The following is a 72089-nucleotide window of genomic DNA, read 5'->3' as shown; positions in this document are numbered from 1 at the left end:
TGGTGGGACAATGAAGAGCTGAACAGGGTGGAGTGAATTGTCAATTAAACAGCACGGCTGCGAGTATGAACAGGCCTCTGAAAACCAGCATTGGCTTACTTGGACATTCACAAGTGGTGTAATGTTAACCAGGCGGGAGTGGAGAATCAGATAAACTCCAGACTCGCAGTGAATGAATGGAACATTCTGTAGTGGAGATTGCAATGATTTCTGAAATCTGGATTGTGGGGACACGAAAATGAAGAGCTGACCAGTGTTGAGTGGATAGCCTGTAAAAAGCCTCGGCTTCGAATGTGAACAGACCACTGAAAACCAGTATTGCATTACTTCGACTTTCAGCAGTGGTGTAACGAAAGCCTGCGTGGAGTGCAGATTCAGATGAATTCCAGATTCCCAGTGAATGAATGGAACATCCTGTAGTGGAGATTACAATGATTTCTGAAGGCTGGGTTGTGTGCACAGGAAAATGAGGAGCAAAACAGGTTGAGTGGATAGCCAATTGAACAGCACGACTGCGAACATGAACAGGCCTCTGAAAACCAGCATTGTTTTACTTGGACATTCACAAGTGGTGTAAGATAAATCTGCAGGTAGTGGAGATTCAGTTGAATTCCAGATTCGCAGTGAATAAATGGAACATTCTGTACTGGAGATTGCAATGATTTCTCAAGTCTGGATTGTTTGGACATGAAAATGAAGAGCTGACCACAGTTGTGTGGATACCCAGTAAAAAGCAGGGCTTAGAGTGTGAACAGACCGCTGAAAACCCGCATTGTGTTACTTGGACATTCATAAGTGGTGTAAAGAAAGCCTACCTGGAGTGCAGATTCAGATGAATTCCAGATTGGCAGTGAATGAATGGAACATTCTGTACTGGCGATTCCAATGATTTCTGAAGTCTGATATTGTGGAAAAGAAAATGAAAGGCTGACCAGGTTTGAGTGGATAGACAATTGAACAGCACACTGCGAGTGTGAAAAGGCGGCTGAAAACCAGCATTGGATTACTTGGTCATTCACCAGTGCTGTAATGAAAACCTGCCTGGAGCGGAGAGTCAGTTGAATTGCAGAATCGCAGTGAATGAATGGAACAGTCTGTGGTTGAGATCCCAATGATTTCTGAAGGCTGGTTTGTGTGGAGAGGAAAATGAAGAGCTGACCAATATTGAGTGGATAGCCCATTGAACAGCACTTCTGCGAGTTGAACATGCCTCTGAAAACCAGTATTGAGTTACTTGGACATTCACCAGTGGTGTAACGAAAACCTGCCGGGAGTGGAGGTTCAGATGAATTCCAGATTCGCAGTGAATGAATGGAACATTCTCTAGTGGTGAATCCAATGATTTCTGAAGGCTGGGTTTTGTGGACACGAAAATGTAGAGCTGAACAGGGTGGAGTGGATAGCCAAATGAACAGCACGTCTCTTAGTATGAACAGGCCACTGAAAACCAGCATTGGCTTACTTGGACATTCACAAGTGGTGTAACGATAACCCGCCGGGAGTTGAGAGTCAGATGAATTTAAGATTCGCAGTGAATGAACGGAACATTCTGTGGAGGAGATACCAATTATTTCTGAAGGTTGGGTTATGAGGACAGGAAAATGTAGAGCTGAATAGGGTTGGGTGGATAGCAAATTGAACAGCACGGCTGAGAGTATAAGCAGGCGGCTTAAAACCAGCATTGGCTTCCTTGGACATATACCAGTGGTGTCACGAAAACCTGCCGGGAGTGGAGACTCTGATGAATTCCAGATTCGCGTGATTGAATGGAACATTCTGTAGTGGAGATTGCCAAGATTTAGAAATCTGGATAGTCTGGACAGGATATTGAAGAGCTGACCAATGTTGAGTGGATAGCCAGTGAACAGCACGGTTTCGAGTGTGAACAGACCACTAAGAAGCAGCATTGCATTACTTGGACATTCATCAGTGGTGTAACGAAAGCCTTCCTGGAATGCAGATTCAGATTATTTCCAGATTCACAGTGAATGAATGGAAATTTCTGTAGTAGAGATTCCAATGATTTCTGAACGCTGGGTTGTGTGGACAGGAAAATGAAGAGCTGACTAGGTTTGACTGGATTGCCAATTGAACAGCAAGGCTGTGAGTGTGAACAGCCGCTGAAAACCAGCATTGGATTACCTGGTCATTCACCAGTGTTGTTAGGAAAATCTGCCTGGTGTGGAGAGTCAGAGGAATTCCAGATTCGCAGGGAACGAATGGAACATTCTGAAGTGGAGATAAGAATGATTTCTGAAGGCTCGGTGTGTGGAAGGAAAATCAAGAGCTAACCAGCGTTCACTGGATAGCCAATTGAACAGCACGGCTGCGAGTGTTAACACGCAGCTGAAACCAGCCTTGGGTTGCTTGGACATTCACCAGTGGTGAAACGAAAACCTGCTGGGAGTGGAGAACAAGATGAATTCAAGATTCGCGTGCAATGGTTTCTGAGGTTTGTATTGTCTGAACTGGAAAAAGAAGAACTCACCAGTGTTGAGTCGCTAGACCGTGAACAGCACGGGTTCGAGTGTGAATAGACCGCTGAAAACCATCATTGCGTTACTTGAACATTCAGCAGTGGTGCAATGAAAACCTGCCGGGAGTGGAGATTCAGATGAATTCCAGATTCGCAGTGAATGAATGGAACATTCTCTAGTGGTGATTCCAATGATTTCTGAAGGCTGGGTTTTGTGGACACGAAAATGTAGAGCTGAACAGGGTGGAATGGATAGCCAAATGAACAGCACGTCTCGTAGTAAGAACAGGCCACTGAAAACCAGCTTTGGCTTAATTGGACATTCACAAGTGGTGTAACGAAAACCTGACGGGAGTTGAGAATTAGATGAATTTCAGATTTGCAGTCAATGAATGGAACATTCTGTGGAGGAGATACCAATTGTTTCTGAAGTTTGGGTTATGTGGACAGGAAAATGGAGCTGAAGAGGGTTGAGTGGATAGCAAATTGAACAGCACGGCTGAGAGTATGAGCAGGCCACTTAAAACCAGCATTGGCTTACTTGGATATTTACCAGTGGTGTCACGAAAACCTGCCGGGAGTGGAGATTCAGATGAATTCCAGATTCGCTGTGAATGAATGGAACATTCTGTAGTGGAGATAACAATGATTTCTCCAGTCTCTGTGGTGTGGACAGGAAAATGTAGAGCTGGCCAGGGTTGAGTGGATAGCCAATTGAACAGCACCACTGCGCTTGTGAAGAAAACACTTAAAACATTGGGTTACTTGGACATTCAACAGTGGTGTAACGAAAACCTGCCGGGAGTGGAGGTTCAGAGGAATTCCAGATTCGCAGTGAATGAATGGAACATTCTCTAGTGGAGATTCCAATGACTTCTGAAGGCTGGGTCGTGTGGAAGGAAAATCAAGAACTAATCAGGATTTAGTGGAAAGCCAATTGTATAGCATGGCTGCGAGTGTGAACATGCAGCTGAAAACCAGCATTGGGTTACTTGGACATTCATCAGTGGTGTAAGGAAAACCTGCATGGAGTGGAGAGTCAGTTGAATTCCACATTCGCAGTGAATGAAGGGAACATTCTGTAGAGGAGATTCCAATGATTTCTGAAGCCTGTGTTGTGTGGACAGGAAAATGAAGAGCTGACCAGGCTTGAATCGATAGCCAAGTAAACAGCAGGGCTGCGAATATGAACAGGCCGCTGAAAACCAGCATTGGGTTACGTGGACATTCAACAGTGGTGTAATGAAAACCTGCGTGGAGTTGAGAGTCAGATGAATTCCAGATTCGCAGTGAATGAATGGAACATTCTGTAGTGGAGATAACAAAGATTTCTGAAGGCTGGTAGTGTGGTGGGACAATGAAGAGCTGAACAGGGTGGAGTGAATTGTCAATTAAACAGCACGGCTGCGAGTATGAACAGGCCTCTGAAAACCAGCATTGGCTTACTTGGACATTCACAAGTGGTGTAATGTTAACCAGGCGGGAGTGGAGAATCAGATAAACTCCAGACTCGCAGTGAATGAATGGAACATTCTGTAGTGGAGATTGCAATGATTTCTGAAATCTGGATTGTGGGGACACGAAAATGAAGAGCTGACCAGTGTTGAGTGGATAGCCTGTAAAAAGCCTCGGCTTCGAATGTGAACAGACCACTGAAAACCAGTATTGCATTACTTCGACTTTCAGCAGTGGTGTAACGAAAGCCTGCGTGGAGTGCAGATTCAGATGAATTCCAGATTCCCAGTGAATGAATGGAACATCCTGTAGTGGAGATTACAATGATTTCTGAAGGCTGGGTTGTGTGCACAGGAAAATGAGGAGCAAAACAGGTTGAGTGGATAGCCAATTGAACAGCACGACTGCGAACATGAACAGGCCTCTGAAAACCAGCATTGTTTTACTTGGACATTCACAAGTGGTGTAAGATAAATCTGCAGGTAGTGGAGATTCAGTTGAATTCCAGATTCGCAGTGAATGAATGGAACATTCTGTACTGGAGATTGCAATGATTTCTCAAGTCTGGATTGTTTGGACATGAAAATGAAGAGCTGACCACAGTTGTGTGGATACCCAGTAAAAAGCAGGGCTTAGAGTGTGAACAGACCGCTGAAAACCCGCATTGTGTTACTTGGACATTCATAAGTGGTGTAAAGAAAGCCTACCTGGAGTGCAGATTCAGATGAATTCCAGATTGGCAGTGAATGAATGGAACATTCTGTACTGGCGATTCCAATGATTTCTGAAGTCTGATATTGTGGAAAAGAAAATGAAAGGCTGACCAGGTTTGAGTGGATAGACAATTGAACAGCACACTGCGAGTGTGAAAAGGCGGCTGAAAACCAGCATTGGATTACTTGGTCATTCACCAGTGCTGTAATGAAAACCTGCCTGGAGCGGAGAGTCAGTTGAATTGCAGAATCGCAGTGAATGAATGGAACAGTCTGTAGTGGAGATCCCAATGATTTCTGAAGGCTGGTTTGTGTGGAGAGGAAAATGAAGAGCTGACCAATATTGAGTGGATAGCCCATTGAACAGCACTTCTGCGAGTTGAACATGCCTCTGAAAACCAGTATTGAGTTACTTGGACATTCACCAGTGGTGTAACGAAAACCTGCCGGGAGTGGAGGTTCAGATGAATTCCAGATTCGCAGTGAATGAATGGAACATTCTCTAGTGGTGAATCCAATGATTTCTGAAGGCTGGGTTTTGTGGACACGAAAATGTAGAGCTGAACAGGGTGGAGTGGATAGCCAAATGAACAGCACGTCTCTTAGTATGAACAGGCCACTGAAAACCAGCATTGGCTTACTTGGACATTCACAAGTGGTGTAACGATAACCCGCCGGGAGTTGAGAGTCAGATGAATTTAAGATTCGCAGTGAATGAACGGAACATTCTGTGGAGGAGATACCAATTATTTCTGAAGGTTGGGTTATGAGGACAGGAAAATGTAGAGCTGAATAGGGTTGGGTGGATAGCAAATTGAACAGCACGGCTGAGTGTGTTAGCAGGCGGCTTAAAACCAGAATTGTCTTCCTTGGACATTTACCAGTGGTGTCACGAAAACCTTCCAGGAGTGGAGACTCTGATGAATTCCAGATTCGCGTGACTGAATGGAACATTCTGTAGTGGAGATTGCCAACATTTAGAAATCTGGATAGTCTGGACAGGATATTGATGAGCTGACCGATATTGAGTGGATAGCCAATGAACAGCACGGTTTCGAGTGTGAACAGACCACTAAGAAGCAGCATTGCATTACTTGGACATTCATCAGTGGTGTAACGAAAGCCTTCCTGGAATGCAGATTCAGATTATTTCCAGATTCACAGTGAATGAATGGAAATTTCTGTAGTAGAGATTCCAATGATTTCTGAACGCTGGGTTGTGTGGAGAGGAAAATGAAGAAGAGCTGACTAGGTTTGACTGGATTGCCAATTGAACAGCAAGGCTGTGAGTGTGAACAGCCGCTGAAAACCAGCATTGGATTACCTGGTCATTCACCAGTGTTGTTAGGAAAATCTGCCTGGTGTGGAGAGTCAGAGGAATTCCAGATTCGCAGGGAACGAATGGAACATTCTGAAGTGGAGATAAGAATGATTTCTGAAGGCTCGGTGTGTGGAAGGAAAATCAAGAGCTAACCAGCGTTCACTGGATAGCCAATTGAACAGCACGGCTGCGAGTGTTAACACGCAGCTGAAACCAGCCTTGGGTTGCTTGGACATTCACCAGTGGTGAAACGAAAACCTGCTGGGAGTGGAGAACAAGATGAATTCAAGATTCGCGTGCAATGGTTTCTGAGGTTTGTATTGTCTGAACTGGAAAAAGAAGAACTCACCAGTGTTGAGTCGCTAGACCGTGAACAGCACGGGTTCGAGTGTGAATAGACCGCTGAAAACCATCATTGCGTTACTTGAACATTCAGCAGTGGTGCAATGAAAACCTGCCGGGAGTGGAGATTCAGATGAATTCCAGATTCGCAGTGAATGAATGGAACATTCTCTAGTGGTGATTCCAATGATTTCTGAAGGCTGGGTTTTGTGGACACGAAAATGTAGAGCTGAACAGGGTGGAATGGATAGCCAAATGAACAGCACGTCTCGTAGTAAGAACAGGCCACTGAAAACCAGCTTTGGCTTAATTGGACATTCACAAGTGGTGTAACGAAAACCTGACGGGAGTTGAGAATTAGATGAATTTCAGATTTGCAGTCAATGAATGGAACATTCTGTGGAGGAGATACCAATTGTTTCTGAAGTTTGGGTTATGTGGACAGGAAAATGGAGCTGAAGAGGGTTGAGTGGATAGCAAATTGAACAGCACGGCTGAGAGTATGAGCAGGCCACTTAAAACCAGCATTGGCTTACTTGGATATTTACCAGTGGTGTCACGAAAACCTGCCGGGAGTGGAGATTCAGATGAATTCCAGATTCGCTGTGAATGAATGGAACATTCTGTAGTGGAGATAACAATGATTTCTCCAGTCTCTGTGGTGTGGACAGGAAAATGTAGAGCTGGCCAGGGTTGAGTGGATAGCCAATTGAACAGCACCACTGCGCTTGTGAAGAAAACACTTAAAACATTGGGTTACTTGGACATTCAACAGTGGTGTAACGAAAACCTGCCGGGAGTGGAGGTTCAGAGGAATTCCAGATTCGCAGTGAATGAATGGAACATTCTCTAGTGGAGATTCCAATGACTTCTGAAGGCTGGGTCGTGTGGAAGGAAAATCAAGAACTAATCAGGATTTAGTGGAAAGCCAATTGTATAGCATGGCTGCGAGTGTGAACATGCAGCTGAAAACCAGCATTGGATTACTTGGACATTCATCAGTGGTGTAAGGAAAACCTGCATGGAGTGGAGAGTCAGTTGAATTCCACATTCGCAGTGAATGAAGGGAACATTCTGTAGAGGAGATTCCAATGATTTCTGAAGCCTGTGTTGTGTGGACAGGAAAATGAAGAGCTGACCAGGCTTGAATCGATAGCCAAGTAAACAGCAGGGCTGCGAATATGAACAGGCCGCTGAAAACCAGCATTGGGTTACTTGGACATTCAACAGTGGTGTAATGAAAACCTGCGTGGAGTTGAGAGTCAGATGAATTCCAGATTCGCAGTGAATGAATGGAACATTCTGTAGTGGAGATAACAAAGATTTCTGAAGGCTGGTAGTGTGGTGGGACAATGAAGAGCTGAACAGGGTGGAGTGAATTGTCAATTAAACAGCACGGCTGCGAGTATGAACAGGCCTCTGAAAACCAGCATTGGCTTACTTGGACATTCACAAGTGGTGTAATGTTAACCAGGCGGGAGTGGAGAATCAGATAAACTCCAGACTCGCAGTGAATGAATGGAACATTCTGTAGTGGAGATTGCAATGATTTCTGAAATCTGGATTGTGGGGACACGAAAATGAAGAGCTGACCAGTGTTGAGTGGATAGCCTGTAAAAAGCCTCGGCTTCGAATGTGAACAGACCACTGAAAACCAGTATTGCATTACTTCGACTTTCAGCAGTGGTGTAACGAAAGCCTGCGTGGAGTGCAGATTCAGATGAATTCCAGATTCCCAGTGAATGAATGGAACATCCTGTAGTGGAGATTACAATGATTTCTGAAGGCTGGGTTGTGTGCACAGGAAAATGAGGAGCAAAACAGGTTGAGTGGATAGCCAATTGAACAGCACGACTGCGAACATGAACAGGCCTCTGAAAACCAGCATTGTTTTACTTGGACATTCACAAGTGGTGTAAGATAAATCTGCAGGTAGTGGAGATTCAGTTGAATTCCAGATTCGCAGTGAATGAATGGAACATTCTGTACTGGAGATTGCAATGATTTCTCAAGTCTGGATTGTTTGGACATGAAAATGAAGAGCTGACCACAGTTGTGTGGATACCCAGTAAAAAGCAGGGCTTAGAGTGTGAACAGACCGCTGAAAACCCGCATTGTGTTACTTGGACATTCATAAGTGGTGTAAAGAAAGCCTACCTGGAGTGCAGATTCAGATGAATTCCAGATTGGCAGTGAATGAATGGAACATTCTGTACTGGCGATTCCAATGATTTCTGAAGTCTGATATTGTGGAAAAGAAAATGAAAGGCTGACCAGGTTTGAGTGGATAGACAATTGAACAGCACACTGCGAGTGTGAAAAGGCGGCTGAAAACCAGCATTGGATTACTTGGTCATTCACCAGTGCTGTAATGAAAACCTGCCTGGAGCGGAGAGTCAGTTGAATTGCAGAATCGCAGTGAATGAATGGAACAGTCTGTAGTGGAGATCCCAATGATTTCTGAAGGCTGGTTTGTGTGGAGAGGAAAATGAAGAGCTGACCAATATTGAGTGGATAGCCCATTGAACAGCACTTCTGCGAGTTGAACATGCCTCTGAAAACCAGTATTGAGTTACTTGGACATTCACCAGTGGTGTAACGAAAACCTGCCGGGAGTGGAGGTTCAGATGAATTCCAGATTCGCAGTGAATGAATGGAACATTCTCTAGTGGTGAATCCAATGATTTCTGAAGGCTGGGTTTTGTGGACACGAAAATGTAGAGCTGAACAGGGTGGAGTGGATAGCCAAATGAACAGCACGTCTCTTAGTATGAACAGGCCACTGAAAACCAGCATTGGCTTACTTGGACATTCACAAGTGGTGTAACGATAACCCGCCGGGAGTTGAGAGTCAGATGAATTTAAGATTCGCAGTGAATGAACGGAACATTCTGTGGAGGAGATACCAATTATTTCTGAAGGTTGGGTTATGAGGACAGGAAAATGTAGAGCTGAATAGGGTTGGGTGGATAGCAAATTGAACAGCACGGCTGAGTGTGTTAGCAGGCGGCTTAAAACCAGAATTGTCTTCCTTGGACATTTACCAGTGGTGTCACGAAAACCTTCCAGGAGTGGAGACTCTGATGAATTCCAGATTCGCGTGACTGAATGGAACATTCTGTAGTGGAGATTGCCAACATTTAGAAATCTGGATAGTCTGGACAGGATATTGAAGAGCTGACCGATATTGAGTGGATAGCCAATGAACAGCACGGTTTCGAGTGTGAACAGACCACTAAGAAGCAGCATTGCATTACTTGGACATTCATCAGTGGTGTAACGAAAGCCTTCCTGGAATGCAGATTCAGATTATTTCCAGATTCACAGTGAATGAATGGAAATTTCTGTAGTAGAGATTCCAATGATTTCTGAACGCTGGGTTGTGTGGAGAGGAAAATGAAGAAGAGCTGACTAGGTTTGACTGGATTGCCAATTGAACAGCAAGGCTGTGAGTGTGAACAGCCGCTGAAAACCAGCATTGGATTACCTGGTCATTCACCAGTGTTGTTAGGAAAATCTGCCTGGTGTGGAGAGTCAGAGGAATTCCAGATTCGCAGGGAACGAATGGAACATTCTGAAGTGGAGATAAGAATGATTTCTGAAGGCTCGGTGTGTGGAAGGAAAATCAAGAGCTAACCAGCGTTCACTGGATAGCCAATTGAACAGCACGGCTGCGAGTGTTAACACGCAGCTGAAACCAGCCTTGGGTTGCTTGGACATTCACCAGTGGTGAAACGAAAACCTGCTGGGAGTGGAGAACAAGATGAATTCAAGATTCGCGTGCAATGGTTTCTGAGGTTTGTATTGTCTGAACTGGAAAAAGAAGAACTCACCAGTGTTGAGTCGCTAGACCGTGAACAGCACGGGTTCGAGTGTGAATAGACCGCTGAAAACCATCATTGCGTTACTTGAACATTCAGCAGTGGTGCAATGAAAACCTGCCGGGAGTGGAGATTCAGATGAATTCCAGATTCGCAGTGAATGAATGGAACATTCTCTAGTGGTGATTCCAATGATTTCTGAAGGCTGGGTTTTGTGGACACGAAAATGTAGAGCTGAACAGGGTGGAATGGATAGCCAAATGAACAGCACGTCTCGTAGTAAGAACAGGCCACTGAAAACCAGCTTTGGCTTAATTGGACATTCACAAGTGGTGTAACGAAAACCTGACGGGAGTTGAGAATTAGATGAATTTCAGATTTGCAGTCAATGAATGGAACATTCTGTGGAGGAGATACCAATTGTTTCTGAAGTTTGGGTTATGTGGACAGGAAAATGGAGCTGAAGAGGGTTGAGTGGATAGCAAATTGAACAGCACGGCTGAGAGTATGAGCAGGCCACTTAAAACCAGCATTGGCTTACTTGGATATTTACCAGTGGTGTCACGAAAACCTGCCGGGAGTGGAGATTCAGATGAATTCCAGATTCGCTGTGAATGAATGGAACATTCTGTAGTGGAGATAACAATGATTTCTCCAGTCTCTGTGGTGTGGACAGGAAAATGTAGAGCTGGCCAGGGTTGAGTGGATAGCCAATTGAACAGCACCACTGCGCTTGTGAAGAAAACACTTAAAACATTGGGTTACTTGGACATTCAACAGTGGTGTAACGAAAACCTGCCGGGAGTGGAGGTTCAGAGGAATTCCAGATTCGCAGTGAATGAATGGAACATTCTCTAGTGGAGATTCCAATGACTTCTGAAGGCTGGGTCGTGTGGAAGGAAAATCAAGAACTAATCAGGATTTAGTGGAAAGCCAATTGTATAGCATGGCTGCGAGTGTGAACATGCAGCTGAAAACCAGCATTGGGTTACTTGGACATTCATCAGTGGTGTAAGGAAAACCTGCATGGAGTGGAGAGTCAGTTGAATTCCACATTCGCAGTGAATGAAGGGAACATTCTGTAGAGGAGATTCCAATGATTTCTGAAGCCTGTGTTGTGTGGACAGGAAAATGAAGAGCTGACCAGGCTTGAATCGATAGCCAAGTAAACAGCAGGGCTGCGAATATGAACAGGCCGCTGAAAACCAGCATTGGGTTACTTGGACATTCAACAGTGGTGTAATGAAAACCTGCGTGGAGTTGAGAGTCAGATGAATTCCAGATTCGCAGTGAATGAATGGAACATTCTGTAGTGGAGATAACAAAGATTTCTGAAGGCTGGTAGTGTGGTGGGACAATGAAGAGCTGAACAGGGTGGAGTGAATTGTCAATTAAACAGCACGGCTGCGAGTATGAACAGGCCTCTGAAAACCAGCATTGGCTTACTTGGACATTCACAAGTGGTGTAATGTTAACCAGGCGGGAGTGGAGAATCAGATAAACTCCAGACTCGCAGTGAATGAATGGAACATTCTGTAGTGGAGATTGCAATGATTTCTGAAATCTGGATTGTGGGGACACGAAAATGAAGAGCTGACCAGTGTTGAGTGGATAGCCTGTAAAAAGCCTCGGCTTCGAATGTGAACAGACCACTGAAAACCAGTATTGCATTACTTCGACTTTCAGCAGTGGTGTAACGAAAGCCTGCGTGGAGTGCAGATTCAGATGAATTCCAGATTCCCAGTGAATGAATGGAACATCCTGTAGTGGAGATTACAATGATTTCTGAAGGCTGGGTTGTGTGCACAGGAAAATGAGGAGCAAAACAGGTTGAGTGGATAGCCAATTGAACAGCACGACTGCGAACATGAACAGGCCTCTGAAAACCAGCATTGTTTTACTTGGACATTCACAAGTGGTGTAAGATAAATCTGCAGGTAGTGGAGATTCAGTTGAATTCCAGATTCGCAGTGAATGAATGGAACATTCTGTACTGGAGATTGCAATGATTTCTCAAGTCTGGATTGTTTGGACATGAAAATGAAGAGCTGACCACAGTTGTGTGGATACCCAGTAAAAAGCAGGGCTTAGAGTGTGAACAGACCGCTGAAAACCCGCATTGTGTTACTTGGACATTCATAAGTGGTGTAAAGAAAGCCTACCTGGAGTGCAGATTCAGATGAATTCCAGATTGGCAGTGAATGAATGGAACATTCTGTACTGGCGATTCCAATGATTTCTGAAGTCTGATATTGTGGAAAAGAAAATGAAAGGCTGACCAGGTTTGAGTGGATAGACAATTGAACAGCACACTGCGAGTGTGAAAAGGCGGCTGAAAACCAGCATTGGATTACTTGGTCATTCACCAGTGCTGTAATGAAAACCTGCCTGGAGCGGAGAGTCAGTTGAATTGCAGAATCGCAGTGAATGAATGGAACAGTCTGTAGTGGAGATCCCAATGATTTCTGAAGGCTGGTTTGTGTGGAGAGGAAAATGAAGAGCTGACCAATATTGAGTGGATAGCCCATTGAACAGCACTTCTGCGAGTTGAACATGCCTCTGAAAACCAGTATTGAGTTACTTGGACATTCACCAGTGGTGTAACGAAAACCTGCCGGGAGTGGAGGTTCAGATGAATTCCAGATTCGCAGTGAATGAATGGAACATTCTCTAGTGGTGAATCCAATGATTTCTGAAGGCTGGGTTTTGTGGACACGAAAATGTAGAGCTGAACAGGGTGGAGTGGATAGCCAAATGAACAGCACGTCTCTTAGTATGAACAGGCCACTGAAAACCAGCATTGGCTTACTTGGACATTCACAAGTGGTGTAACGATAACCCGCCGGGAGTTGAGAGTCAGATGAATTTAAGATTCGCAGTGAATGAACGGAACATTCTGTGGAGGAGATACCAATTATTTCTGAAGGTTGGGTTATGAGGACAGGAAAATGTAGAGCTGAATAGGGTTGGGTGGATAGCAAATTGAACAGCACGGCTGAGTGTGTTAGCAGGCGGCTTAAAACCAGAATTGTCTTCCTTGGACATTTACCAGTGGTGTCACGAAAACCTTCCAGGAGTGGAGACTCTGATGAATTCCAGATTCGCGTGACTGAATGGAACATTCTGTAGTGGAGATTGCCAACATTTAGAAATCTGGATAGTCTGGACAGGATATTGAAGAGCTGACCGATATTGAGTGGATAGCCAATGAACAGCACGGTTTCGAGTGTGAACAGACCACTAAGAAGCAGCATTGCATTACTTGGACATTCATCAGTGGTGTAACGAAAGCCTTCCTGGAATGCAGATTCAGATTATTTCCAGATTCACAGTGAATGAATGGAAATTTCTGTAGTAGAGATTCCAATGATTTCTGAACGCTGGGTTGTGTGGAGAGGAAAATGAAGAAGAGCTGACTAGGTTTGACTGGATTGCCAATTGAACAGCAAGGCTGTGAGTGTGAACAGCCGCTGAAAACCAGCATTGGATTACCTGGTCATTCACCAGTGTTGTTAGGAAAATCTGCCTGGTGTGGAGAGTCAGAGGAATTCCAGATTCGCAGGGAACGAATGGAACATTCTGAAGTGGAGATAAGAATGATTTCTGAAGGCTCGGTGTGTGGAAGGAAAATCAAGAGCTAACCAGCGTTCACTGGATAGCCAATTGAACAGCACGGCTGCGAGTGTTAACACGCAGCTGAAACCAGCCTTGGGTTGCTTGGACATTCACCAGTGGTGAAACGAAAACCTGCTGGGAGTGGAGAACAAGATGAATTCAAGATTCGCGTGCAATGGTTTCTGAGGTTTGTATTGTCTGAACTGGAAAAAGAAGAACTCACCAGTGTTGAGTCGCTAGACCGTGAACAGCACGGGTTCGAGTGTGAATAGACCGCTGAAAACCATCATTGCGTTACTTGAACATTCAGCAGTGGTGCAATGAAAACCTGCCGGGAGTGGAGATTCAGATGAATTCCAGATTCGCAGTGAATGAATGGAACATTCTCTAGTGGTGATTCCAATGATTTCTGAAGGCTGGGTTTTGTGGACACGAAAATGTAGAGCTGAACAGGGTGGAATGGATAGCCAAATGAACAGCACGTCTCGTAGTAAGAACAGGCCACTGAAAACCAGCTTTGGCTTAATTGGACATTCACAAGTGGTGTAACGAAAACCTGACGGGAGTTGAGAATTAGATGAATTTCAGATTTGCAGTCAATGAATGGAACATTCTGTGGAGGAGATACCAATTGTTTCTGAAGTTTGGGTTATGTGGACAGGAAAATGGAGCTGAAGAGGGTTGAGTGGATAGCAAATTGAACAGCACGGCTGAGAGTATGAGCAGGCCACTTAAAACCAGCATTGGCTTACTTGGATATTTACCAGTGGTGTCACGAAAACCTGCCGGGAGTGGAGATTCAGATGAATTCCAGATTCGCTGTGAATGAATGGAACATTCTGTAGTGGAGATAACAATGATTTCTCCAGTCTCTGTGGTGTGGACAGGAAAATGTAGAGCTGGCCAGGGTTGAGTGGATAGCCAATTGAACAGCACCACTGCGCTTGTGAAGAAAACACTTAAAACATTGGGTTACTTGGACATTCAACAGTGGTGTAACGAAAACCTGCCGGGAGTGGAGGTTCAGAGGAATTCCAGATTCGCAGTGAATGAATGGAACATTCTCTAGTGGAGATTCCAATGACTTCTGAAGGCTGGGTCGTGTGGAAGGAAAATCAAGAACTAATCAGGATTTAGTGGAAAGCCAATTGTATAGCATGGCTGCGAGTGTGAACATGCAGCTGAAAACCAGCATTGGGTTACTTGGACATTCATCAGTGGTGTAAGGAAAACCTGCATGGAGTGGAGAGTCAGTTGAATTCCACATTCGCAGTGAATGAAGGGAACATTCTGTAGAGGAGATTCCAATGATTTCTGAAGCCTGTGTTGTGTGGACAGGAAAATGAAGAGCTGACCAGGCTTGAATCGATAGCCAAGTAAACAGCAGGGCTGCGAATATGAACAGGCCGCTGAAAACCAGCATTGGGTTACTTGGACATTCAACAGTGGTGTAATGAAAACCTGCGTGGAGTTGAGAGTCAGATGAATTCCAGATTCGCAGTGAATGAATGGAACATTCTGTAGTGGAGATAACAAAGATTTCTGAAGGCTGGTAGTGTGGTGGGACAATGAAGAGCTGAACAGGGTGGAGTGAATTGTCAATTAAACAGCACGGCTGCGAGTATGAACAGGCCTCTGAAAACCAGCATTGGCTTACTTGGACATTCACAAGTGGTGTAATGTTAACCAGGCGGGAGTGGAGAATCAGATAAACTCCAGACTCGCAGTGAATGAATGGAACATTCTGTAGTGGAGATTGCAATGATTTCTGAAATCTGGATTGTGGGGACACGAAAATGAAGAGCTGACCAGTGTTGAGTGGATAGCCTGTAAAAAGCCTCGGCTTCGAATGTGAACAGACCACTGAAAACCAGTATTGCATTACTTCGACTTTCAGCAGTGGTGTAACGAAAGCCTGCGTGGAGTGCAGATTCAGATGAATTCCAGATTCCCAGTGAATGAATGGAACATCCTGTAGTGGAGATTACAATGATTTCTGAAGGCTGGGTTGTGTGCACAGGAAAATGAGGAGCAAAACAGGTTGAGTGGATAGACAATTGAACAGCACGACTGCGAACATGAACAGGCCTCTGAAAACCAGCATTGTTTTACTTGGACATTCACAAGTGGTGTAAGATAAATCTGCAGGTAGTGGAGATTCAGTTGAATTCCAGATTCGCAGTGAATGAATGGAACATTCTGTACTGGAGATTGCAATGATTTCTCAAGTCTGGATTGTTTGGACATGAAAATGAAGAGCTGACCACAGTTGTGTGGATACCCAGTAAAAAGCAGGGCTTAGAGTGTGAACAGACCGCTGAAAACCCGCATTGTGTTACTTGGACATTCATAAGTGGTGTAAAGAAAGCCTACCTGGAGTGCAGAATCAGATGAATTCCAGATTGGCAGTGAATGAATGGAACATTCTGTACTGGCGATTCCAATGATTTCTGAAGTCTGATATTGTGGAAAAGAAAATGAAAGGCTGACCAGGTTTGAGTGGATAGACAATTGAACAGCACACTGCGAGTGTGAAAAGGCGGCTGAAAACCAGCATTGGATTACTTGGTCATTCACCAGTGCTGTAATGAAAACCTGCCTGGAGCGGAGAGTCAGTTGAATTGCAGAATCGCAGTGAATGAATGGAACAGTCTGTAGTGGAGATCCCAATGATTTCTGAAGGCTGGTTTGTGTGGAGAGGAAAATGAAGAGCTGACCAATATTGAGTGGATAGCCCATTGAACAGCACTTCTGCGAGTTGAACATGCCTCTGAAAACCAGTATTGAGTTACTTGGACATTCACCAGTGGTGTAACGAAAACCTGCCGGGAGTGGAGGTTCAGATGAATTCCAGATTCGCAGTGAATGAATTGAACATTCTCTAGTGGTGATTCCAATGATTTCTGAAGGCTGGGTTTTGTGGACACGAAAATGTAGAGCTGAACAGGGTGGAGTGGATAGCCAAATGAACAGCACGTCTCTTAGTATGAACAGGCCACTGAAAACCAGCATTGGCTTACTTGGACATTCACAAGTGGTGTAACGATAACCCGCCGGGAGTTGAGAGTCAGATGAATTTAAGATTCGCAGTGAATGAACGGAACATTCTGTGGAGGAGATACCAATTATTTCTGAAGGTTGGGTTATGAGGACAGGAAAATGTAGAGCTGAATAGGGTTGGGTGGATAGCAAATTGAACAGCACGGCTGAGTGTGTTAGCAGGCGGCTTAAAACCAGAATTGTCTTCCTTGGACATTTACCAGTGGTGTCACGAAAACCTTCCAGGAGTGGAGACTCTGATGAATTCCAGATTCGCGTGACTGAATGGAACATTCTGTAGTGGAGATTGCCAACATTTAGAAATCTGGATAGTCTGGACAGGATATTGAAGAGCTGACCGATATTGAGTGGATAGCCAATGAACAGCACGGTTTCGAGTGTGAACAGACCACTAAGAAGCAGCATTGCATTACTTGGACATTCATCAGTGGTGTAACGAAAGCCTTCCTGGAATGCAGATTCAGATTATTTCCAGATTCACAGTGAATGAATGGAAATTTCTGTAGTAGAGATTCCAATGATTTCTGAACGCTGGGTTGTGTGGAGAGGAAAATGAAGAAGAGCTGACTAGGTTTGACTGGATTGCCAATTGAACAGCAAGGCTGTGAGTGTGAACAGCCGCTGAAAACCAGCATTGGATTACCTGGTCATTCACCAGTGTTGTTAGGAAAATCTGCCTGGTGTGGAGAGTCAGAGGAATTCCAGATTCGCAGGGAACGAATGGAACATTCTGAAGTGGAGATAAGAATGATTTCTGAAGGCTCGGTGTGTGGAAGGAAAATCAAGAGCTAACCAGCGTTCACTGGATAGCCAATTGAACAGCACGGCTGCGAGTGTTAACACGCAGCTGAAACCAGCCTTGGGTTGCTTGGACATTCACCAGTGGTGAAACGAAAACCTGCTGGGAGTGGAGAACAAGATGAATTCAAGATTCGCGTGCAATGGTTTCTGAGGTTTGTATTGTCTGAACTGGAAAAAGAAGAACTCACCAGTGTTGAGTCGCTAGACCGTGAACAGCACGGGTTCGAGTGTGAATAGACCGCTGAAAACCATCATTGCGTTACTTGAACATTCAGCAGTGGTGCAATGAAAACCTGCCGGGAGTGGAGATTCAGATGAATTCCAGATTCGCAGTGAATGAATGGAACATTCTCTAGTGGTGATTCCAATGATTTCTGAAGGCTGGGTTTTGTGGACACGAAAATGTAGAGCTGAACAGGGTGGAATGGATAGCCAAATGAACAGCACGTCTCGTAGTAAGAACAGGCCACTGAAAACCAGCTTTGGCTTAATTGGACATTCACAAGTGGTGTAACGAAAACCTGACGGGAGTTGAGAATTAGATGAATTTCAGATTTGCAGTCAATGAATGGAACATTCTGTGGAGGAGATACCAATTGTTTCTGAAGTTTGGGTTATGTGGACAGGAAAATGGAGCTGAAGAGGGTTGAGTGGATAGCAAATTGAACAGCACGGCTGAGAGTATGAGCAGGCCACTTAAAACCAGCATTGGCTTACTTGGATATTTACCAGTGGTGTCACGAAAACCTGCCGGGAGTGGAGATTCAGATGAATTCCAGATTCGCTGTGAATGAATGGAACATTCTGTAGTGGAGATAACAATGATTTCTCCAGTCTCTGTGGTGTGGACAGGAAAATGTAGAGCTGGCCAGGGTTGAGTGGATAGCCAATTGAACAGCACCACTGCGCTTGTGAAGAAAACACTTAAAACATTGGGTTACTTGGACATTCAACAGTGGTGTAACGAAAACCTGCCGGGAGTGGAGGTTCAGAGGAATTCCAGATTCGCAGTGAATGAATGGAACATTCTCTAGTGGAGATTCCAATGACTTCTGAAGGCTGGGTCGTGTGGAAGGAAAATCAAGAACTAATCAGGATTTAGTGGAAAGCCAATTGTATAGCATGGCTGCGAGTGTGAACATGCAGCTGAAAACCAGCATTGGGTTACTTGGACATTCATCAGTGGTGTAAGGAAAACCTGCATGGAGTGGAGAGTCAGTTGAATTCCACATTCGCAGTGAATGAAGGGAACATTCTGTAGAGGAGATTCCAATGATTTCTGAAGCCTGTGTTGTGTGGACAGGAAAATGAAGAGCTGACCAGGCTTGAATCGATAGCCAAGTAAACAGCAGGGCTGCGAATATGAACAGGCCGCTGAAAACCAGCATTGGGTTACTTGGACATTCAACAGTGGTGTAATGAAAACCTGCGTGGAGTTGAGAGTCAGATGAATTCCAGATTCGCAGTGAATGAATGGAACATTCTGTAGTGGAGATAACAAAGATTTCTGAAGGCTGGTAGTGTGGTGGGACAATGAAGAGCTGAACAGGGTGGAGTGAATTGTCAATTAAACAGCACGGCTGCGAGTATGAACAGGCCTCTGAAAACCAGCATTGGCTTACTTGGACATTCACAAGTGGTGTAATGTTAACCAGGCGGGAGTGGAGAATCAGATAAACTCCAGACTCGCAGTGAATGAATGGAACATTCTGTAGTGGAGATTGCAATGATTTCTGAAATCTGGATTGTGGGGACACGAAAATGAAGAGCTGACCAGTGTTGAGTGGATAGCCTGTAAAAAGCCTCGGCTTCGAATGTGAACAGACCACTGAAAACCAGTATTGCATTACTTCGACTTTCAGCAGTGGTGTAACGAAAGCCTGCGTGGAGTGCAGATTCAGATGAATTCCAGATTCCCAGTGAATGAATGGAACATCCTGTAGTGGAGATTACAATGATTTCTGAAGGCTGGGTTGTGTGCACAGGAAAATGAGGAGCAAAACAGGTTGAGTGGATAGCCAATTGAACAGCACGACTGCGAACATGAACAGGCCTCTGAAAACCAGCATTGTTTTACTTGGACATTCACAAGTGGTGTAAGATAAATCTGCAGGTAGTGGAGATTCAGTTGAATTCCAGATTCGCAGTGAATGAATGGAACATTCTGTACTGGAGATTGCAATGATTTCTCAAGTCTGGATTGTTTGGACATGAAAATGAAGAGCTGACCACAGTTGTGTGGATACCCAGTAAAAAGCAGGGCTTAGAGTGTGAACAGACCGCTGAAAACCCGCATTGTGTTACTTGGACATTCATAAGTGGTGTAAAGAAAGCCTACCTGGAGTGCAGATTCAGATGAATTCCAGATTGGCAGTGAATGAATGGAACATTCTGTACTGGCGATTCCAATGATTTCTGAAGTCTGATATTGTGGAAAAGAAAATGAAAGGCTGACCAGGTTTGAGTGGATAGACAATTGAACAGCACACTGCGAGTGTGAAAAGGCGGCTGAAAACCAGCATTGGATTACTTGGTCATTCACCAGTGCTGTAATGAAAACCTGCCTGGAGCGGAGAGTCAGATGAATTGCAGAATCGCAGTGAATGAATGGAACAGTCTGTAGTGGAGATCCCAATGATTTCTGAAGGCTGGTTTGTGTGGAGAGGAAAATGAAGAGCTGACCAATATTGAGTGGATAGCCCATTGAACAGCACTTCTGCGAGTTGAACATGCCTCTGAAAACCAGTATTGAGTTACTTGGACATTCACCAGTGGTGTAACGAAAACCTGCCGGGAGTGGAGGTTCAGATGAATTCCAGATTCGCAGTGAATGAATGGAACATTCTCTAGTGGTGATTCCAATGATTTCTGAAGGCTGGGTTTTGTGGACACGAAAATGAAGAGCTGAACAGGGTGGAGTGGATAGCCAAATGAACAGCACGTCTCTTAGTATGAACAGGCCACTGAAAACCAGCATTGGCTTACTTGGACATTCACAAGTGGTGTAACGATAACCCGCCGGGAGTTGAGAGTCAGATGAATTTAAGATTCGCAGTGAATGAACGGAACATTCTGTGGAAGAGATACCAATTATTTCTGAAGGTTGGGTTATGAGGACAGGAAAATGTAGAGCTGAATAGGGTTGGGTGGATAGCAAATTGAACAGCACGGCTGAGTGTGTTAGCAGGCGGCTTAAAACCAGAATTGTCTTCCTTGGACATTTACCAGTGGTGTCACGAAAACCTTCCAGGAGTGGAGACTCTGATGAATTCCAGATTCGCGTGACTGAATGGAACATTCTGTAGTGGAGATTGCCAACATTTAGAAATCTGGATAGTCTGGACAGGATATTGAAGAGCTGACCGATATTGAGTGGATAGCCAATGAACAGCACGGTTTCGAGTGTGAACAGACCACTAAGAAGCAGCATTGCATTACTTGGACATTCATCAGTGGTGTAACGAAAGCCTTCCTGGAATGCAGATTCAGATTATTTCCAGATTCACAGTGAATGAATGGAAATTTCTGTAGTAGAGATTCCAATGATTTCTGAACGCTGGGTTGTGTGGACAGGAAAATGAAGAGCTGACTAGGTTTGACTGGATTGCCAATTGAACAGCAAGGCTGTGAGTGTGAAAAGCCGCTGAAAACCAGCATTGGATTACCTGGTCATTCACCAGTGTTGTTAGGAAAATCTGCCTGGTGTGGAGAGTCAGAGGAATTCCAGATTCGCAGGGAACGAATGGAACATTCTGAAGTGGAGATAAGAATGATTTCTGAAGGCTCGGTGTGTGGAAGGAAAATCAAGAGCTAACCAGCGTTCACTGGATAGCCAATTGAACAGCACGGCTGCGAGTGTTAACACGCAGCTGAAACCAGCCTTGGGTTGCTTGGACATTCACCAGTGGTGAAACGAAAACCTGCTGGGAGTGGAGAACAAGATGAATTCAAGATTCGCGTGCAATGGTTTCTGAGGTTTGTATTGTCTGAACTGGAAAAAGAAGAACTCACCAGTGTTGAGTCGCTAGACCGTGAACAGCACGGGTTCGAGTGTGAATAGACCGCTGAAAACCATCATTGCGTTACTTGAACATTCAGCAGTGGTGCAATGAAAACCTGCCGGGAGTGGAGATTCAGATGAATTCCAGATTCGCAGTGAATGAATGGAACATTCTCTAGTGGTGATTCCAATGATTTCTGAAGGCTGGGTTTTGTGGACACGAAAATGTAGAGCTGAACAGGGTGGAATGGATAGCCAAATGAACAGCACGTCTCGTAGTAAGAACAGGCCACTGAAAACCAGCTTTGGCTTAATTGTACATTCACAAGTGGTGTAACGAAAACCTGACGGGAGTTGAGAATTAGATGAATTTCAGATTTGCAGTCAATGAATGGAACATTCTGTGGAGGAGATACCAATTGTTTCTGAAGTTTGGGTTATGTGGACAGGAAAATGGAGCTGAAGAGGGTTGAGTGGATAGCAAATTGAACAGCACGGCTGAGAGTATGAGCAGGCCACTTAAAACCAGCATTGGCTTACTTGGATATTTACCAGTGGTGTCACGAAAACCTGCCGGGAGTGGAGATTCAGATGAATTCCAGATTCGCTGTGAATGAATGGAACATTCTGTAGTGGAGATAACAATGATTTCTCCAGTCTCTGTGGTGTGGACAGGAAAATGTAGAGCTGGCCAGGGTTGAGTGGATAGCCAATTGAACAGCACCACTGCGCTTGTGAAGAAAACACTTAAAACATTGGGTTACTTGGACATTCAACAGTGGTGTAACGAAAACCTGCCGGGAGTGGAGGTTCAGAGGAATTCCAGATTCGCAGTGAATGAATGGAACATTCTCTAGTGGAGATTCCAATGATTTCTGAAGGCTGGGTCGTGTGGAAGGAAAATCAAGAACTAATCAGGATTTAGTGGAAAGCCAATTGTATAGCATGGCTGCGAGTGTGAACATGCAGCTGAAAACCAGCATTGGGTTACTTGGACATTCATCAGTGGTGTAAGGAAAACCTGCATGGAGTGGAGAGTCAGTTGAATTCCACATTCGCAGTGAATGAATGGAACATTCTGTAGAGGAGATTCCAATGATTTCTGAAGCCTGTGTTGTGTGGACAGGAAAATGAAGAGCTGACCAGGCTTGAATCGATAGCCAAGTAAACAGCAGGGCTGCGAATATGAACAGGCCGCTGAAAACCAGCATTGGGTTACTTGGACATTCAACAGTGGTGTAATGAAAACCTGCGTGGAGTTGAGAGTCAGATGAATTCCAGATTCGCAGTGAATGAATGGAACATTCTGTAGTGGAGATAACAAAGATTTCTGAAGGCTGGTAGTGTGGTGGGACAATGAAGAGCTGAACAGGGTGGAGTGAATTGTCAATTAAACAGCACGGCTGCGAGTATGAACAGGCCTCTGAAAACCAGCATTGGCTTACTTGGACATTCACAAGTGGTGTAATGTTAACCAGGCGGGAGTGGAGAATCAGATAAACTCCAGACTCGCAGTGAATGAATGGAACATTCTGTAGTGGAGATTGCAATGATTTCTGAAATCTGGATTGTGGGGACACGAAAATGAAGAGCTGACCAGTGTTGAGTGGATAGCCTGTAAAAAGCCTCGGCTTCGAATGTGAACAGACCACTGAAAACCAGTATTGCATTACTTCGACTTTCAGCAGTGGTGTAACGAAAGCCTGCGTGGAGTGCAGATTCAGATGAATTCCAGATTCCCAGTGAATGAATGGAACATCCTGTAGTGGAGATTACAATGATTTCTGAAGGCTGGGTTTTGTGCACAGGAAAATGAGGAGCAAAACAGGTTGAGTGGATAGCCAATTGAACAGCACGACTGCGAACATGAACAGGCCTCTGAAAACCAGCATTGTTTTACTTGGACATTCACAAGTGGTGTAAGATAAATCTGCAGGTAGTGGAGATTCAGTTGAATTCCAGATTCGCAGTGAATGAATGGAACATTCTGTACTGGAGATTGCAATGATTTCTCAAGTCTGGATTGTTTGGACAAGAAAATGAAGAGCTGACCACAGTTGTGTGGATACCCAGTAAAAAGCAGGGCTTAGAGTGTGAACAGACCGCTGAAAACCAGCATTGTGTTACTTGGACATTCATAAGTGGTGTAATGAAAGCCTACCTGGAGTGCAGATTCAGATGAATTCCAGATTGGCAGTGAATGAATGGAACATTCTGTACTGGCGATTCCAATGATTTCTGAAGTCTGATATTGTGGAAAAGAAAATGAAAGGCTGACCAGGTTTGAGTGGATAGACAATTGAACAGCACACTGCGAGTGTGAAAAGGCGGCTGAAAACCAGCATTGGATTACTTGGTCATTCACCAGTGCTGTAATGAAAACCTGCCTGGAGCGGAGAGTCAGATGAATTGCAGAATCGCAGTGAATGAATGGAACAGTCTGTAGTGGAGATCCCAATGATTTCTGAAGGCTGGTTTGTGTGGAGAGGAAAATGAAGAGCTGACCAATATTGAGTGGATAGCCCATTGAACAGCACTTCTGCGAGTTGAACATGCCTCTGAAAACCAGTATTGAGTTTCTTGGACATTCACCAGTGGCGTAACGAAAACCTGCCGGGAGTGGAGGTTCAGATGAATTCCAGATTCGCAGTGAATGAATGGAACATTCTCTAGTGGTGATTCCAATGATTTCTGAAGGCTGGGTTTTGTGGACACGAAAATGTAGAGCTGAACAGGGTGGAGTGGATAGCCAAATGAACAGCACGTCTCTTAGTATGAACAGGCCACTGAAAACCAGCATTGGCTTACTTGGACATTTACAAGTGGTGTAACGATAACCCGCCGGGAGTTGAGAGTCAGATGAATTTAAGATTCGCAGTGAATGAACGGAACATTCTGTGGAGGAGATACCAATTATTTCTGAAGGTTGGGTTATTAGGACAGGAAAATGTAGAGCTGAATAGGGTTGGGTGGATAGCAAATTGAACAGCACGGCTGAGAGTATAAGCAGGCGGCTTAAAACCAGCATTGTCTTCCTTGGACATTTACCAGTGGTTTCACGAAAACCTTCCAGGAGTGGAGACTCTGATGAATTCCAGATTCGCGTGATTGAATGGAACATTCTGTAGTGGTGATTGCCAACATTTAGAAATCTGGATAGTCTGGACAGGATATTGAAGAGCTGACCGATATTGAGTGGATAGCCAATGAACAGCACGGTTTCGAGTGTGAACAGACCACTAAGAAGCAGCATTGCATTACTTGGACATTCATCAGTGGTGTAACGAAAGCCTTCCTGGAATGCAGATTCAGATTATTTCCAGATTCACAGTGAATGAATGGAAATTTCTGTAGTAGAGATTCCAATGATTTCTGAACGCTGGGTTGTGTGGACAGGAAAATGAAGAGCTGACTAGGTTTGACTGGATTGCCAATTGAACAGCAAGGCTGTGAGTGTGAACAGCCGCTGAAAACCAGCATTGGATTACCTGGTCATTCACCAGTGTTGTTAGGAAAATCTGCCTGGTGTGGAGAGTCAGAGGAATTCCAGATTCGCAGGGAACGAATGGAACATTCTGAAGTGGAGATAAGAATGATTTCTGAAGGCTCGGTGTGTGGAAGGAAAATCAAGAGCTAACCAGCGTTCACTGGATAGCCAATTGAACAGCACGGCTGCGAGTGTTAACACGCAGCTGAAACCAGCCTTGGGTTGCTTGGACATTCACCAGTGGTGAAACGAAAACCTGCTGGGAGTGGAGAACAAGATGAATTCAAGATTCGCGTGAATGAATGAAACATTCTGTAGTGTAGATTGCAATGGTTTCTGAGGTTTGTATTGTCTGAACTGGAAAAAGAAGAACTCACCAGTGTTGAGTTGCTAGACCGTGAACAGCACGGGTTCGAGTGTGAATAGACCGCTGAAAACCATCATTGCGTTACTTGAACATTCAGCAGTGGTGCAATGAAAACCTGCCGGGAGTGGAGATTCAGATGAATTCCAGATTCGCAGTGAATGAATGGAACATTCTCTAGTGGTGATTCCAATGATTTCTGAAGGCTGGGTTTTGTGGACACGAAAATGTAGAGCTGAACAGGGTGGAATGGATAGCCAAATGAACAGCACGTCTCGTAGTAAGAACAGGCCACTGAAAACCAGCTTTGGCTTAATTGGACATTCACAAGTGGTGTAACGAAAACCTGACGGGAGTTGAGAATTAGATGAATTTCAGATTTGCAGTCAATGAATGGAACATTCTGTGGAGGAGATACCAATTGTTTCTGAAGTTTGGGTTATGTGGACAGGAAAATGGAGCTGAAGAGGGTTGAGTGGATAGCAAATTGAACAGCACGGCTGAGAGTATGAGCAGGCCACTTAAAACCAGCATTGGCTTACTTGGATATTTACCAGTGGTGTCACGAAAACCTGCCGGGAGTGGAGATTCAGATGAATTCCAGATTCGCTGTGAATGAATGGAACATTCTGTAGTGGAGATAACAATGATTTCTCCAGTCTCTGTGGTGTGGACAGGAAAATGTAGAGCTGGCCAGGGTTGAGTGGATAGCCAATTGAACAGCACCACTGCGCTTGTGAAGAAAACACTTAAAACATTGGGTTACTTGGACATTCAACAGTGGTGTAACGAAAACCTGCCGGGAGTGGAGGTTCAGAGGAATTCCAGATTCGCAGTGAATGAATGGAACATTCTCTAGTGGAGATTCCAATGACTTCTGAAGGCTGGGTCGTGTGGAAGGAAAATCAAGAACTAATCAGGATTTAGTGGAAAGCCAATTGTATAGCATGGCTGCGAGTGTGAACATGCAGCTGAAAACCAGCATTGGGTTACTTGGACATTCATCAGTGGTGTAAGGAAAACCTGCATGGAGTGGAGAGTCAGTTGAATTCCACATTCGCAGTGAATGAATGGAACATTCTGTAGAGGAGATTCCAATGATTTCTGAAGCCTGTGTTGTGTGGACAGGAAAATGAAGAGCTGACCAGGCTTGAATCGATAGCCAAGTAAACAGCAGGGCTGCGAATATGAACAGGCCGCTGAAAACCAGCATTGGGTTACTTGGACATTCAACAGTGGTGTAATGAAAACCTGCGTGGAGTTGAGAGTCAGATGAATTCCAGATTCGCAGTGAATGAATGGAACATTCTGTAGTGGAGATAACAAAGATTTCTGAAGGCTGGTAGTGTGGTGGGACAATGAAGAGCTGAACAGGGTGGAGTGAATTGTCAATTAAACAGCACGGCTGCGAGTATGAACAGGCCTCTGAAAACCAGCATTGGCTTACTTGGACATTCACAAGTGGTGTAATGTTAACCAGGCGGGAGTGGAGAATCAGATAAACTCCAGACTCGCAGTGAATGAATGGAACATTCTGTAGTGGAGATTGCAATGATTTCTGAAATCTGGATTGTGGGGACACGAAAATGAAGAGCTGACCAGTGTTGAGTGGATAGCCTGTAAAAAGCCTCGGCTTCGAATGTGAACAGACCACTGAAAACCAGTATTGCATTACTTCGACTTTCAGCAGTGGTGTAACGAAAGCCTGCGTGGAGTGCAGATTCAGATGAATTCCAGATTCCCAGTGAATGAATGGAACATCCTGTAGTGGAGATTACAATGATTTCTGAAGGCTGGGTTGTGTGCACAGGAAAATGAGGAGCAAAACAGGTTGAGTGGATAGCCAATTGAACAGCACGACTGCGAACATGAACAGGCCTCTGAAAACCAGCATTGTTTTACTTGGACATTCACAAGTGGTGTAAGATAAATCTGCAGGTAGTGGAGATTCAGTTGAATTCCAGATTCGCAGTGAATGAATGGAACATTCTGTACTGGAGATTGCAATGATTTCTCAAGTCTGGATTGTTTGGACATGAAAATGAAGAGCTGACCACAGTTGTGTGGATACCCAGTAAAAAGCAGGGCTTAGAGTGTGAACAGACCGCTGAAAACCAGCATTGTGTTACTTGGACATTCATAAGTGGTGTAATGAAAGCCTACCTGGAGTGCAGATTCAGATGAATTCCAGATTGGCAGTGAATGAATGGAACATTCTGTACTGGCGATTCCAATGATTTCTGAAGTCTGATATTGTGGAAAAGAAAATGAAAGGCTGACCAGGTTTGAGTGGATAGACAATTGAACAGCACACTGCGAGTGTGAAAAGGCGGCTGAAAACCAGCATTGGATTACTTGGTCATTCACCAGTGCTGTAATGAAAACCTGCCTGGAGCGGAGAGTCAGATGAATTGCAGAATCGCAGTGAATGAATGGAACAGTCTGTAGTGGAGATCCCAATGATTTCTGAAGGCTGGTTTGTGTGGAGAGGAAAATGAAGAGCTGACCAATATTGAGTGGATAGCCCATTGAACAGCACTTCTGCGAGTTGAACATGCCTCTGAAAACCAGTATTGAGTTTCTTGGACATTCACCAGTGGCGTAACGAAAACCTGCCGGGAGTGGAGGTTCAGATGAATTCCAGATTCGCAGTGAATGAATGGAACATTCTCTAGTGGTGATTCCAATGATTTCTGAAGGCTGGGTTTTGTGGACACGAAAATGAAGAGCTGAACAGGGTGGAGTGGATAGCCAAATGAACAGCACGTCTCTTAGTATGAACAGGCCACTGAAAACCAGCATTGGCTTACTTGGACATTCACAAGTGGTGTAACGATAACCCGCCGGGAGTTGAGAGTCAGATGAATTTAAGATTCGCAGTGAATGAACGGAATATTCTGTGGAGGAGATACCAATTATTTCTGAAGGTTGGGTTATGAGGACAGGAAAATGTAGAGCTGAATAGGGTTGGGTGGATAGCAAATTGAACAGCACGGCTGAGAGTATAAGCAGGCGGCTTAAAACCAGCATTGTCTTCCTTGGACATTTACCAGTGGTTTCACGAAAACCTTCCAGGAGTGGAGACTCTGATGAATTCCAGATTCGCGTGATTGAATGGAACATTCTGTAGTGGTGATTGCCAACATTTAGAAATCTGGATAGTCTGGACAGGATATTGAAGAGCTGACCGATATTGAGTGGATAGCCAATGAACAGCACGGTTTCGAGTGTGAACAGACCACTAAGAAGCAGCATTGCATTACTTGGACATTCATCAGTGGTGTAACGAAAGCCTTCCTGGAATGCAGATTCAGATTATTTCCAGATTCACAGTGAATGAATGGAAATTTCTGTAGTAGAGATTCCAATGATTTCTGAACGCTGGGTTGTGTGGACAGGAAAATGAAGAGCTGACTAGGTTTGACTGGATTGCCAATTGAACAGCAAGGCTGTGAGTGTGAACAGCCGCTGAAAACCAGCATTGGATTACCTGGTCATTCACCAGTGTTGTTAGGAAAATCTGCCTGGTGTGGAGAGTCAGAGGAATTCCAGATTCGCAGGGAACGAATGGAACATTCTGAAGTGGAGATAAGAATGATTTCTGAAGGCTCGGTGTGTGGAAGGAAAATCAAGAGCTAACCAGCGTTCACTGGATAGCCAATTGAACAGCACGGCTGCGAGTGTTAACACGCAGCTGAAACCAGCCTTGGGTTGCTTGGACATTCACCAGTGGTGAAACGAAAACCTGCTGGGAGTGGAGAACAAGATGAATTCAAGATTCGCGTGAATGAATGAAACATTCTGTAGTGTAGATTGCAATGGTTTCTGAGGTTTGTATTGTCTGAACTGGAAAAAGAAGAACTCACCAGTGTTGAGTCACTAGACCGTGAACAGCACGGGTTCGAGTGTGAATAGACCGCTGAAAACCATCATTGCGTTACTTGAACATTCAGCAGTGGTGCAATGAAAACCTGCCGGGAGTGGAGATTCAGATGAATTCCAGATTCGCAGTGAATGCATGGAACATTCTCTAGTGGTGATTCCAATGATTTCTGAAGGCTGGGTTTTGTGGACACGAAAATGTAGAGCTGAACAGGGTGGAATGGATAGCCAAATGAACAGCACGTCTCGTAGTAAGAACAGGCCACTGAAAACCAGCTTTGGCTTAATTGGACATTCACAAGTGGTGTAACGAAAACCTGACGGGAGTTGAGAATTAGATGAATTTCAGATTTGCAGTCAATAAATGGAACATTCTGTGGAGGAGATACCAATTGTTTCTGAAGTTTGGGTTATGTGGACAGGAAAATGGAGCTGAAGAGGGTTGAGTGGATAGCAAATTGAACAGCACGGCTGAGAGTATGAGCAGGCCACTTAAAACCAGCATTGGCTTACTTGGATATTTACCAGTGGTGTCACGAAAACCTGCCGGGAGTGGAGATTCAGATGAATTCCAGATTCGCTGTGAATGAATGGAACATTCTGTAGTGGAGATAACAATGATTTCTCCAGTCTCTGTGGTGTGGACAGGAAAATGTAGAGCTGGCCAGGGTTGAGTGGATAGCCAATTGAACAGCACCACTGCGCTTGTGAAGAAAACACTTAAAACATTGGGTTACTTGGACATTCAACAGTGGTGTAACGAAAACCTGCCGGGAGTGGAGGTTCAGAGGAATTCCAGATTCGCAGTGAATGAATGGAACATTCTCTAGTGGAGATTCCAATGATTTCTGAAGGCTGGGTCGTGTGGAAGGAAAATCAAGAACTAATCAGGATTTAGTGGAAAGCCAATTGTATAGCATGGCTGCGAGTGTGAACATGCAGCTGAAAACCAGCATTGGGTTACTTGGACATTCATCAGTGGTGTAAGGAAAACCTGCATGGAGTGGAGAGTCAGTTGAATTCCACATTCGCAGTGAATGAATGGAACATTCTGTAGAGGAGATTCCAATGATTTCTGAAGCCTGTGTTGTGTGGACAGGAAAATGAAGAGCTGACCAGGCTTGAATCGATAGCCAAGTAAACAGCAGGGCTGCGAATATGAACAGGCCGCTGAAAACCAGCATTGGGTTACTTGGACATTCAACAGTGGTGTAATGAAAACCTGCGTGGAGTTGAGAGTCAGATGAATTCCAGATTCGCAGTGAATGAATGGAACATTCTGTAGTGGAGATAACAAAGATTTCTGAAGGCTGGTAGTGTGGTGGGACAATGAAGAGCTGAACAGGGTGGAGTGAATTGTCAATTAAACAGCACGGCTGCGAGTATGAACAGGCCTCTGAAAACCAGCATTGGCTTACTTGGACATTCACAAGTGGTGTAATGTTAACCAGGCGGGAGTGGAGAATCAGATAAACTCCAGACTCGCAGTGAATGAATGGAACATTCTGTAGTGGAGATTGCAATGATTTCTGAAATCTGGATTGTGGGGACACGAAAATGAAGAGCTGACCAGTGTTGAGTGGATAGCCTGTAAAAAGCCTCGGCTTCGAATGTGAACAGACCACTGAAAACCAGTATTGCATTACTTCGACTTTCAGCAGTGGTGTAACGAAAGCCTGCGTGGAATGCAGATTCAGATGAATTCCAGATTCCCAGTGAATGAATGGAACATCCTGTAGTGGAGATTACAATGATTTCTGAAGGCTGGGTTGTGTGCACAGGAAAATGAGGAGCAAAACAGGTTGAGTGGATAGCCAATTGAACAGCACGACTGCAAATATGAACAGGCCTCTGAAAACCAGCATTGTTTTACTTGGACATTCACAAGTGGTGTAAGATAAATCTGCAGGTAGTGGAGATTCAGTTGAATTCCAGATTCGCAGTGAATGAATGGAACATTCTGTACTGGAGATTGCAATGATTTCTCAAGTCTGGATTGTTTGGACATGAAAATGAAGAGCTGACCACAGTTGTGTGGATACCCAGTAAAAAGCAGGGCTTAGAGTGTGAACAGACCGCTGAAAACCAGCATTGTGTTACTTGGACATTCATAAGTGGTGTAATGAAAGCCTACCTGGAGTGCAGATTCAGATGAATTCCAGATTGGCAGTGAATGAATGGAACATTCTGTACTGGCGATTCCAATGATTTCTGAAGTCTGATATTGTGGAAAAGAAAATGAAAGGCTGACCAGGTTTGAGTGGATAGACAATTGAACAGCACACTGCGAGTGTGAAAAGGCGGCTGAAAACCAGCATTGGATTACTTGGTCATTCACCAGTGCTGTAATGAAAACCTGCCTGGAGCGGAGAGTCAGATGAATTGCAGAATCGCAGTGAATGAATGGAAGAGTCTGTAGTGGAGATCCCAATGATTTCTGAAGGCTGGTTTGTGTGGAGAGGAAAATGAAGAGCTGACCAGTATTGAGTGGATAGCCCATTGAACAGCACTTCTGCGAGTTGAACATGCCTCTGAAAACCAGTATTGAGTTACTTGGACATTCACCAGTGGTGTAACGAAAACCTGCCGGGAGTGGAGGTTCAGATGAATTCCAGATTCGCAGTGAATGAATGGAACATTCTCTAGTGGTGATTCCAATGATTTCTGAAGGCTGGGTTTTGTGGACACGAAAATGTAGAGCTGAACAGGGTGGAGTGGATAGCCAAATGAACAGCACGTCTCTTAGTATGAACAGGCCACTGAAAACCAGCATTGGCTTACTTGGACATTCACAAGTGGTGTAACGATAACCCGCCGGGAGTTGAGAGTCAGATGAATTTAAGATTCGCAGTGAATGAACGGAACATTCTGTGGAGGAGATACCAATTATTTCTGATGGTTGGGTTATGAGGACAGGAAAATGTAGAGCTGAATAGGGTTGGGTGGATAGCAAATTGAACAGCACGGCTGAGAGTATAAGCAGGCGGCTTAAAACCAGCATTGGCTTCCTTGGACATATACCAGTGGTGTCACGAAAACCTGCCGGGAGTGGAGACTCTGATGAATTCCAGATTCGCGTGATTGAATGGAACATTCTGTAGTGGAGATTGCCAAGATTTAGAAATCTGGATAGTCTGGACAGGATATTGAAGAGCTGACCAATGTTGAGTGGATAGCCAGTGAACAGCACGGTTTCGAGTGTGAACAGACCACTAAGAAGCAGCATTGCATTACTTGGACATTCATCAGTGGTGTAACGAAAGCCTTCCTGGAATGCAGATTCAGATTATTTCCAGATTCACAGTGAATGAATGGAAATTTCTGTAGTAGAGATTCCAATGATTTCTGAACGCTGGGTTGTGTGGACAGGAAAATGAAGAGCTGACTAGGTTTGACTGGATTGCCAATTGAACAGCAAGGCTGTGAGTGTGAACAGCCGCTGAAAACCAGCATTGGATTACCTGGTCATTCACCAGTGTTGTTAGGAAAATCTGCCTGGTGTGGAGAGTCAGAGGAATTCCAGATTCGCAGGGAATGAATGGAACATTCTGAAGTGGAGATAAGAATGATTTCTGAAGGCTCGGTGTGTGGAAGGAAAATCAAGAGCTAACCAGCGTTCACTGGATAGCCAATTGAACAGCACGGCTGCGAGTGTTAACACGCAGCTGAAACCAGCCTTGGGTTGCTTGGACATTCACCAGTGGTGAAACGAAAACCTGCTGGGAGTGGAGAACAAGATGAATTCAAGATTCGCGTGAATGAATGAAACATTCTGTAGTGTAGATTGCAATGGTTTCTGAGGTTTGTATTGTCTGAACTGGAAAAAGAAGAACTCACCAGTGTTGAGTCGCTAGACCGTGAACAGCACGGGTTCGAGTGTGAACAGACCGCTGAAAACCATCATTGCGTTACTTGAACATTCAGCAGTGGTGCAATGAAAACCTGCCGGGAGTGGAGATTCAGATGAATTCCAGATTCGCAGTGAATGAATGGAACATTCTCTAGTGGTGATTCCAATGATTTCTGAAGGCTGGGTTTTTTGGACACGAAAATGTAGAGCTGAACAGGGTGGAATGGATAGCCAAATGAACAGCACGTCTCGTAGTAAGAACAGGCCACTGAAAACCAGCTTTGGCTTAATTGGACATTCACAAGTGGTGTAACGAAAACCTGACGGGAGTTGAGAATTAGATGAATTTCAGATTTGCAGTCAATGAGTGGAACATTCTGTGGAGGAGATACCAATTATTTCTGAAGTTTGGGTTATGTGGACAGAAAAATGGAGCTGAAGAGGGTTGAGTAGATAGCAAATTGAACAGCACGGCTGAGAGTATGAGCAGGCCACTTAAAACCAGCATTGGCTTACTTGGATATTTACCAGTGGTGTCACGAAAACCTGCCGGGAGTGGAGATTCAGATGAATTCCAGATTCGCTGTGAATGAATGGAACATTCTGTAGTGGAGATAACAATGATTTCTCCAGTCTCTGTGGTGTGGACAGGAAAATGTAGAGCTGGCCAGGGTTGAGTGGATAGCCAATTGAACAGCACCACTGCGCTTGTGAAGAAAACACTTAAAACATTGGGTTACTTGGACATTCAACAGTGGTGTAACGAAAACCTGCCGGGAGTGGAGGTTCAGAGGAATTCCAGATTCGGAGTGAATGAATGGAACATTCTCTAGTGGAGATTCCAATGATTTCTGAAGGCTGGGTCGTGTGGAAGGAAAATCAAGAACTAATCAGTTTTTAGTGGAAAGCCAATTGTATAGCATGGCTGCGAGTGTGAACATGCAGCTGAAAACCAGCATTGGGTTACTTGGACATTCATCAGTGGTGTAAGGAAAACCTGCATGGAGTGGAGAGTCAGTTGAATTCCACATTCGCAGTGAATGAATTGAACATTCTGTAGAGGAGATTCCAATGATTTCTGAAGCCTGTGTTGTGTGGACAGGAAAATGAAGAGCTGACCAGGCTTGAATCGATAGCCAAGTAAACAGCAGGGCTGCGAATATGAACAGGCCGCTGAAAACCAGCATTGGGTTACTTGGACATTCAACAGTGGTGTAATGAAAACCTGCGTGGAGTTGAGAGTCAGATGAATTCCAGATTCGCAGTGAATGAATGGAGCATTCTGTAGTGGAGATAACAAAGATTTCTGAAGGCTGGTAGTGTGGTGGGACAATGAAGAGCTGAACAGGGTGGAGTGAATTGTCAATTAAACAGCACGGCTGCGAGTATGAACAGGCCTCTGAAAACCAGCATTGGCTTACTTGGACATTCACAAGTGGTGTAATGTTAACCAGGCGGGAGTGGAGAATCAGATAAACTCCAGACTCGCAGTGAATGAATGGAACATTCTGTAGTGGAGATTGCAATGATTTCTGAAATCTGGATTGTGGGGACACGAAAATGAAGAGCTGACCAGTGTTGAGTGGATAGCCTGTAAAAAGCCTCGGCTTCGAATGTGAACAGACCACTGAAAACCAGTATTGCATTACTTCGACTTTCAGCAGTGGTGTAACGAAAGCCTGCGTGGAGTGCAGATTCAGATGAATTCCAGATTCCCAGTGAATGAATGGAACATCCTGTAGTGGAGATTACAATGATTTCTGAAGGCTGGGTTGTGTGCACAGGAAAATGAGGAGCAAAACAGGTTGAGTGGATAGCCAATTGAACAGCACGACTGCGAACATGAACAGGCCTCTGAAAACCAGCATTGTTTTACTTGGACATTCACAAGTGGTGTAAGATAAATCTGCAGGTAGTGGAGATTCAGTTGAATTCCAGATTCGCAGTGAATGAATGGAACATTCTGTACTGGAGATTGCAATGATTTCTCAAGTCTGGATTGTTTGGACATGAAAATGAAGAGCTGACCACAGTTGTGTGGATACCCAGTAAAAAGCAGGGCTTAGAGTGTGAACAGACCGCTGAAAACCAGCATTGTGTTACTTGGACATTCATAAGTGGTGTAATGAAAGCCTACCTGGAGTGCAGATTCAGATGAATTCCAGATTGGCAGTGAATGAATGGAACATTCTGTACTGGCGATTCCAATGATTTCTGAAGTCTGATATTGTGGAAAAGAAAATGAAAGGCTGACCAGGTTTGAGTGGCTAGACAATTGAACAGCACACTGCGAGTGTGAAAAGGCGGCTGAAAACCAGCATTGGATTACTTGGTCATTCACCAGTGCTGTAATGAAAACCTGCCTGGAGTGGAGAGTCAGATGAATTGCAGAATCGCAGTGAATGAATGGAACAGTCTATAGTGGAGATCCCAATGATTTCTGAAGGCTGGTTTGTGTGGAGAGGAAAATGAAGAGCTGACCAATATTGAGTGGATAGCCCATTGAACAGCACTTCTGCGAGTTGAACATGCCTCTGAAAACCAGTATTGAGTTACGTGGACATTCACCAGTGGCGTAACGAAAACCTGCCGCGAGTGGAGGTTCAGATGAATTCCAGATTCGCAGTGAATGAATGGAACATTCTCTAGTGGTGATTCCAATGATTTCTGAAGGCTGGGTTTTGTGGACACGAAAATGTAGAGCTGAACAGGGTGGAGTGGATAGCCAAATGAACAGCACGTCTCTTAGTATGAACAGGCCACTGAAAACCAGCATTGGCTTACTTGGACATTCACAAGTGGTGTAACGATAACCCGCCGGGAGTTGAGAGTCAGATGAATTTAAGATTCGCAGTGAATGAACGGAACATTCTGTGGAGGAGATACCAATTATTTCTGAAGGTTGGGTTATGAGGACAGGAAAATGTAGAGCTGAATAGGGTTGGGTGGATAGCAAATTGAACAGCACGGCTGAGAGTATAAGCAGGCGGCTTAAAACCAGCATTGGCTTCCTTGGACATATACCAGTGGTGTCACGAAAACCTGCCGGGAGTGGAGACTCTGATGAATTCCAGATTCGCGTGATTGAATGGAACATTCTGTAGTGGAGATTGCCAAGATTTAGAAATCTGGATAGTCTGGACAGGATATTGAAGAGCTGACCAATGTTGAGTGGATAGCCAGTGAACAGCACGGTTTCGAGTGTGAACAGACCACTAAGAAGCAGCATTGCATTACTTGGACATTCATCAGTGGTGTAACGAAAGCCTTCCTGGAATGCAGATTCAGATTATTTCCAGATTCACAGTGAATGAATGGAAATTTCTGTAGTAGAGATTCCAATGATTTCTGAACGCTGGGTTGTGTGGACAGGAAAATGAAGAGCTGACTAGGTTTGACTGGATTGCCAATTGAACAGCAAGGCTGTGAGTGTGAACAGCCGCTGAAAACCAGCATTGGATTACCTGGTCATTCACCAGTGTTGTTAGGAAAATCTGCCTGGTGTGGAGAGTCAGAGGAATTCCAGATTCGCAGGGAACGAATGGAACATTCTGAAGTGGAGATAAGAATGATTTCTGAAGGCTCGGTGTGTGGAAGGAAAATCAAGAGCTAACCAGCGTTCACTGGATAGCCAATTGAACAGCACGGCTGCGAGTGTTAACACGCAGCTGAAACCAGCCTTGGGTTGCTTGGACATTCACCAGTGGTGAAACGAAAACCTGCTGGGAGTGGAGAACAAGATGAATTCAAGATTCGCGTGAATGAATGAAACATTCTGTAGTGTAGATTGCAATGGTTTCTGGGGTTTGTATTGTCTGAACTGGAAAAAGAAGAACTCACCAGTGTTGAGTCGCTAGACCGTGAACAGCACGGGTTCGAGTGTGAATAGACCGCTGAAAACCATCATTGCGTTACTTGAACATTCAGCAGTGGTGCAATGAAAACCTGCCGGGAGTGGAGATTCAGATGAATTCCAGATTCGCAGTGAATGAATGGAACATTCTCTAGTGGTGATTCCAATGATTTCTGAAGGCTGGGTTTTGTGGACACGAAAATGTAGAGCTGAACAGGGTGGAATGGATAGCCAAATGAACAGCACGTCTCGTAGTAAGAACAGGCCACTGAAAACCAGCTTTGGCTTAATTGGACATTCACAAGTGGTGTAACGAAAACCTGACGGGAGTTGAGAATTAGATGAATTTCAGACTTGCAGTCAATGAATGGAACATTCTGTGGAGGAGATACCAATTGTTTCTGAAGTTTGGGTTATGTGGACAGGAAAATGGAGCTGAAGAGGGTTGAGTAGATAGCAAATTGAACAGCACGGCTGAGAGTATGAGCAGGCCACTTAAAACCAGCATTGGCTTACTTGGATATTTACCAGTGGTGTCACGAAAACCTGCCGGGAGTGGAGATTCAGATGAATTCCAGATTCGCTGTGAATGAATGGAACATTCTGTAGTGGAGATAACAATGATTTCTCCAGTCTCTGTGGTGTGGACAGGAAAATGTAGAGCTGGCCAGGGTTGAGTGGATAGCCAATTGAACAGCACCACTGCGCTTGTGAAGAAAACACTTAAAACATTGGGTTACTTGGACATTCAACAGTGGTGTAACGAAAACCTGCCGGGAGTGGAGGTTCAGAGGAATTCCAGATTCGCAGTGAATGAATGGAACATTCTCTAGTGGAGATTCCAATGATTTCTGAAGGCTGGGTCGTGTGGAAGGAAAATCAAGAACTAATCAGTTTTTAGTGGAAAGCCAATTGTATAGCATGGCTGCGAGTGTGAACATGCAGCTGAAAACCAGCATTGGGTTACTTGGACATTCATCAGTGGTGTAAGGAAAACCTGCATGGAGTGGAGAGTCAGTTGAATTCCACATTCGCAGTGAATGAATTGAACATTCTGTAGAGGAGATTCCAATGATTTCTGAAGCCTGTGTTGTGTGGACAGGAAAATGAAGAGCTGACCAGGCTTGAATCGATAGCCAAGTAAACAGCAGGGCTGCGAATATGAACAGGCCGCTGAAAACCAGCATTGGGTTACTTGGACATTCAACAGTGGTGTAATGAAAACCTGCGTGGAGTTGAGAGTCAGATGAATTCCAGATTCGCAGTGAATGAATGGAGCATTCTGTAGTGGAGATAACAAAGATTTCTGAAGGCTGGTAGTGTGGTGGGACAATGAAGAGCTGAACAGGGTGGAGTGAATTGTCAATTAAACAGCACGGCTGCGAGTATGAACAGGCCTCTGAAAACCAGCATTGGCTTACTTGGACATTCACAAGTGGTGTAATGTTAACCAGGCGGGAGTGGAGAATCAGATAAACTCCAGACTCACAGTGAATGAATGGAACATTCTGTAGTGGAGATTGCAATGATTTCTGAAATCTGGATTGTGGGGACACGAAAATGAAGAGCTGACCAGTGTTGAGTGGATAGCCTGTAAAAAGCCTCGGCTTCGAATGTGAACAGACCACTGAAAACCAGTATTGCATTACTTCGACTTTCAGCAGTGGTGTAACGAAAGCCTGCGTGGAGTGCAGATTCAGATGAATTCCAGATTCCCAGTGAATGAATGGAACATCCTGTAGTGGAGATTACAATGATTTCTGAAGGCTGGGTTGTGTGCACAGGAAAATGAGGAGCAAAACAGGTTGAGTGGATAGCCAATTGAACAGCACGACTGCGAACATGAACAGGCCTCTGAAAACCAGCATTGTTTTACTTGGACATTCACAAGTGGTGTAAGATAAATCTGCAGGTAGTGGAGATTCAGTTGAATTCCAGATTCGCAGTGAATGAATGGAACATTCTGTACTGGAGATTGCAATGATTTCTCAAGTCTGGATTGTTTGGACATGGAAATGAAGAGCTGACCACAGTTGTGTGGATACCCAGTAAAAAGCAGGGCTTAGAGTGTGAACAGACCGCTGAAAACCAGCATTGTGTTACTTGGACATTCATAAGTGGTGTAATGAAAGCCTACCTGGAGTGCAGATTCAGATGAATTCCAGATTGGCAGTGAATGAATGGAACATTCTGTACTGGCGATTCCAATGATTTCTGAAGTCTGATATTGTGGAAAAGAAAATGAAAGGCTGACCAGGTTTGAGTGGCTAGACAATTGAACAGCACACTGCGAGTGTGAAAAGGCGGCTGAAAACCAGCATTGGATTACTTGGTCATTCACCAGTGCTGTAATGAAAACCTGCCTGGAGTGGAGAGTCAGATGAATTGCAGAATCGCAGTGAATGAATGGAACAGTCTATAGTGGAGATCCCAATGATTTCTGAAGGCTGGTTTGTGTGGAGAGGAAAATGAAGAGCTGACCAATATTGAGTGGATAGCCCATTGAACAGCACTTCTGCGAGTTGAACATGCCTCTGAAAACCAGTATTGAGTTACGTGGACATTCACCAGTGGCGTAACGAAAGCCTGCCGGGAGTGGAGGTTCAGATGAATTCCAGATTCGCAGTGAATGAATGGAACATTCTCTAGTGGTGATTCCAATGATTTCTGAAGGCTGGGTTTTGTGGACACGAAAATGTAGAGCTGAACAGGGTGGAGTGGATAGCCAAATGAACAGCACGTCTCTTAGTATGAACAGGCCACTGAAAACCAGCATTGGCTTACTTGGACATTCACAAGTGGTGTAACGATAACCCGCCGGGAGTTGAGAGTCAGATGAATTTAAGATTCGCAGTGAATGAACGGAACATTCTGTGGAGGAGATACCAATTATTTCTGAAGGTTGGGTTATGAGGACAGGAAAATGTAGAGCTGAATAGGGTTGGGTGGATAGCAAATTGAACAGCACGGCTGAGAGTATAAGCAGGCGGCTTAAAACCAGCATTGGCTTCCTTGGACATATACCAGTGGTGTCACGAAAACCTGCCGGGAGTGGAGACTCTGATGAATTCCAGATTCGCGTGATTGAATGGAACATTCTGTAGTGGAGATTGCCAAGATTTAGAAATCTGGATAGTCTGGACAGGATATTGAAGAGCTGACCAATGTTGAGTGGATAGCCAGTGAACAGCACGGTTTCGAGTGTGAACAGACCACTAAGAAGCAGCATTGCATTACTTGGACATTCATCAGTGGTGTAACGAAAGCCTTCCTGGAATGCAGATTCAGATTATTTCCAGATTCACAGTGAATGAATGGAAATTTCTGTAGTAGAGATTCCAATGATTTCTGAACGCTGGGTTGTGTGGACAGGAAAATGAAGAGCTGACTAGGTTTGACTGGATTGCCAATTGAACAGCAAGGCTGTGAGTGTGAACAGCCGCTGAAAACCAGCATTGGATTACCTGGTCATTCACCAGTGTTGTTAGGAAAATCTGCCTGGTGTGGAGAGTCAGAGGAATTCCAGATTCGCAGGGAACGAATGGAACATTCTGAAGTGGAGATAAGAATGATTTCTGAAGGCTCGGTGTGTGGAAGGAAAATCAAGAGCTAACCAGCGTTCACTGGATAGCCAATTGAACAGCACGGCTGCGAGTGTTAACACGCAGCTGAAACCAGCCTTGGGTTGCTTGGACATTCACCAGTGGTGAAACGAAAACCTGCTGGGAGTGGAGAACAAGATGAATTCAAGATTCGCGTGAATGAATGAAACATTCTGTAGTGTAGATTGCAATGGTTTCTGGGGTTTGTATTGTCTGAACTGGAAAAAGAAGAAATCACCAGTGTTGAGTCGCTAGACCGTGAACAGCACGGGTTCGAGTGTGAATAGACCGCTGAAAACCATCATTGCGTTACTTGAACATTCAGCAGTGGTGCAATGAAAACCTGCCGGGAGTGGAGATTCAGATGAATTCCAGATTCGCAGTGAATGAATGGAACATTCTCTAGTGGTGATTCCAATGATTTCTGAAGGCTGGGTTTTGTGGACACGAAAATGTAGAGCTGAACAGGGTGGAATGGATAGCCAAATGAACAGCACGTCTCGTAGTAAGAACAGGCCACTGAAAACCAGCTTTGGCTTAATTGGACATTCACAAGTGGTGTAACGAAAACCTGACGGGAGTTGAGAATTAGATGAATTTCAGACTTGCAGTCAATGAATGGAACATTCTGTGGAGGAGATACCAATTGTTTCTGAAGTTTGGGTTATGTGGACAGGAAAATGGAGCTGAAGAGGGTTGAGTAGATAGCAAATTGAACAGCACGGCTGAGAGTATGAGCAGGCCACTTAAAACCAGCATTGGCTTACTTGGATATTTACCAGTGGTGTCACGAAAACCTGCCGGGAGTGGAGATTCAGATGAATTCCAGATTCGCTGTGAATGAATGGAACATTCTGTAGTGGAGATAACAATGATTTCTCCAGTCTCTGTGGTGTGGACAGGAAAATGTAGAGCTGGCCAGGGTTGAGTGGATAGCCAATTGAACAGCACCACTGCGCTTGTGAAGAAAACACTTAAAACATTGGGTTACTTGGACATTCAACAGTGGTGTAACGAAAACCTGCCGGGAGTGGAGGTTCAGAGGAATTCCAGATTCGCAGTGAATGAATGGAACATTCTCTAGTGGAGATTCCAATGATTTCTGAAGGCTGGGTCGTGTGGAAGGAAAATCAAGAACTAATCAGGATTTAGTGGAAAGCCAATTGTATAGCATGGCTGCGAGTGCGAACATGCAGCTGAAAACCAGCATTGGGTTACTTGGACATTCATCAGTGGTGTAAGGAAAACCTGCATGGAGTGGAGAGTCAGTTGAATTCCACATTCGCAGTGAATGAATGGAACATTCTGTAGAGGAGATTCCAATGATTTCTGAAGTCTGTGTTGTGTGGACAGGAAAATGAAGAGCTGACCAGGCTTGAATCGATAGCCAAGTAAACAGCAGGGCTGCGAATATGAACAGGCCGCTGAAAACCAGCATTGGGTTACTTGGACATTCAACAGTGGTGTAATGAAAACCTGCGTGGAGTTGAGAGTCAGATGAATTCCAGATTCGCAGTGAATGAATGGAACATTCTGTAGTGGAGATAACAAAGATTTCTGAAGGCTGGTAGTGTGGTGGGACAATGAAGAGCTGAACAGGGTGGAGTGAATTGTCAATTAAACAGCACGGCTGCGAGTATGAACAGGCCTCTGAAAACCAGCATTGGCTTACTTGGACATTCACAAGTGGTGTAATGTTAACCAGGCGGGAGTGGAGAATCAGATAAACTCCAGACTCGTAGTGAATGAATGGAACATTCTGTAGTGGAGATTGCAATGATTTCTGAAATCTGGATTGTGGGGACACGAAAATGAAGAGCTGACCAGTGTTGAGTGGATAGCCTGTAAAAAGCCTCGGCTTCGAATGTGAACAGACCACTGAAAACCAGTATTGCATTACTTCGACTTTCAGCAGTGGTGTAACGAAAGCCTGCGTGGAGTGCAGATTCAGATGAATTCCAGATTCCCAGTGAATGAATGGAACATCCTGTAGTGGAGATTACAATGATTTCTGAAGGCTGGGTTGTGTGCACAGGAAAATGAGTAGCAAAACAGGTTAAGTGGATAGCCATTTGAACAGCACGACTGCGAATATGGACAGGCCTCTGAAAACCAGCATTGTTTTACTTGGACATTCACAAGTGGTGTAAGATAAATCTGCAGGTAGTGGAGATTCAGTTGAATTCCAGATTCGCAGTGAATGAATGGAACATTCTGTACTGGAGATTGCAATGATTTCTCAAGTCTGGATTGTTTGGACATGAAAATGAAGAGCTGACCACAGTTGTGTGGATACCCAGTAAAAAGCAGGGCTTAGAGTGTGAACAGACCGCTGAAAACCAGCATTGTGTTACTTGGACATTCATAAGTGGTGTAATGAAAGCCTACCTGGAGTGCAGATTCAGATGAATTCCAGATTGGCAGTGAATGAATGGAACATTCTGTACTGGCGATTCCAATGATTTCTAAAGTCTGATATTGTGGAAAAGAAAATGAAAGGCTGACCAGGTTTGAGTGGATAGACAATTGAACAGCACACTGCGAGTGTGAAAAGGCGGCTGAAAACCAGCATTGGATTACTTGGTCATTCACCAGTGCTGTAATGAAAACCTGCCTGGAGTGGAGAGTCAGATGAATTGCAGAATCGCAGTGAATGAATGGAACAGTCTGTAGTGGAGATCCCAATGATTTCTGAAGGCTGGTTTGTGTGGAGAGGAAAATGAAGAGCTGACCAATATTGAGTGGATAGCCCATTGAACAGCACTTCTGCGAGTTGAACAGGCCACTGAAAACCAGCATTGGCTTACTTGGACATTCACCAGTGGCGTAACGAAAACCTGCCAGGAGTGGAGGTTCAGATGAATTCCAGATTCGCAGTGAATGAATGGAACATTCTCTAGTGGTGATTCCAATGATTTATGAAGGCTGGGTTTTGTGGACAGGAAAATGTAGAGCTGAATAGGGTTGGGTGGATAGCCAAATGAACAGCACGGCTGAGTGTGTTAGCAGGCGGCTTAAAACCAGCATTGTCTTCCTTGGACATTTACCAGTGGTGTCACGAAAACCTTCCAGGAGTGGAGACTCTGATGAATTCCAGATTCGCGTGATTGAATGGAACATTCTGTAGTGGAGATTGCCAACATTTAGAAATCTGGATAGTCTGGACAGGATATTGAAGAGCTGACCGATATTGAGTGGATAGCCAATGAACAGTACGGTTTCGAGTGTGAACAGACCACTAAGAAGCAGTACTGCATTACTTGGACATTCATCAGTGGTGTAACGAAAGCCTTCCTGGAATGCAGATTCAGATTATTTCCAGATTCACAGTGAATGAATGGAAATTTCTGTAGTAGAGATTCCAATGATTTCTGAACGCTGGGTTGTGTGGACAGGAAAATGAAGAGCTGACTAGGTTTGACTGGATTGCCAATTGAACAGCAAGGCTGTGAGTGTGAACAGCCGCTGAAAACCAGCATTGGATTACCTGGTCATTCACCAGTGTTGTTAGGAAAATCTGCCTGGTGTGGAGAGTCAGAGGAATTCCATATTCGCAGGGAACGAATGGAACATTCTGAAGTGGAGATAAGAATGATTTCTGACGGCTCGCTGTGTGGAAGGAAAATCAAGAGCTAACCAGCGTTCACTGGATAGCCAATTGAACAGCACGGCTGCGAGTGTTAACACGCAGCTGAAACCAGCCTTGGGTTGCTTGGACATTCACCAGTGGTGAAACGAAAACCTGCTGGGAGTGGAGAACAAGATGAATTCAAGATTCGCGTGAATGAATGAAACATTCTGTAGTGTAGATTGCAATGGTTTCTGAGGTTTGTATTGTCTGAACTGGAAAAAGAAGTACTCACCAGTGTTGAGTCGCTAGACCGTGAACAGCACGGGTTCGAGTGTGAATAGACCGCTGAAAACCATCATTGCGTTACTTGAACATTCAGCAGTGGTGCAATGAAAACCTGCCGGGAGTGGAGATTCAGATGAATTCCAGATTCGCAGTGAATGCATGGAACATTCTCTAGTGGTGATTCCAATGATTTCTGAAGGCTGGGTTTTGTGGACACGAAAATGTAGAGCTGAACAGGGTGGAATGGATAGCCAAATGAACAGCACGTCTCGTAGTAAGAACAGGCCACTGAAAACCAGCTTTGGCTTAATTGGACATTCACAAGTGGTGTAACGAAAACCTGACGGGAGTTGAGAATTAGATGAATTTCAGATTTGCAGTCAATGAATGGAACATTCTGTGGAGGAGATACCAATTGTTTCTGAAGTTTGGGTTATGTGGACAGGAAAATGGAGCTGAAGAGGGTTGAGTGGATAGCAAATTGAACAGCACGGCTGAGAGTATGAGCAGGCCACTTAAAACCAGCATTGGCTTACTTGGATATTTACCAGTGGTGTCACGAAAACCTGCCGGGAGTGGAGATTCAGATGAATTCCAGATTCGCTGTGAATGAATGGAACATTCTGTAGTGGAGATAACAATGATTTCTCCAGTCTCTGTGGTGTGGACAGGAAAATGTAGAGCTGGCCAGGGTTGAGTGGATAGCCAATTGAACAGCACCACTGCGCTTGTGAAGAAAACACTTAAAACATTGGGTTACTTGGACATTCAACAGTGGTGTAACGAAAACCTGCCGGGAGTGGAGGTTCAGAGGAATTCCAGATTCGCAGTGAATGAATGGAACATTCTCTAGTGGAGATTCCAATGATTTCTGAAGGCTGGGTCGTGTGGAAGGAAAATCAAGAACTAATCAGGATTTAGTGGAAAGCCAATTGTATAGCATGGCTGCGAGTGTGAACATGCAGCTGAAAACCAGCATTGGGTTACTTGGACATTCATCAGTGGTGTAAGGAAAACCTGCATGGAGTGGAGAGTCAGTTGAATTCCACATTCGCAGTGAATGAATGGAACATTCTGTAGAGGAGATTCCAATGATTTCTGAAGCCTGTGTTGTGTGGACAGGAAAATGAAGAGCTGACCAGGCTTGAATCGATAGCCAAGTAAACAGCAGGGCTGCGAATATGAACAGGCCGCTGAAAACCAGCATTGGGTTACTTGGACATTCAACAGTGGTGTAATGAAAACCTGCGTGGAGTTGAGAGTCAGATGAATTCCAGATTCGCAGTGAATGAATGGAACATTCTGTAGTGGAGATAACAAAGATTTCTGAAGGCTGGTAGTGTGGTGGGACAATGAAGAGCTGAACAGGGTGGAGTGAATTGTCAATTAAACAGCACGGCTGCGAGTATGAACAGGCCTCTGAAAACCAGCATTGGCTTACTTGGACATTCACAAGTGGTGTAATGTTAACCAGGCGGGAGTGGAGAATCAGATAAACTCCAGACTCGCAGTGAATGAATGGAACATTCTGTAGTGGAGATTGCAATGATTTCTGAAATCTGGATTGTGGGGACACGAAAATGAAGAGCTGACCAGTGTTGAGTGGATAGCCTGTAAAAAGCCTCGGCTTCGAATGTGAACAGACCACTGAAAACCAGTATTGCATTACTTCGACTTTCAGCAGTGGTGTAACGAAAGCCTGCGTGGAGTGCAGATTCAGATGAATTCCAGATTCCCAGTGAATGAATGGAACATCCTGTAGTGGAGATTACAATGATTTCTGAAGGCTGGGTTGTGTGCACAGGAAAATGAGGACCAAAACAGGTTGAGTGGATAGCCATTTGAACAGCACGACTGCGAATATGAACAGGCCTCTGAAAACCAGCATTGTTTTACTTGGACATTCACAAGTGGTGTAAGATAAATCTGCAGGTAGTGGAGATTCAGTTGAATTCCAGATTCGCAGTGAATGAATGGAACATTCTGTACTGGAGATTGCAATGATTTCTCAAGTCTGGATTGTTTGGACATGAAAATGAAGAGCTGACCACAGTTGTGTGGATACCCAGTAAAAAGCAGGGCTTAGAGTGTGAACAGACCGCTGAAAACCAGCATTGTGTTACTTGGACATTCATAAGTGGTGTAATGAAAGCCTACCTGGAGTGCAGATTCAGATGAATTCCAGATTGGCAGTGAATGAATGGAACATTCTGTACTGGCGATTCCAATGATTTCTGAAGTCTGATATTGTGGAAAAGAAAATGAAAGGCTGACCAGGTTTGAGTGGATAGACAATTGAACAGCACACTGCGAGTGTGAAAAGGCGGCTGAAAACCAGCATTGGATTACTTGGTCATTCACCAGTGCTGTAATGAAAACCTGCCTGGAGTGGAGAGTCAGATGAATTGCAGAATCGCAGTGAATGAATGGAACAGTCTGTAGTGGAGATCCCAATGATTTCTGAAGGCTGGTTTGTGTGGAGAGGAAAATGAAGAGCTGACCAATATTGAGTGGATAGCCCATTGAACAGCACTTCTGCGAGTTGAACATGCCTCTGAAAACCAGTATTGAGTTTCTTGGACATTCACCAGTGGCGTAACGAAAACCTGCCGGGAGTGGAGGTTCAGATGAATTCCAGATTCGCAGTGAATGAATGGAACATTCTCTAGTGGTGATTCCAATGATTTCTGAAGGCTGGGTTTTGTGGACACGAAAATGTAGAGCTGAACAGGGTGGAGTGGATAGCCAAATGAACAGCACGTCTCTTAGTATGAACAGGCCACTGAAAACCAGCATTGGCTTACTTGGACATTCACAAGTGGTGTAACGATAACCCGCCGGGAGTTGAGAGTCAGATGAATTTAAGATTCGCAGTGAATGAACGGAACATTCTGTGGAGGAGATACCAATTATTTCTGAAGGTTGGGTTATGAGGACAGGAATATGTAGAGCTGAATAGGGTTGGGTGGATAGCAAATTGAACAGCACGGCTGAGTGTGTTAGCAGGCGGCTTAAAACCAGCATTGTCTTCCTTGGACATTTACCAGTGGTGTCACGAAAACCTTCCAGGAGTGGAGACTCTGATGAATTCCAGATTCGCGTGATTGAATGGAACATTCTGTAGTGGTGATTGCCAACATTTAGAAATCTGGATAATCTGGACAGGATATTGAAGAGCTGACCGATATTGAGTGGATAGCCAATGAACAGCACGGTTTCGAGTGTGAACAGACCACTAAGAAGCAGCATTGCATTACTTGGACATTCATCAGTGGTGTAACGAAAGCCTTCCTGGAATGCAGATTCAGATTATTTCCAGATTCACAGTGAATGAATGGAAATTTCTGTAGTAGAGATTCCAATGATTTCTGAACGCTGGGTTGTGTGGACAGGAAAATGAAGAGCTGACTAGGTTTGACTGGATTGCCAATTGAACAGCAAGGCTGTGAGTGTGAACAGCCGCTGAAAACCAGCATTGGATTACCTGGTCATTCACCAGTGTTGTTAGGAAAATCTGCCTGGTGTGGAGAGTCAGAGGAATTCCAGATTCGCAGGGAACGAATGGAACATTCTGAAGTGGAGATAAGAATGATTTCTGAAGGCTCGGTGTGTGGAAGGAAAATCAAGAGCTAACCAGCGTTCACTGGATTGCCAATTGAACAGCACGGCTGCGAGTGTTAACACGCAGCTGAAACCAGCCTTGGGTTGCTTGAACATTCACCAGTGGTGAAACGAAAACCTGCTGGGAGTGGAGAACAAGATGAATTCAAGATTCGCGTGAATGAATGAAACATTCTGTAGTGTAGATTGCAATGGTTTCTGAGGTTTGTATTGTCTGAACTGGAAAAAGAAGAACTCACCAGTGTTGAGTCGCTAGACCGTGAACAGCACGGGTTCGAGTGTGAATAGACCGCTGAAAACCATCATTGCGTTACTTGAACATTCAGCAGTGGTGCAATGAAAACCTGCCGGGAGTGGAGATTCAGATGAATTCCAGATTCGCAGTGAATGCATGGAACATTCTCTAGTGGTGATTCCAATGATTTCTGAAGGCTGGGTTTTGTGGACACGAAAATGTAGAGCTGAACAGGGTGGAATGGATAGCCAAATGAACAGCACGTCTCGTAGTAAGAACAGGCCACTGAAAACCAGCTTTGGCTTAATTGGACATTCACAAGTGGTGTAACGAAAACCTGACGGGAGTTGAGAATTAGATGAATTTCAGATTTGCAGTCAATGAATGGAACATTCTGTGGAGGAGATACCAATTGTTTCTGAAGTTTGGGTTATGTGGACAGGAAAATGGAGCTGAAGAGGGTTGAGTGGATAGCAAATTGAACAGCACGGCTGAGAGTATGAGCAGGCCACTTAAAACCAGCATTGGCTTACTTGGATATTTACCAGTGGTGTCACGAAAACCTGCCGGGAGTGGAGATTCAGATGAATTCCAGATTCGCTGTGAATGAATGGAACATTCTGTAGTGGAGATAACAATGATTTCTCCAGTCTCTGTGGTGTGGACAGGAAAATGTAGAGCTGACCAGGGTTGAGTGGATAGCCAATTGAACAGCACCACTGCGCTTGTGAAGAAAACACTTAAAACATTGGGTTACTTGGACATTCAACAGTGGTGTAACGAAAACCTGCCGGGAGTGGAGGTTCAGAGGAATTCCAGATTCGCAGTGAATGAATGGAACATTCTCTAGTGGAGATTCCAATGATTTCTGAAGGCTGGGTCGTGTGGAAGGAAAATCAAGAACTAATCAGGATTTAGTGGAAAGCCAATTGTATAGCATGGCTGCGAGTGTGAACATGCAGCTGAAAACCAGCATTGGGTTACTTGGACATTCATCAGTGGTGTAAGGAAAACCTGCATGGAGTGGAGAGTCAGTTGAATTCCACATTCGCAGTGAATGAATGGAACATTCTGTAGAGGAGATTCCAATGATTTCTGAAGCCTGTGTTGTGTGGACAGGAAAATGAAGAGCTGACCAGGCTTGAATCGATAGCCAAGTAAACAGCAGGGCTGCGAATATGAACAGGCCGCTGAAAACCAGCATTGGGTTACTTGGACATTCAACAGTGGTGTAATGAAAACCTGCGTGGAGTTGAGAGTCAGATGAATTCCAGATTCGCAGTGAATGAATGGAACATTCTGTAGTGGAGATAACAAAGATTTCTGAAGGCTGGTAGTGTGGTGGGACAATGAAGAGCTGAACAGGGTGGAGTGAATTGTCAATTAAACAGCACGGCTGCGAGTATGAACAGGCCTCTGAAAACCAGCATTGGCTTACTTGGACATTCACAAGTGGTGTAATGTTAACCAGGCGGGAGTGGAGAATCAGATAAACTCCAGACTCGCAGTGAATGAATGGAACATTCTGTAGTGGAGATTGCAATGATTTCTGAAATCTGGATTGTGGGGACACGAAAATGAAGAGCTGACCAGTGTTGAGTGGATAGCCTGTAAAAAGCCTCGGCTTCGAATGTGAACAGACCACTGAAAACCAGTATTGCATTACTTCGACTTTCAGCAGTGGTGTAACGAAAGCCTGCGTGGAGTGCAGATTCAGATGAATTCCAGATTCCCAGTGAATGAATGGAACATCCTGTAGTGGAGATTACAATGATTTCTGAAGGCTGGGTTGTGTGCACAGGAAAATGAGGAGCAAAACAGGTTGAGTGGATAGCCAATTGAACAGCACGACTGCAAATATGAACAGGCCTCTGAAAACCAGCATTGTTTTACTTGGACATTCACAAGTGGTGTAAGATAAATCTGCAGGTAGTGGAGCTTCAGTTGAATTCCAGATTCGCAGTGAATGAATGGAACATTCTGTACTGGAGATTGCAATGATTTCTCAAGTCTGGATTGTTTGGACATGAAAATGAAGAGCTGACCACAGTTGTGTGGATACCCAGTAAAAAGCAGGGCTTAGAGTGTGAACAGACCGCTGAAAACCAGCATTGTGTTACTTGGACATTCATAAGTGGTGTAATGAAAGCCTACCTGGAGTGCAGATTCAGATGAATTCCAGATTGGCAGTGAATGAATGGAACATTCTGTACTGGCGATTCCAATGATTTCTGAAGTCTGATATTGTGGAAAAGAAAATGAAAGGCTGACCAGGTTTGAGTGGCTAGACAATTGAACAGCACACTGCGAGTGTGAAAAGGCGGCTGAAAACCAGCATTGGATTACTTGGTCATTCACCAGTGCTGTAAGGAAAACCTGCCTGGAGCGGAGAGTCAGATGAATTGCAGAATCGCAGTGAATGAATGGAACAGTCTGTAGTGGAGATCCCAATGATTTCTGAAGGCTGGTTTGTGTGGAGAGGAAAATGAAGAGCTGACCAATATTGAGTGGATAGCCCATTGAACAGCACTTCTGCGAGTTGAACATGCCTCTGAAAACCAGTATTGAGTTTCTTGGACATTCACCAGTGGCGTAACGGAAACCTGCCAGGAGTGGAGGTTCAGATGAATTCCAGATTCGCAGTGAATGAATGGAACATTCTCTAGTGGTGATTCCAATGATTTCTGAAGGCTGGGTTTTGTGGACACGAAAATGTAGAGCTGAACAGGGTGGAGTGGATAGCCAAATGAACAGCACGTCTCTTAGTATGAACAGGCCACTGAAAACCAGCATTGGCTTACTTGGACATTCACAAGTGGTGTAACGATAACCCGCCGGGAGTTGAGAGTCAGATGAATTTAAGATTCGCAGTGAATGAACGGAACATTCTGTGGAGGAGATACCAATTATTTCTGAAGGTTGGGTTATGAGGACAGGAAAATGTAGAGCTGAATAGGGTTGGGTGGATAGCAAATTGAACAGCACGGCTGAGTGTGTTAGCAGGCGGCTTAAAACCAGCATTGTCTTCCTTGGACATTTACCAGTGGTGTCACGAAAACCTTCCAGGAGTGGAGACTCTGATGAATTCCAGATTCGCGTGATTGAATGGAACATTCTGTAGTGGTGATTGCCAACATTTAGAAATCTGGATAGTCTGGACAGGATATTGAAGAGCTGACCGATATTGAGTGGATAGCCAATGAACAGCACGGTTTCGAGTGTGAACAGACCACTAAGAAGCAGCATTGCATTACTTGGACATTCATCAGTGGTGTAACGAAAGCCTTCCTGGAATGCAGATTCAGATTATTTCCAGATTCACAGTGAATGAATGGAAATTTCTGTAGTAGAGATTCCAATGATTTCTGAACGCTGGGTTGTGTGGACAGGAAAATGAAGAGCTGACTAGGTTTGACTGGATTGCCAATTGAACAGCAAAGTTGTGAGTGTGAACAGCCGCTGAAAACCAGCATTGGATTACCTGGTCATTCACCAGTGTTGTTAGGAAAATCTGCCTGGTGTGGAGAGTCAGAGGAATTCCAGATTCGCAGGGAACGAATGGAACATTCTGAAGTGGAGATAAGAATGATTTCTGAAGTCTCGGTGTGTGGAAGGAAAATCAAGAGCTAACCAGCGTTCACTGGATAGCCAATTGAACAGCACGGCTGCGAGTGTTAACACGCAGCTGAAACCAGCCTTGGGTTGCTTGGACATTCACCAGTGGTGAAACGAAAACCTGCTGGGAGTGGAGAACAAGATGAATTCAAGATTCGCGTGAATGAATGAAACATTCTGTAGTGTAGATTGCAATGGTTTCTGAGGTTTGTATTGTCTGAACTGGAAAAAGAAGAACTCACCAGTGTTGAGTCGCTAGACCGTGAACAGCACGGGTTCGAGTGTGAATAGACCGCTGAAAACCATCATTGCGTTACTTGAACATTCAGCAGTGGTGCAATGAAAACCTGCCGGGAGTGGAGATTCAGATGAATTCCAGATTCGCAGTGAATGCATGGAACATTCTCTAGTGGTGATTCCAATGATTTCTGAAGGCTGGGTTTTGTGGACACGAAAATGTAGAGCTGAACAGGGTGGAATGGATAGCCAAATGAACAGCACGTCTCGTAGTAAGAACAGGCCACTGAAAACCAGCTTTGGCTTAATTGGACATTCACAAGTGGTGTAACGAAAACCTGACGGGAGTTGAGAATTAGATGAATTTCAGATTTGCAGTCAATGAATGGAACATTCTGTGGAGGAGATACCAATTGTTTCTGAAGTTTGGGTTATGTGGACAGGAAAATGGAGCTGAAGAGGGTTGAGTGGATAGCAAATTGAACAGCACGGCTGAGAGTATGAGCAGGCCACTTAAAACCAGCATTGGCTTACTTGGATATTTACCAGTGGTGTCACGAAAACCTGCCGGGAGTGGAGATTCAGATGAATTCCAGATTCGCTGTGAATGAATGGAACATTCTGTAGTGGAGATAACAATGATTTCTCCAGTCTCTGTGGTGTGGACAGGAAAATGTAGAGCTGGCCAGGGTTGAGTGGATAGCCAATTGAACAGCACCACTGCGCTTGTGAAGAAAACACTTAAAACATTGGGTTACTTGGACATTCAACAGTGGTGTAACGAAAACCTGCCGGGAGTGGAGGTTCAGAGGAATTCCAGATTCGCAGTGAATGAATGGAACATTCTCTAGTGGAGATTCCAATGATTTCTGAAGGCTGGGTCGTGTGGAAGGAAAATCAAGAACTAATCAGGATTTAGTGGAAAGCCAATTGTATAGCATGGCTGCGAGTGTGAACATGCAGCTGAAAACCAGCATTGGGTTACTTGGACATTCATCAGTGGTGTAAGGAAAACCTGCATGGAGTGGAGAGTCAGTTGAATTCCACATTCGCAGTGAATGAATGGAACATTCTGTAGAGGAGATTCCAATGATTTCTGAAGCCTGTGTTGTGTGGACAGGAAAATGAAGAGCTGACCAGGCTTGAATCGATAGCCAAGTAAACAGCAGGGCTGCGAATATGAACAGGCCGCTGAAAACCAGCATTGGGTTACTTGGACATTCAACAGTGGTGTAATGAAAACCTGCGTGGAGTTGAGAGTCAGATGAATTCCAGATTCGCAGTGAATGAATGGAACATTCTGTAGTGGAGATAACAAAGATTTCTGAAGGCTGGTAGTGTGGTGGGACAATGAAGAGCTGAACAGGGTGGAGTGAATTGTCAATTAAACAGCACGGCTGCGAGTATGAACAGGCCTCTGAAAACCAGCATTGGCTTACTTGGACATTCACAAGTGGTGTAATGTTAACCAGGCGGGAGTGGAGAATCAGATAAACTCCAGACTCGCAGTGAATGAATGGAACATTCTGTAGTGGAGATTGCAATGATTTCTGAAATCTGGATTGTGGGGACACGAAAATGAAGAGCTGACCAGTGTTGAGTGGATAGCCTGTAAAAAGCCTCGGCTTCGAATGTGAACAGACCACTGAAAACCAGTATTGCATTACTTCGACTTTCAGCAGTGGTGTAACGAAAGCCTGCGTGGAGTGCAGATTCAGATGAATTCCAGATTCCCAGTGAATGAATGGAACATCCTGTAGTGGAGATTACAATGATTTCTGAAGGCTGGGTTGTGTGCACAGGAAAATGAGGAGCAAAACAGGTTGAGTGGATAGCCAATTGAACAGCACGACTGCGAACATGAACAGGCCTCTGAAAACCAGCATTGTTTTACTTGGACATTCACAAGTGGTGTAAGATAAATCTGCAGGTAGTGGAGATTCAGTTGAATTCCAGATTCGCAGTGAATGAATGGAACATTCTGTACTGGAGATTGCAATGATTTCTCAAGTCTGGATTGTTTGGACATGAAAATGAAGAGCTGACCACAGTTGTGTGGATACCCAGTAAAAAGCAGGGCTTAGAGTGTGAACAGACCGCTGAAAACCAGCATTGTGTTACTTGGACATTCATAAGTGGTGTAATGAAAGCCTACCTGGAGTGCAGATTCAGATGAATTCCAGATTGGCAGTGAATGAATGGAACATTCTGTACTGGCGATTCCAATGATTTCTGAAGTCTGATATTGTGGAAAAGAAAATGAAAGGCTGACCAGGTTTGAGTGGATAGACAATTGAACAGCACACTGCGAGTGTGAAAAGGCGGCTGAAAACCAGCATTGGATTACTTGGTCATTCACCAGTGCTGTAATGAAAACCTGCCTGGAGCGGAGAGTCAGATGAATTGCAGAATCGCAGTGAATGAAAGGAACAGTCTGTAGTGGAGATCCCAATGATTTCTGAAGGCTGGTTTGTGTGGAGAGGAAAATGAAGAGCTGACCAATATTGAGTGGATAGCCCATTGAACAGCACTTCTGCGAGTTGAACATGCCTCTGAAAACCAGTATTGAGTTACTTGGACATTCACCAGTGGCGTAACGAAAACCTGCCGGGAGTGGAGGTTCAGATGAATTCCAGATTCGCAGTGAATGAATGGAACATTCTCTAGAGGTGATTCCAATGATTTCTGAAGGCTGGGTTTTGTGGACACGAAAATGTAGAGCTGAACAGGGTGGAGTGGATAGCCAAATGAACAGCACGTCTCTTAGTATGAACAGGCCACTGAAAACCAGCATTGGCTTACTTGGACATTCATCAGTGGTGTAACGAAAGCCTTCCTGGAATGCAGATTCAGATTATTTCCAGATTCACAGTGAATGAATGGAAATTTCTGTAGTAGAGATTCCAATGATTTCTGAACGCTGGGTTGTGTGGACAGGAAAATGAAGAGCTGACTAGGTTTGACTGGATTGCCAATTGAACAGCAAGGCTGTGAGTGTGAACAGCCGCTGAAAACCAGCATTGGATTACCTGGTCATTCACCAGTGTTGTTAGGAAAATCTGCCTGGTGTGGAGAGTCAGAGGAATTCCAGATTCGCAGGGAACGAATGGAACATTCTGAAGTGGAGATAAGAATGATTTCTGAAGGCTCGGTGTGTGGAAGGAAAATCAAGAGCTAACCAGCGTTCACTGGATAGCCAATTGAACAGCACGGCTGCGAGTGTTAACACGCAGCTGAAACCAGCCTTGGGTTGCTTGGACATTCACCAGTGGTGAAACGAAAACCTGCTGGGAGTGGAGAACAAGATGAATTCAAGATTCGCGTGAATGAATGAAACATTCTGTAGTGTAGATTGCAATGGTTTCTGAGGCTTGTATTGTCTGAACTGGAAAAAGAAGAACTCACCAGTGTTGAGTCGCTAGACCGTGAACAGCACGGGTTCGAGTGTGAATAGACCGCTGAAAACCATCATTGCGTTACTTGAACATTCAGCAGTGGTGCAATGAAAACCTGCCGGGAGTGGAGATTCAGATGAATTCCAGATTCGCAGTGAATGAATGGAACATTCTCTAGTGGTGATTCCAATGATTTCTGAAGGCTGGGTTTTGTGGACACGAAAATGTAGAGCTGAACAGGGTGGAATGGATAGCCAAATGAACAGCACGTCTCGTAGTAAGAACAGGCCACTGAAAACCAGCTTTGGCTTAATTGGACATTCACAAGTGGTGTAACGAAAACCTGACGGGAGTTGAGAATTAGATGAATTTCAGATTTGCAGTCAATGAATGGAACATTCTGTGGAGGAGATACCAATTGTTTCTGAAGTTTGGGTTATGTGGACAGGAAAATGGAGCTGAAGAGGGTTGAGTGGATAGCAAATTGAACAGCACGGCTGAGAGTATGAGCAGGCCACTTAAAACCAGCATTGGCTTACTTGGATATTTACCAGTGGTGTCACGAAAACCTGCCGGGAGTGGAGATTCAGATGAATTCCAGATTCGCTGTGAATGAATGGAACATTCTGTAGTGGAGATAACAATGATTTCTCCAGTCTCTGTGGTGTGGACAGGAAAACGTAGAGCTGGCCAGGGTTGAGTGGATAGCCAATTGAACAGCACCACTGCGCTTGTGAAGAAAACTCTTAAAACATTGGGTTCCTTGGACATTCAACAGTGGTGTAACGAAAACCTGCCGGGAGTGGAGGTTCAGAGGAATTCCAGATTCGCAGTGAATGAATGGAACATTCTCTAGTGGAGATTCCAATGATTTCTGAAGGCTGGGTCGTGTGGAAGGAAAATCAAGAACTAATCAGGATTTAGTGGAAAGCCAATTGTATAGCATGGCTGCGAGTGTGAACATGCAGCTGAAAACCAGCATTGGGTTACTTGGACATTCATCAGTGGTGTAAGGAAAACCTGCATGGAGTGGAGAGTCAGTTGAATTCCACATTCGCAGTGAATGAATGGAACATTCTGTAGAGGAGATTCCAATGATTTCTGAAGCCTGTGTTGTGTGGACAGGAAAATGAAGAGCTGACCAGGCTTGAATCGATAGCCAAGTAAACAGCAGGGCTGCGAATATGAACAGGCCGCTGAAAACCAGCATTGGGTTACTTGGACATTCAACAGTGGTGTAATGAAAACCTGCGTGGAGTTGAGAGTCAGATGAATTCCAGATTCGCAGTGAATGAATGGAACATTCTGTAGTGGAGATAACAAAGATTTCTGAAGGCTGGTAGTGTGGTGGGACAATGAAGAGCTGAACAGGGTGGAGTGAATTGTCAATTAAACAGCACGGCTGCGAGTATGAACAGGCCTCTGAAAACCAGCATTGGCTTACTTGGACATTCACAAGTGGTGTAATGTTAACCAGGCGGGAGTGGAGAATCAGATAAACTCCAGACTCGCAGTGAATGAATGGAACATTCTGTAGTGGAGATTGCAATGATTTCTGAAATCTGGATTGTGGGGACACGAAAATGAAGAGCTGACCAGTGTTGAGTGGATAGCCTGTAAAAAGCCTCGGCTTCGAATGTGAACAGACCACTGAAAACCAGTATTGCATTACTTCGACTTTCAGCAGTGGTGTAACGAAAGCCTGCGTGGAGTGCAGATTCAGATGAATTCCAGATTCCCAGTGAATGAATGGAACATCCTGTAGTGGAGATTACAATGATTTCTGAAGGCTGGGTTGTGTGCACAGGAAAATGAGGAGCAAAACAGGTTGAGTGGATAGACAATTGAACAGCACGACTGCGAACATGAACAGGCCTCTGAAAACCAGCATTGTTTTACTTGGACATTCACAAGTGGTGTAAGATAAATCTGCAGGTAGTGGAGATTCAGTTGAATTCCAGATTCGCAGTGAATGAATGGAACATTCTGTACTGGAGATTGCAATGATTTCTCAAGTCTGGATTGTTTGGACATGAAAATGAAGAGCTGACCACAGTTGTGTGGATACCCAGTAAAAAGCAGGGCTTAGAGTGTGAACAGACCGCTGAAAACCAGCATTGTGTTACTTGGACATTCATAAGTGGTGTAATGAAAGCCTACCTGGAGTGCAGATTCAGATGAATTCCAGATTGGCAGTGAATGAATGGAACATTCTGTACTGGCGATTCCAATGATTTCTGAAGTCTGATATTGTGGAAAAGAAAATGAAAGGCTGACCAGGTTTGAGTGGATAGACAATTGAACAGCACACTGCGAGTGTGAAAAGGCGGCTGAAAACCAGCATTGGATTACTTGGTCATTCACCAGTGCTGTAATGAAAACCTGCCTGGAGCGGAGAGTCAGATGAATTGCAGAATCGCAGTGAATGAAAGGAACAGTCTGTAGTGGAGATCCCAATGATTTCTGAAGGCTGGTTTGTGTGGAGAGGAAAATGAAGAGCTGACAAATATTGAGTGGATAGCCCATTGAACAGCACTTCTGCGAGTTGAACATGCCTCTGAAAACCAGTATTGAGTTACTTGGACATTCACCAGTGGCGTAACGAAAACCTGCCGGGAGTGGAGGTTCAGATGAATTCCAGATTCGCAGTGAATGAATGGAACATTCTCTAGAGGTGATTCCAATGATTTCTGAAGGCTGGGTTTTGTGGACACGAAAATGTAGAGCTGAACAGGGTGGAGTGGATAGCCAAATGAACAGCACGTCTCTTAGTATGAACAGGCCACTGAAAACCAGCATTGGCTTACTTGGACATTCATCAGTGGTGTAACGAAAGCCTTCCTGGAATGCAGATTCAGATTATTTCCAGATTCACAGTGAATGAATGGAAATTTCTGTAGTAGAGATTCCAATGATTTCTGAACGCTGGGTTGTGTGGACAGGAAAATGAAGAGCTGACTAGGTTTGACTGGATTGCCAATTGAACAGCAAGGCTGTGAGTGTGAACAGCCGCTGAAAACCAGCATTGGATTACCTGGTCATTCACCAGTGTTGTTAGGAAAATCTGCCTGGTGTGGAGAGTCAGAGGAATTCCAGATTCGCAGGGAACGAATGGAACATTCTGAAGTGGAGATAAGAATGATTTCTGAAGGCTCGGTGTGTGGAAGGAAAATCAAGAGCTAACCAGCGTTCACTGGATAGCCAATTGAACAGCACGGCTGCGAGTGTTAACACGCAGCTGAAACCAGCCTTGGGTTGCTTGGACATTCACCAGTGGTGAAACGAAAACCTGCTGGGAGTGGAGAACAAGATGAATTCAAGATTCGCGTGAATGAATGAAACATTCTGTAGTGTAGATTGCAATGGTTTCTGAGGCTTGTATTGTCTGAACTGGAAAAAGAAGAACTCACCAGTGTTGAGTCGCTAGACCGTGAACAGCACGGGTTCGAGTGTGAATAGACCGCTGAAAACCATCATTGCGTTACTTGAACATTCAGCAGTGGTGCAATGAAAACCTGCCGGGAGTGGAGATTCAGATGAATTCCAGATTCGCAGTGAATGAATGGAACATTCTCTAGTGGTGATTCCAATGATTTCTGAAGGCTGGGTTTTGTGGACACGAAAATGTAGAGCTGAACAGGGTGGAATGGATAGCCAAATGAACAGCACGTCTCGTAGTAAGAACAGGCCACTGAAAACCAGCTTTGGCTTAATTGGACATTCACAAGTGGTGTAACGAAAACCTGACGGGAGTTGAGAATTAGATGAATTTCAGATTTGCAGTCAATGAATGGAACATTCTGTGGAGGAGATACCAATTGTTTCTGAAGTTTGGGTTATGTGGACAGGAAAATGGAGCTGAAGAGGGTTGAGTGGATAGCAAATTGAACAGCACGGCTGAGAGTATGAGCAGGCCACTTAAAACCAGCATTGGCTTACTTGGATATTTACCAGTGGTGTCACGAAAACCTGCCGGGAGTGGAGATTCAGATGAATTCCAGATTCGCTGTGAATGAATGGAACATTCTGTAGTGGAGATAACAATGATTTCTCCAGTCTCTGTGGTGTGGACAGGAAAACGTAGAGCTGGCCAGGGTTGAGTGGATAGCCAATTGAACAGCACCACTGCGCTTGTGAAGAAAACTCTTAAAACATTGGGTTCCTTGGACATTCAACAGTGGTGTAACGAAAACCTGCCGGGAGTGGAGGTTCAGAGGAATTCCAGATTCGCAGTGAATGAATGGAACATTCTCTAGTGGAGATTCCAATGATTTCTGAAGGCTGGGTCGTGTGGAAGGAAAATCAGGAACTAATCAGGATTTAGTGGAAAGCCAATTGTATAGCATGGCTGCGAGTGTGAACATGCAGCTGAAAACCAGCATTGGGTTACTTGGACATTCATCAGTGGTGTAAGGAAAACCTGCATGGAGTGGAGAGTCAGTTGAATTCCACATTCGCAGTGAATGAATGGAACATTCTGTAGAGGAGATTCCAATGATTTCTGAAGCCTGTGTTGTGTGGACAGGAAAATGAAGAGCTGACCAGGCTTGAATCGATAGCCAAGTAAACAGCAGGGCTGCGAATATGAACAGGCCGCTGAAAACCAGCATTGGGTTACTTGGACATTCAACAGTGGTGTAATGAAAACCTGCGTGGAGTTGAGAGTCAGATGAATTCCAGATTCGCAGTGAATGAATGGAACATTCTGTAGTGGAGATAACAAAGATTTCTGAAGGCTGGTAGTGTGGTGGGACAATGAAGAGCTGAACAGGGTGGAGTGAATTGTCAATTAAACAGCACGGCTGCGAGTATGAACAGGCCTCTGAAAACCAGCATTGGCTTACTTGGACATTCACAAGTGGTGTAATGTTAACCAGGCGGGAGTGGAGAATCAGATAAACTCCAGACTCGCAGTGAATGAATGGAACATTCTGTAGTGGAGATTGCAATGATTTCTGAAATCTGGATTGTGGGGACACGAAAATGAAGAGCTGACCAGTGTTGAGTGGATAGCCTGTAAAAAGCCTCGGCTTCGAATGTGAACAGACCACTGAAAACCAGTATTGCATTACTTCGACTTTCAGCAGTGGTGTAACGAAAGCCTGCGTGGAGTGCAGATTCAGATGAATTCCAGATTCCCAGTGAATGAATGGAACATCCTGTAGTGGAGATTACAATGATTTCTGAAGGCTGGGTTGTGTGCACAGGAAAATGAGGAGCAAAACAGGTTGAGTGGATAGCCAATTGAACAGCACGACTGCTAACATGAACAGGCCTCTGAAAACCAGCATTGTTTTACTTGGACATTCACAAGTGGTGTAAGATAAATCTGCAGGTAGTGGAGATTCAGTTGAATTCCAGATTCGCAGTGAATGAATGGAACATTCTGTACTGGAGATTGCAATGATTTCTCAAGTCTGGATTGTTTGGACATGAAAATGAAGAGCTGACCACAGTTGTGTGGATACCCAGTAAAAAGCAGGGCTTAGAGTGTGAACAGACCGCTGAAAACCAGCATTGTGTTACTTGGACATTCATAAGTGGTGTAATGAAAGCCTACCTGGAGTGCAGATTCAGATGAATTCCAGATTGGCAGTGAATGAATGGAACATTCTGTACTGGCGATTCCAATGATTTCTGAAGTCTGATATTGTGGAAAAGAAAATGAAAGGCTGACCAGGTTTGAGTGGATAGACAATTGAACAGCACACTGCGAGTGTGAAAAGGCGGCTGAAAACCAGCATTGGATTACTTGGTCATTCACCAGTGCTGTAATGAAAACCTGCCTGGAGCGGAGAGTCAGATGAATTGCAGAATCGCAGTGAATGAAAGGAACAGTCTGTAGTGGAGATCCCAATGATTTCTGAAGGCTGGTTTGTGTGGAGAGGAAAATGAAGAGCTGACAAATATTGAGTGGATAGCCCATTGAACAGCACTTCTGCGAGTTGAACATGCCTCTGAAAACCAGTATTGAGTTACTTGGACATTCACCAGTGGCGTAACGAAAACCTGCCGGGAGTGGAGGTTCAGATGAATTCCAGATTCGCAGTGAATGAATGGAACATTCTCTAGAGGTGATTCCAATGATTTCTGAAGGCTGGGTTTTGTGGACACGAAAATGTAGAGCTGAACAGGGTGGAGTGGATAGCCAAATGAACAGCACGTCTCTTAGTATGAACAGGCCACTGAAAACCAGCATTGGCTTACTTGGACATTCATCAGTGGTGTAACGAAAGCCTTCCTGGAATGCAGATTCAGATTATTTCCAGATTCACAGTGAATGAATGGAAATTTCTGTAGTAGAGATTCCAATGATTTCTGAACGCTGGGTTGTGTGAACAGGAAAATGAAGAGCTGACTAGGTTTGACTGGATTGCCAATTGAACAGCAAGGCTGTGAGTGTGAACAGCCGCTGAAAACCAGCATTGGATTACCTGGTCATTCACCAGTGTTGTTAGGAAAATCTGCCTGGTGTGGAGAGTCAGAGGATTCCAGATTCGCAGGGAACGAATGGAACATTCTGAAGTGGAGATAAGAATGATTTCTGAAGGCTCGGTGTGTGGAAGGAAAATCAAGAGCTAACCAGCGTTCACTGGATAGCCAATTGAACAGCACGGCTGCGAGTGTTAACACGCAGCTGAAACCAGCCTTGGGTTGCTTGGACATTCACCAGTGGTGAAACGAAAACCTGCTGGGAGTGGAGAACAAGATGAATTCAAGATTCGCGTGAATGAATGAAACATTCTGTAGTGTAGATTGCAATGGTTTCTGAGGCTTGTATTGTCTGAACTGGAAAAAGAAGAACTCACCAGTGTTGAGTCGCTAGACCGTGAACAGCACGGGTTCGAGTGTGAATAGACCGCTGAAAACCATCATTGCGTTACTTGAACATTCAGCAGTGGTGCAATGAAAACCTGCCGGGAGTGGAGATTCAGATGAATTCCAGATTCGCAGTGAATGAATGGAACATTCTCTAGTGGTGATTCCAATGATTTCTGAAGGCTGGGTTTTGTGGACACGAAAATGTAGAGCTGAACAGGGTGGAATGGATAGCCAAATGAACAGCACGTCTCGTAGTAAGAACAGGCCACTGAAAACCAGCTTTGGCTTAATTGGACATTCACAAGTGGTGTAACGAAAACCTGACGGGAGTTGAGAATTAGATGAATTTCAGATTTGCAGTCAATGAATGGAACATTCTGTGGAGGAGATACCAATTGTTTCTGAAGTTTGGGTTATGTGGACAGGAAAATGGAGCTGAAGAGGGTTGAGTGGATAGCAAATTGAACAGCACGGCTGAGAGTATGAGCAGGCCACTTAAAACCAGCATTGGCTTACTTGGATATTTACCAGTGGTGTCACGAAAACCTGCCGGGAGTGGAGATTCAGATGAATTCCAGATTCGCTGTGAATGAATGGAACATTCTGTAGTGGAGATAACAATGATTTCTCCAGTCTCTGTGGTGTGGACAGGAAAACGTAGAGCTGGCCAGGGTTGAGTGGATAGCCAATTGAACAGCACCACTGCGCTTGTGAAGAAAACTCTTAAAACATTGGGTTCCTTGGACATTCAACAGTGGTGTAACGAAAACCTGCCGGGAGTGGAGGTTCAGAGGAATTCCAGATTCGCAGTGAATGAATGGAACATTCTCTAGTGGAGATTCCAATGATTTCTGAAGGCTGGGTCGTGTGGAAGGAAAATCAAGAACTAATCAGGATTTAGTGGAAAGCCAATTGTATAGCATGGCTGCGAGTGTGAACATGCAGCTGAAAACCAGCATTGGGTTACTTGGACATTCATCAGTGGTGTAAGGAAAACCTGCATGGAGTGGAGAGTCAGTTGAATTCCACATTCGCAGTGAATGAATGGAACATTCTGTAGAGGAGATTCCAATGATTTCTGAAGCCTGTGTTGTGTGGACAGGAAAATGAAGAGCTGACCAGGCTTGAATCGATAGCCAAGTAAACAGCAGGGCTGCGAATATGAACAGGCCGCTGAAAACCAGCATTGGGTTACTTGGACATTCAACAGTGGTGTAATGAAAACCTGCGTGGAGTTGAGAGTCAGATGAATTCCAGATTCGCAGTGAATGAATGGAACATTCTGTAGTGGAGATAACAAAGATTTCTGAAGGCTGGTAGTGTGGTGGGACAATGAAGAGCTGAACAGGGTGGAGTGAATTGTCAATTAAACAGCACGGCTGCGAGTATGAACAGGCCTCTGAAAACCAGCATTGGCTTACTTGGACATTCACAAGTGGTGTAATGTTAACCAGGCGGGAGTGGAGAATCAGATAAACTCCAGACTCGCAGTGAATGAATGGAACATTCTGTAGTGGAGATTGCAATGATTTCTGAAATCTGGATTGTGGGGACAGGAAAATGAAGAGCTGACCAGTGTTGAGTGGATAGCCTGTAAAAAGCCTCGGCTTCGAATGTGAACAGACCACTGAAAACCAGTATTGCATTACTTCGACTTTCAGCAGTGGTGTAACGAAAGCCTGCGTGGAGTGCAGATTCAGATGAATTCCAGATTCCCAGTGAATGAATGGAACATCCTGTAGTGGAGATTACAATGATTTCTGAAGGCTGGGTTGTGTGCACAGGAAAATGAGGAGCAAAACAGGTTGAGTGGATAGCCAATTGAACAGCACGACTGCGAACATGAACAGGCCTCTGAAAACCAGCATTGTTTTACTTGGACATTCACAAGTGGTGTAAGATAAATCTGCAGGTAGTGGAGATTCAGTTGAATTCCAGATTCGCAGTGAATGAATGGAACATTCTGTACTGGAGATTGCAATGATTTCTCAAGTCTGGATTGTTTGGACATGAAAATGAAGAGCTGACCACAGTTGTGTGGATACCCAGTAAAAAGCAGGGCTTAGAGTGTGAACAGACCGCTGAAAACCAGCATTGTGTTACTTGGACATTCATAAGTGGTGTAATGAAAGCCTACCTGGAGTGCAGATTCAGATGAATTCCAGATTGGCAGTGAATGAATGGAACATTCTGTACTGGCGATTCCAATGATTTCTGAAGTCTGATATTGTGGAAAAGAAAATGAAAGGCTGACCAGGTTTGAGTGGATAGACAATTGAACAGCACACTGCGAGTGTGAAAAGGCGGCTGAAAACCAGCATTGGATTACTTGGTCATTCACCAGTGCTGTAATGAAAACCTGCCTGGAGCGGAGAGTCAGATGAATTGCAGAATCGCAGTGAATGAATGGAACAGTCTGTAGTGGAGATCCCAATGATTTCTGAAGGCTGGTTTGTGTGGAGAGGAAAATGAAGAGCTGACCAATATTGAGTGGATAGCCCATTGAACAGCACTTCTGCGAGTTGAACATGCCTCTGAAAACCAGTATTGAGTTACTTGGACATTCACCAGTGGCGTAACGAAAACCTGCCGGGAGTGGAGGTTCAGATGAATTCCAGATTCGCAGTGAATGAATGGAACATTCTCTAGTGGTGATTCCAATGATTTCTGAAGGCTGGGTTTTGCGGACACGAAAATGTAGAGCTGAACAGGGTGGAGTGGATAGCCAAATGAACAGCACGTCTCTTAGTATGAACAGGCCACTGAACACCAGCATTGGCTTACTTGGACATTCATCAGTGGTGTAACGAAAGCCTTCCTGGAATGCAGATTCAGATTATTTCCAGATTCACAGTGAATGAATGGAAATTTCTGTAGTAGAGATTCCAATGATTTCTGAACGCTGGGTTGTGTGGACAGGAAAATGAAGAGCTGACTAGGTTTGACTGGATTGCCAATTGAACAGCAAGGCTGTGAGTGTGAACAGCCGCTGAAAACCAGCATTGGATTACCTGGTCATTCACCAGTGTTGTTAGGAAAATCTGCCTGGTGTGGAGAGTCAGAGGAATTCCAGATTCGCAGGGAACGAATGGAACATTCTGAAGTGGAGATAAGAATGATTTCTGAAGGCTCGGTGTGTGGAAGGAAAATCAAGAGCTAACCAGCGTTCACTGGATAGCCAATTGAACAGCACGGCTGCGAGTGTTAACACGCAGCTGAAACCAGCCTTGGGTTGCTTGGACATTCACCAGTGGTGAAACGAAAACCTGCTGGGAGTGGAGAACAAGATGAATTCAAGATTCGCGTGAATGAATGAAACATTCTGTAGTGTAGATTGCAATGGTTTCTGAGGTTTGTATTGTCTGAACTGGAAAAAGAAGAACTCACCAGTGTTGAGTCGCTAGACCGTGAACAGCACGGGTTCGAGTGTGAATAGACCGCTGAAAACCATCATTGCGTTACTTGAACATTCAGCAGTGGTGCAATGAAAACCTGCCGGGAGTGGAGATTCAGATGAATTCCAGATTCGCAGTGAATGAATGGAACATTCTCTAGTGGTGATTCCAATGATTTCTGAAGGCTGGGTTTTGTGGACACGAAAATGTAGAGCTGAACAGGGTGGAATGGATAGCCAAATGAACAGCACGTCTCGTAGTAAGAACAGGCCACTGAAAACCAGCTTTGGCTTAATTGGACATTCACAAGTGGTGTAACGAAAACCTGACGGGAGTTGAGAATTAGATGAATTTCAGATTTGCAGTCAATGAATGGAACATTCTGTGGAGGAGATACCAATTGTTTCTGAAGTTTGGGTTATGTGGACAGGAAAATGGAGCTGAAGAGGGTTGAGTGGATAGCAAATTGAACAGCACGGCTGAGAGTATGAGCAGGCCACTTAAAACCAGCATTGGCTTACTTGGATATTTACCAGTGGTGTCACGAAAACCTGCCGGGAGTGGAGATTCAGATGAATTCCAGATTCGCTGTGAATGAATGGAACATTCTGTAGTGGAGATAACAATGATTTCTCCAGTCTCTGTGGTGTGGACAGGAAAATGTAGAGCTGGCCAGGGTTGAGTGGATAGCCAATTGAACAGCACCACTGCGCTTGTGAAGAAAACACTTAAAACATTGGGTTACTTGGACATTCAACAGTGGTGTAACGAAAACCTGCCGGGAGTGGAGGTTCAGAGGAATTCCAGATTCGCAGTGAATGAATGGAACATTCTCTAGTGGAGATTCCAATGATTTCTGAAGGCTGGGTCGTGTGGAAGGAAAATCAAGAACTAATCAGGATTTAGTGGAAAGCCAATTGTATAGCATGGCTGCGAGTGTGAACATGCAGCTGAAAACCAGCATTGGGTTACTTGGACATTCATCAGTGGTGTAAGGAAAACCTGCATGGAGTGGAGAGTCAGTTGAATTCCACATTCGCAGTGAATGAATGGAACATTCTGTAGAGGAGATTCCAATGATTTCTGAAGCCTGTGTTGTGTGGACAGGAAAATGAAGAGCTGACCAGGCTTGAATCGATAGCCAAGTAAACAGCAGGGCTGCGAATATGAACAGGCCGCTGAAAACCAGCATTGGGTTACTTGGACATTCAACAGTGGTGTAATGAAAACCTGCGTGGAGTTGAGAGTCAGATGAATTCCAGATTCGCAGTGAATGAATGGAACATTCTGTAGTGGAGATAACAAAGATTTCTGAAGGCTGGTAGTGTGGTGGGACAATGAAGAGCTGAACAGGGTGGAGTGAATTGTCAATTAAACAGCACGGCTGCGAGTATGAACAGGCCTCTGAAAACCAGCATTGGCTTACTTGGACATTCACAAGTGGTGTAATGTTAACCAGGCGGGAGTGGAGAATCAGATAAACTCCAGACTCGCAGTGAATGAATGGAACATTCTGTAGTGGAGATTGCAATGATTTCTGAAATCTGGATTGTGGGGACACGAAAATGAAGAGCTGACCAGTGTTGAGTGTATAGCCTGTAAAAAGCCTCGGCTTCGAATGTGAACAGACCACTGAAAACCAGTATTGCATTACTTCGACTTTCAGCAGTGGTGTAACGAAAGCCTGCGTGGAGTGCAGATTCAGATGAATTCCAGATTCCCAGTGAATGAATGGAACATCCTGTAGTGGAGATTACAATGATTTCTGAAGGCTGGGTTGTGTGCACAGGAAAATGAGGAGCAAAACAGGTTGAGTGGATAGCCAATTGAACAGCACGACTGCGAACATGAACAGGCCTCTGAAAACCAGCATTGTTTTACTTGGACATTCACAAGTGGTGTAAGATAAATCTGCAGGTAGTGGAGATTCAGTTGAATTCCAGATTCGCAGTGAATGAATGGAACATTCTGTACTGGAGATTGCAATGATTTCTCAAGTCTGGATTGTTTGGACATGAAAATGAAGAGCTGACCACAGTTGTGTGGATACCCAGTAAAAAGCAGGGCTTAGAGTGTGAACAGACCGCTGAAAACCAGCATTGTGTTACTTGGACATTCATAAGTGGTGTAATGAAAGCCTACCTGGAGTGCAGATTCAGATGAATTCCAGATTGGCAGTGAATGAATGGAACATTCTGTACTGGCGATTCCAATGATTTCTGAAGTCTGATATTGTGGAAAAGAAAATGAAAGGCTGACCAGGTTTGAGTGGATAGACAATTGAACAGCACACTGCGAGTGTGAAAAGGCGGCTGAAAACCAGCATTGGATTACTTGGTCATTCAGCAGTGCTGTAATGAAAACCTGCCTGGAGCGGAGAGTCAGATGAATTGCAGAATCGCAGTGAATGAATGGAACAGTCTGTAGTGGAGATCCCAATGATTTCTGAAGGCTGGTTTGTGTGGAGAGGAAAATGAAGAGCTGACCAATATTGAGTGGATAGCCCATTGAACAGCACTTCTGCGAGTTGAACATGCCTCTGAAAACCAGTATTGAGTTACTTGGACATTCACCAGTGGCGTAACGAAAACCTGCCGGGAGTGGAGGTTCAGATGAATTCCAGATTCGCAGTGAATGAATGGAACATTCTCTAGTGGTGATTCCAATGATTTCTGAAGGCTGGGTTTTGCGGACACGAAAATGTAGAGCTGAACAGGGTGGAGTGGATAGCCAAATGAACAGCACGTCTCTTAGTATGAACAGGCCACTGAACACCAGCATTGGCTTACTTGGACATTCATCAGTGGTGTAACGAAAGCCTTCCTGGAATGCAGATTCAGATTATTTCCAGATTCACAGTGAATGAATGGAAATTTCTGTAGTAGAGATTCCAATGATTTCTGAACGCTGGGTTGTGTGGACAGGAAAATGAAGAGCTGACTAGGTTTGACTGGATTGCCAATTGAACAGCAAGGCTGTGAGTGTGAACAGCCGCTGAAAACCAGCATTGGATTACCTGGTCATTCACCAGTGTTGTTAGGAAAATCTGCCTGGTGTGGAGAGTCAGAGGAATTCCAGATTCGCAGGGAACGAATGGAACATTCTGAAGTGGAGATAAGAATGATTTCTGAAGGCTCGGTGTGTGGAAGGAAAATCAAGAGCTAACCAGCGTTCACTGGATAGCCAATTGAACAGCACGGCTGCGAGTGTTAACACGCAGCTGAAACCAGCCTTGGGTTGCTTGGACATTCACCAGTGGTGAAACGAAAACCTGCTGGGAGTGGAGAACAAGATGAATTCAAGATTCGCGTGAATGAATGAAACATTCTGTAGTGTAGATTGCAATGGTTTCTGAGGTTTGTATTGTCTGAACTGGAAAAAGAAGAACTCACCAGTGTTGAGTCGCTAGACCGTGAACAGCACGGGTTCGAGTGTGAATAGACCGCTGAAAACCATCATTGCGTTACTTGAACATTCAGCAGTGGTGCAATGAAAACCTGCCGGGAGTGGAGATTCAGATGAATTCCAGATTCGCAGTGAATGAATGGAACATTCTCTAGTGGTGATTCCAATGATTTCTGAAGGCTGGGTTTTGTGGACACGAAAATGTAGAGCTGAACAGGGTGGAATGGATAGCCAAATGAACAGCACGTCTCGTAGTAAGAACAGGCCACTGAAAACCAGCTTTGGCTTAATTGGACATTCACAAGTGGTGTAACGAAAACCTGACGGGAGTTGAGAATTAGATGAATTTCAGATTTGCAGTCAATGAATGGAACATTCTGTGGAGGAGATACCAATTGTTTCTGAAGTTTGGGTTATGTGGACAGGAAAATGGAGCTGAAGAGGGTTGAGTGGATAGCAAATTGAACAGCACGGCTGAGAGTATGAGCAGGCCACTTAAAACCAGCATTGGCTTACTTGGATATTTACCAGTGGTGTCACGAAAACCTGCCGGGAGTGGAGATTCAGATGAATTCCAGATTCGCTGTGAATGAATGGAACATTCTGTAGTGGAGATAACAATGATTTCTCCAGTCTCTGTGGTGTGGACAGGAAAATGTAGAGCTGGCCAGGGTTGAGTGGATAGCCAATTGAACAGCACCACTGCGCTTGTGAAGAAAACACTTAAAACATTGGGTTACTTGGACATTCAACAGTGGTGTAACGAAAACCTGCCGGGAGTGGAGGTTCAGAGGAATTCCAGATTCGCAGTGAATGAATGGAACATTCTCTAGTGGAGATTCCAATGATTTCTGAAGGCTGGGTCGTGTGGAAGGAAAATCAAGAACTAATCAGGATTTAGTGGAAAGCCAATTGTATAGCATGGCTGCGAGTGTGAACATGCAGCTGAAAACCAGCATTGGGTTACTTGGACATTCATCAGTGGTGTAAGGAAAACCTGCATGGAGTGGAGAGTCAGTTGAATTCCACATTCGCAGTGAATGAATGGAACATTCTGTAGAGGAGATTCCAATGATTTCTGAAGCCTGTGTTGTGTGGACAGGAAAATGAAGAGCTGACCAGGCTTGAATCGATAGCCAAGTAAACAGCAGGGCTGCGAATATGAACAGGCCGCTGAAAACCAGCATTGGGTTACTTGGACATTCAACAGTGGTGTAATGAAAACCTGCGTGGAGTTGAGAGTCAGATGAATTCCAGATTCGCAGTGAATGAATGGAACATTCTGTAGTGGAGATAACAAAGATTTCTGAAGGCTGGTAGTGTGGTGGGACAATGAAGAGCTGAACAGGGTGGAGTGAATTGTCAATTAAACAGCACGGCTGCGAGTATGAACAGGCCTCTGAAAACCAGCATTGGCTTACTTGGACATTCACAAGTGGTGTAATGTTAACCAGGCGGGAGTGGAGAATCAGATAAACTCCAGACTCGCAGTGAATGAATGGAACATTCTGTAGTGGAGATTGCAATGATTTCTGAAATCTGGATTGTGGGGACACGAAAATGAAGAGCTGACCAGTGTTGAGTGGATAGCCTGTAAAAAGCCTCGGCTTCGAATGTGAACAGACCACTGAAAACCAGTATTGCATTACTTCGACTTTCAGCAGTGGTGTAACGAAAGCCTGCGTGGAGTGCAGATTCAGATGAATTCCAGATTCCCAGTGAATGAATGGAACATCCTGTAGTGGAGATTACAATGATTTCTGAAGGCTGGGTTGTGTGCACAGGAAAATGAGGAGCAAAACAGGTTGAGTGGATAGCCAATTGAACAGCACGACTGCGAACATGAACAGGCCTCTGAAAACCAGCATTGTTTTACTTGGACATTCACAAGTGGTGTAAGATAAATCTGCAGGTAGTGGAGATTCAGTTGAATTCCAGATTCGCAGTGAATGAATGGAACATTCTGTACTGGAGATTGCAATGATTTCTCAAGTCTGGATTGTTTGGACATGAAAATGAAGAGCTGACCACAGTTGTGTGGATACCCAGTAAAAAGCAGGGCTTAGAGTGTGAACAGACCGCTGAAAACCAGCATTGTGTTACTTGGACATTCATAAGTGGTGTAATGAAAGCCTACCTGGAGTGCAGATTCAGATGAATTCCAGATTGGCAGTGAATGAATGGAACATTCTGTACTGGCGATTCCAATGATTTCCGAAGTCTGATATTGTGGAAAAGAAAATGAAAGGCTGACCAGGTTTGAGTGGATAGACAATTGAACAGCACACTGCGAGTGTGAAAAGGCGGCTGAAAACCAGCATTGGATTACTTGGTCATTCACCAGTGCTGTAATGAAAACCTGCCTGGAGCGGAGAGTCAGATGAATTGCAGAATCGCAGTGAATGAATGGAACAGTCTGTAGTGGAGATCCCAATGATTTCTGAAGGCTGGTTTGTGTGGAGAGGAAAATGAAGAGCTGACCAATATTGAGTGGATAGCCCATTGAACAGCACATCTGCGAGTTGAACATGCCTCTGAAAACCAGTATTGAGATACTTGGACATTCACCAGTGGTGTAACGAAAACCTGCCGGGAGTGGAGGTTCAGATGAATTCCAGATTCGCAGTGAATGAATGGAACATTCTCTAGTGGTGATTCCAATGATTTCTGAAGGCTGGGTTTTGTGGACACAAAAATGTAGAGCTGAACAGGGTGGAGTGGATAGCCAAATGAACAGCACGTCTCATAGTATGAACAGGCCACTGAAAACCAGCATTGGCTTACTTGGACATTCACAAGTGGTGTAACGATAACCCGCCGGGAGTTGAGAGTCAGATGAATTTAAGATTCGCAGTGAATGAACGGA

This window comes from Sorex fumeus, unplaced genomic scaffold (assembly GCF_029834395.1).
Source record: "Sorex fumeus unplaced genomic scaffold, SorFum_2.1 ptg000098l, whole genome shotgun sequence".
Taxonomy (NCBI): Eukaryota; Metazoa; Chordata; class Mammalia; order Eulipotyphla; family Soricidae; genus Sorex; species Sorex fumeus.
The sequence above is the reverse complement of the archived record's forward strand: the minus strand, read 5'-3'. Positions refer to the sequence as shown.